General features: G+C 37.4%; 1 protein-coding gene across 1 annotated transcript; it reads left to right on the top strand.

The window, feature by feature from the left end:
- The first annotated feature begins 26,673 nt into the window (after positions 1-26,673).
- ANKRD10 (ankyrin repeat domain 10) lies at positions 26,674-61,192 on the top strand. Its single transcript, XM_063304853.1, has 6 exons — positions 26,674-27,012; positions 37,096-37,248; positions 40,241-40,332; positions 56,172-56,407; positions 57,804-57,899; positions 60,666-61,192. Exons 1-6 carry the CDS (start codon positions 26,812-26,814, stop codon positions 61,118-61,120), a joined length of 1,233 nt encoding a protein of 410 aa, XP_063160923.1. The 5' UTR covers positions 26,674-26,811; the 3' UTR covers positions 61,121-61,192.
- The last annotated feature ends 441 nt before the right edge of the window (positions 61,193-61,633 follow it).

Raw genomic sequence — 61,633 nt, 5'->3', positions numbered from 1 at the left:
TATGTTTCTTGTTTAATCTTTATCCCTTCAATTTGATGATCCTTTCTAATAGCTTCTGTTAGAACCTCCAATACCAATATAAATAATAAAAGAGATAGCGGACAGCCTTGCCTTGTTCCTTTTTCTATTTGACATTCTTGTGTTATCTCTTCATTGATCACAATTCTGGCTTTTTAAAATGTGTAAATTGAATTTAAAATGTATAAATACATTTTAAAATGTATAAAATGTATAAATTTTATTGCTTTTATAAATATATCGCCAAAATCCATCAATTCTAAAGTCTTAAACATGAAGTTCCAATTTAGATTGTCAAAAGCTTTTTCAGCATCTAAAAATAACAACATAATCTTTTTTTCATTATGAAATTGAGCATACTCTATTATATTTAAGACCGTCCTTATATTGTTTTTTATGTATCTTTGGGGTAAAAAACCATGTTGGTCATAATTAATTATTTCTTGAAGAATTGTTTTTAGTCTTTCAGTTAAAATTAAAGTAAATATTTTATAGTCATTGTTTAATAACGAAATAGGTCTATAATTTGTGCATAGTGATGGGTCTTGTTTTTCTTTTGGGATTAGTATGATATTTGCCTCTGACCAAGATTTTGGTATTGGATTTCCTAACAGAATCGCATTCAATAAATCTTTAAGTGGTAACAAAATTTGATCTTGAAAATATTTATAATAACCTGCTGAAAATCCGTCTGGACCTGGAACTTTGCCTATTTTCAATTTTCTAATTGCCTCTATAATTTCCTGGGTTGTGATGGGATTACTAATTAATGCTTTTTGGTCTTTAGTTAATTTCTTTAAATTTTGTTTTAATAAATAGTTCTAAATTTTATCAATTGAAATTTCTTGTTTCTTATATAAATTTGTAAAGAAATTATGAAATGCCTTTTTAATTTTTTCATTGTCAACTAATTCTTTCCCATTTTCTCAAATTTTAGTAATATTTTTTTTTCCTTTCCTTTTCTTAATTTATATGCTAGCCATTTTCCAGGTTTATTAGCATATTCAAAGTTTCTTTGTTTAATATATCTCAATTTTCTTTCAATTTCATCTGTTGTATTTTTAATTGCTGCTGTAAAATTTTTATTTGATGGTTTATACCTTCATCTGATGGTCTTATTTGAAGATTTTTTTCTTTTATCTTAATTTGGTCAAGAACTGTTTGAATTTTTTGTTGTGTTTTCCTCTTTAGGCAACTATTTAAATACATAAAATATCCTCTCATATATGCCTTGCTAGTATCCCATACTGTCCCAATACTCACTTCATTATTTAAATTCCATTCAAAGAATTCTTTCAATTTCTTTTGGCAATCTTCTACAAGTTCTTTATTTCTCAACAAAGTTTCATTTAATCTCCACCTATAGCTTTTTGGGTGGAGTTTTATAGCCAGTTGAACTGGATTATGGTCTGAGAAGGATTGGGGAAGAATTGATACATTTAAAATTTTATTTGCCAAATTTTTAGATACCCATATCATATCGATCCTGGAGAATGATTTGAATCTGTCTGAATAAAATGTATAATCTCTAGCCGTACCATTTTTATATCTCCAGGCATCTACAATAGCCAAATTTTCTGACATATCAAAAAAAGATTGGGACAATTTTCCTTGATTTTTTTTAATTTGTTGTTCAGATTTTCTGTCAATAATTGGTAAGGTAACTCCGTTCCAATCTCCCATCATAATCCAATTATTATAAGATAATTCGGAAAGTTCATTTAATAAATTTTGATAAAATTTATTCTGATTATCATTAGGGGCATATACTCCAACCAGTATTGCTTTGGAGTTTTGTAATTCTAATTCAATTATTAAATATCTCCCATTTTTATCAACACTTATTAATTTAGGATTTAGATGGGGTTTTACATATATTGCAATTCCATCTATTTTTTTTTTCATTTGCTGCTTTAAATTCATTTCCTAATTTGTTATTTACCAGATATTTACTATCTTTTTTCGCAATATGAGTTTCTTGAAGACATATTATATTTTGTTTTAATTTGTATGGATAGTGAAAAACTTTTTTCCTTTTAGCTGGGGTGTTGGCTCCATTTATATTCCAGGAAAGGCATTTTAATTCACTCATTGGAAAGGAGTATTGCAAATTCTTTATAACTTGAAGCTAGTTCCTCTGCTCTTTGTTCCTTTGTATTTAAACGTTTCACTTTACTTTCTTTACTTTTTGGCCTTTCTCTTCTATCTGTTTCTGATTCTAAATCTTCTTTATATTTTCTGAGAAATTCCTGAGCCTTAAAAATAGTATTTAATTTATATCTTTGTTGCTGGAATGTGACATTCACTCCTTCCAGTACTTCCCACCTAAAGGGGATTTTATTTCGTTTAGGGACTTCAGTAAGAAAGAAATAATCTCTTCTTTTTTTTAGTATTCTCAGTGGTATATCTTTCAATATCATAATCTCCTCTCCTTCAATATTAATCTTTTTCCACCAGGAGGCCTGTATTATCAAATCTTTGGTCTTCTTCCTCACAAATTCAGTTATTATATCTCTTAAGGTAAAGGTAAAGGTTTCCCTTGACGTAAAGTCCAGTCGAGTCCGACTCTAGGGGGCGGCGCTCATCTCCGTTTCTAAGCCTTGGAGCCGGCGTTGTCCATAGGACACTTCCGGGTCATGTGGCCAGCATGACGACACGGAACGCCGTTACCTTCCCGCCAAATTGATCTACTCACATTTGCATGTTTTCGAACTGCTAGGTGAGCAGGAGCTGGGATTAACAACGGGAGCTCACCCCACCACGCGGTTTCAAACCGCCGACCTTCCGATCGACAGCTCAGCGGTTTAACCCGCAGCGCCACCGCGTCCCTATTATATCTCTTGGTTTCCAATTAATTTTTGCATATTTCGAATTGACTCTAAATATTTTTTCTATATCTTCTTCTAGCCTTTCTTCCTCCCATTCAATTAAGCAAGCAAGCATTTGAACCACTATTTCTTTTATTTCTGCCTCTTTTTTTTCAGGTACACCTCTAAGTCTAACACAATGTTCTTTTTCTTTTAACTCTAACACAGTTAATCGGTCTAATTCTATATCATTTTCTACTTCTAATTTCTCCACTCTTTCTCTTACCTCTTGAATATCTGCTTTTATTCTTTTGTCCATAGTCTCTAATTTATGATCTAACCTTTTTTCAAAGCCATCTATTTTCTCCTTTAATAGTTGCGTTAAATTCTGAGTAATATTTTGAATTGTTTTTTGCGTAAAATCTTCAAACATAGCTTTCAACCATTCTCCTTCCCCAGTTTCTGAACCTGTCCTGTTCTGTCTCCTTGTGTTCATTATGTCCTTATAAAAATCTTTATTTACCTATCTTAATCACTACACCTAATGTTATATTTATCTATATAAGGCAGTTTATAATATTTATATCCAAACATACAAAGCATACAATTTAAGATAATCTTATAAACATCTGCAATATAGTCCAATATGGCGTTAGAAATTAATTAATTAATTCAGTTCCTTTTGAGTGAGGACTGGCAATAAAGTTTTTTAGTCTCCAAAGTATAGAAAAGTTTTTTTTTTCCCCCTCGGCTTAGAAAGTTTCTTCTTTTCACTTCTGTAGTCAAAAGTTGTTGTTTCTTTTACTAGAGGTGAAGGGGGCTGCAGAATTCCCTAGATGACTAGGCTACTCACCCGGGTTCTACCAATGTACCTCCAGGCTTCCTGGCTGCTTTGTTATTGCGGTGAAAGTGAAACATTGAAATAGAAAGCAAAGCTTTCGCCTACCGCTCCGAAGCCGCTGGAGTCTTTCGTCGGCAGCGCTCCTTTTCTCACACTGCCTACAAGGTCTGCCCGTCTCTCTCCGACTCGGCAGAACTCTCAACCTCCGTGTGGTAGGTATCAATTTTTCCGAGCTGTTACAAGGCTCGACCAGCCGCCATACTCCTTCACCGGAAACCCCCCTGTTTGTTTATACAATTGTTCTGGCTGCCTATCTCATTCTCACAACTGTGGGCAGCTAACTGCATTAAAAGCAACATAAAATAATGTTAATCCTTTGCAGATGTGGGTAAATTACTAGAAAGATCAGCTCTGGAAAACAAAACAACAAAACACAAATGGAACATCTATGGGTCTTATGGAAAAACAGCTGTATATTTCTGCAAGATCTACAGAAGTTAAGAGTTCCTTTGCTTGGGATCTTCAATACTGACTTAATTTAATTAATTAATTAATTAATTACATTACATTACATTAATTTAAAGTTAGGAAATGTGTTAGAAAATTGAAAACTGATTTGCTTTAAACCCAGAATCACAGAGAATTACAGATGCTACACAATAATGAAATTTAGACAACTGTTGAAGAAGCAACTTTAGTAAGGTGAAAATTTTGTATTTTGATGAATGTTGGCAGGTTATTATTATTTAGCTAAAACTACTACAAGCGACTGTAAAGAATTAACAGAGAATCTGATGTCTTATTTAGAGATGATATTTCTGCTAAGTTGGTTTTATTGATTCATTGATTCATTCACTGATTCATTGATTTATTTAAAACATTTGTATAGCAGCCCATCTTAAACCAAATTCTGGGTAGCTTAGTCATTCTCAGGACTACTAGACAAATAAATGTTTTGACTTACTTGATGCGTTCTTTATATTTTGTATATTTAATTTGTTTGAGAAGTTGCTAATGTGCAGATAGAAGAAAAGAAATAGAACTATTAGCAATTAGATAAAGCCTTAGGTCAAAAGGTTTCAAACACCTGGAGGGAGTTGTGAGTAACTTAGAAAACAGTTGCATTTTCTTTAAACCTGATCAGGTACTTGCCCACGCAAAATGGGAATAAGCATCCTAGGATTTGCACTGGGATTTGCACAAATGGGAACAGATTTTGATAGTGCTCTCACTAGGCCAGCACAAGTATGCACAGGCAAGGCAGAAACACAGTTAATTCTCAATTCTGGCTTTGCTCCCTGCTTCACCTGAGCAAATCTTCAGAAGCCACTGTGGTAACTCAAAATTGGAGGACCCCTGTGATATGGGAATTAACATTCCATTATTATAGACAGCATGTTATTTCCTACTCAGTTCTTGCCACAATGAAATCATTACTTTCATTCACAGGAGAGATCATTCATGTTCGGGGAGGGAGCTGCAGTATCACAATGTCTTAAGTAATTAGTGGAACACTTTTTAAAAAAAGCTTCACTCAGAAAGGGTGCATATTCTAGGAGTTCCTTATTCGAAATATTTTGAAGGCATAAGAGAAATAGGAGATCGATGGTACATTAATATAGTAATCTAAAATTTCAGCTGATTTTTGTCGCCCGCCCCCCCTTTTGAAGCCAGGCTAGCTAGAAAAACCTTTGAAATCCTGATAGACTGATGAGCAACTCATTTATTTTTAAACTGTCACCATCTAGAAGAGGTATCAGGGTTTTTGCTGTCACCCTTGGAAACGCCTTGTTGCCCTTGGCTAAGAAAAGGGAATCGGCCTCCCTGAATAGAAACCAAGGGCTTTTCTTGCTCAAGTGATCTCACAGAAGAGAGATGGGGAAGCTGCAGAATGCAGACTTTTTACTCTACCCAGGTCAGAAGGAGCAACTTCTGTTTCTAAGGAAAGATGTACTGTATTTGTACTCTCTATAGATGAACATTTGGGAACTCTGCACTTTCTTTGCAACCCAGCCCACCATTTCATTTGCTTTGTTTTTGGGTGTGTGTGTGTGTTTCTGTCTTCCATAGAAGAAAATCCTGCAGTTCTCTGATTCCCATTCCTACAGCTCATTGTCCCTTTTATTGGTAAAACAGAAAAGGGCTGGAGCTTTGGAGTTCCTTACCAGCCAACTGTCCATCCCCTTTTCTGCTCTAGAGTAGAAGAGAGGATAGGCACAGTTAACTCAGTGTATTATCTCAGGTTGGGTAGCACAAGATATCTTGGCTGGTTTACAAGGATGTTGGGATAATCTTAATTTGAGGGGGGGGAAGAAAGAGAATGAGAAATAAAAAAAAGTGGGCTAAAAATAACAGGCACGTTTTACATTATCTTTGGCTTCTATGCATCACACATGTATGTACACTAAAAACGATTTGATCTACTGGAATGGACCTGCTATCCTTATTAATTCCCCCATTTCCTAATAATAGTAAGTAAAAGTAATGTTTATAGTGCACTCATAAGCACAGTACAGGTAAATAAAACAAGATACACTATAAAACAGTATCTGCAAGAAAACTGTGTATTAATGAATATTAAGGCATTTCCTAATACAACAGATAAAACATTTTAATACTAGCACAACCATAATATACATCGTAGTGAATAATGAGAAAGAAGGTTCTTCCAGCCTCATGAAAATCCTGCAAAAAAAAAAGCATTTTAAGGGCCTTTCAAACTTCATAATCGAAGGGGAAGTTGATTCCAGGAAGTAGGAACTAAATGGGGAAAAAACCCTAAAACATGAGGTGGCCATTTTAACACAAGGATAAACTAACTGACCTTGATTGGATGATCAAGCCAAGTGCAAAGGAACATGAACTAAAATCAAGGTGTTCAGATAACTAGAATAACGAGATCTGGATGGGTTGGAAAATTTGCAGACATCACAATGCTAAGAGTCATCCTGTCCATGCTTCTTTAGCATGGGTTTTGTTTTTTTTAAAGTCTGGTCCATGAAGTCCCCATAGCAACTAGCTCTAGTATTGAAAATCATAGATACTGTGACAAGTTTCTCTGTCTCAATCTTCCAATGGTCGGCCAGCATGGTCTCTGGCTATGGCAAACTTCGTTTTTTAAGTTTTATGGCAAAGACACAAACAAAATATTATTTCTCAAATGCTGCAAAAAATGCTCTGACCTGTCCCCATTACCCATATCAATATTGATGGCAAAAAAATTGACTATCCTGATTGTGATCTGAGTATCAAGCAAACCATATACCTTTGATTGGATTGTGCTGACACCCTGATAAACACCACTACCATAGTGGGAAAAACAAAAAGTCCTCAGCTGCTTGTCATGCTGTCTGCCAGCAAATCCTTAGGCCAGCCTGTAACATACCACTGAAATAAACTCAAAAACTCATAGTGGTAATTTCCTAATTCAGCCACACCAGCAAAATGTTGGAAGATCTGAAATGCAGCATATGAAAATATCCACAGGCATAGCACTACTCATATAAACATAGGCTGACCATACATCCCATTTTGAATGGAACAGTCCTGTTTTTTTTAACATTTCCAGACCGTCCCGTCGTTTTAATATAAATGTCCATTTTGTCCCATTTTCTTAAAAACCTTACTAAAAAAATTGAAAGTTCCCGCGAACCTGTCAGAATGCAGTCTGATTTTGAGTGGAAGGAGAGGGAGCTAAGCAGAAACAGCGGGAAAAAAGCTGCAGAGCTCAACCCAGTGGGAAACCTAAAAAGAAAAAAACAGGATCAGCTGATTGGCGGTGATCAAAGGGCGGGCCGATTGGCTCCTGCCTTGAAACGGGAAGAAAAGAACATAAAAGCACAGCCAGAGGAGGAACGGCTTGTCGGGGACAACCATTCACTAGACTCTCCAGCCCAGCCTTGCCTTTCACAAACAAAGGAATCTAAAGATTTCCAGCCCGAGAAAACCAGAGAAGTTCCTGCCTGTTGATCCAGCCCGTCGCCCAGCCCTGCCCCGTTTTGCCATCCCAATGTCCCATTTTTAACCCTGTCCCGTTTTGCCATCCCAATGTCCTGTTTTTGTCTCAAGGAAATATGGTCAGGCTATATAAACGTTGCCCTTACTGAATTACTGAATTTTCTTTAGGGGCATCCCCATATAGAGTATTATCCCACCAGGAGGTAACTGGCTTGGATAGTGATCACAAGGTAAGACCACTGCAAGAAGATAGCTCTTATGCCACAAAAATATAGGTGCTCCTTGTCACTGTGCTGACCTGAACACCCAGGGACAGTATATGTACAGGGAGCACCCTCCTGCAGTGTACTTGTTCCTTCAGGGAAACGATAATCCTATATATTGCAGATAAGGTCTTGTTTACACTGAGAAAGTTTTGCCCAGCTCCCATCACCTCTGCCTTCTCTGAATTCAGTTTGAATCTGTTATACAGTACCTCATCTAGTCCACGAGCCAGTTCAAGCAGGAGCCTGTCAAGGACCCAACACACTACTAGAAAAAGGTGAAAAGAGGTAGACCTGAATATTTGCCCAATATGCCCAAATCGATATTGAGTCACTTGCAAACATTAGGTCGCTGAAATGGCTGGCTAAGAATAAAATGTCTTTTCAAATAGAAAAATACCTGACAATGGGTCTGACTCAATGCCATAGGATAGCCCTTACCAGAGCAAGATTCGAGCAGCTAGATTCTATGGTTAAAACGGATGATTCCACCAAGTGCCATATTTTGAGAGAACATGTGTTTGTGGAGCTTCTGAAATAGAAGACATTATGAATGTCCTATTTAACTGCCAATTATATGCCCCAGCAAGGGCTCAGTACCTACAGACACTACTTGACAGAACCATAGTATATTGGGACTTTAACAAACGGCTATGTTACTTCCTTCAGGGTACAAACACATAAGTAGTCACTAGAACTGTTAAATTTATAGTCAGGGCTGTCCAACTGAGAACACATTTTATAGAACACATTGGGGTGGCATGCAAAGGTGATGAATTCACCTAAACACGTATTGTTTTTGTATTTTATTAATCATTTTATTATAAACCTCTGTATTATCTTATACTCTTTTATCTTACTCTTTTATCTCTATTACACCTCACTGTATTTTATCTTATTTTATCTCACTTTAGCCTATTTTATCTTTTCTTACTGTATCTTACATGCCTTATGCTACTGTATTTTATTGTGGCTGATGCCCAGTTTTTTGATATGGTCAATTGACTAATCAATAAAGTTATACTACTACTACTTTCCACTTCCATTTCAGCATTTTCAAAGTTACAACATAAATGAGGTTGCTATTACCAGCAGGTGGTGTGTTGAGATTTCCAATGTTTATCTTGGCCTTTCTGTAAGCAAAAAGGAGGAGGGGGTGTCATCCGTTTGTACCCTTGTAATGTACCCATTCTTAAAAGTGATGGGTTGTTTTTCTCTGGTTCCTTATCATCATTCCTCAGCGTACAATCTAACTTTTTAAAAAAAATCTAATTAAGTTGCTGCTCATTGAAGAAAAATAACCCTACAGAAAAAATAATGTAGAGTGCAATGAAAAAATTAATAGCTCTTAAAAACAAACTCTCATCAATCTCTTTGTGACAAGTAGATGATGAAAGAAACTAGAAAGAAAAAAAGTGAATTCTCAGTTTCTTGGGTGTTCTTCCCACACTGTCTTGTCATGAATAACTCTACTCTGTGGTTTCTATATTTATCTACAGATATGTTGGTAGCAATGGAATCAGATGCATGGGTATAATTTTTCTCTCCAAAGAAATGAGAATTCTATAAATGTATAGTATCCACTCAATCTGGCATACATAATCCACCTGAATGTTATTAATTTGCTAAACAGCACTGATAATATCCACACAATGATTCTGTAAACTGACTGGGAAGTGTACACAATAGGCATATCCCTATTACGAAGTTGTTCATAAAGAGGGCGTAATGCCCTCTTTATGTGGGCATCCTCCACAAATCCATGTGAACGGGAATCCTTCATTTATCTTATATGGACCGTTATAAGTATAGTCAACCAAGAGCTTGAGTGTTCCACTAAACCAACTCTCTGCTTCACATATGTCTTTATAAATGCAAACATAAGAACGTACAAGCTGTAGCCCATAAACTCCTATATCCAAAATAAATAAATAAGCAAAGGTTTGTATCATCCAGAGCCTCATTAATATTGACTTCAAATTGCAATAATAATAATAATAATAATAATAATAATAATAATAATAATAATAATAATAGATGAAATTACTAAAAAGAACTATACTCAGCAACTGTTTCTAGTGACTTGCTAGAAAAAAAATGATTGGAATCTTTGGGAATATTGAAGTCTGGTAACCACGACAGACTTTGCAACAGACCTAAAGTTTTCCTGGAGAGATTGTGGGAAAATCAAGGTACTCCTGTAGTTTGCGGGGTGGGGGGAGAAAAAATTCTCAGCAAATATTAGCTAAAAATAAGGGCATTTCCTGTAACACATACTGCACTGTTTATTGAAGCTTTCAGCTTGGCTAAGATATGCTCAGCAGAACAGCAGTCAGTCCAGTTTTCCTTCCAAAAGCAACTTGTCATACTCCTAAAATAAAAGACAGATGTGCATGTTAATAACATTATACGCCTACTTGGAAAGGAATAGGAGGGTTGACAAGCAAGAGTGCTTTAGCACTTCTTGGTCTTTGTGAATTATCAATAGTTCCTTTGTATGCAATAGGTAGCAGTCACACTTAACAATTTTTGTAATATAAAAACCCTCCCGCACTGAATCAAGATGGTGATGTCAACTTTACAAGGTAGACCAGACAGGAAACACAATCAAATGAGCTAATTCTACTTTATTGTAAAGCTACATTAACAGAACCTTGCACATCTGAAAGTACATCTCTCCCCACATCTCCTTTACGGCCCAAGAAACTAGGGAGGGTCACTTCTGAGCCTCTTGCCCTGCCCGCATTCCTCAGCAGGCTCAGCTGCCTTTTATCTGACTGTTCCCATGGTTGCATCTCTTGGCCCTGTCTCCCAAGGTCATTCCCACATACCATTACATATGACCTATCGGAAACTACTGGAAACCACTGAGAGATACAAGTAGTGCACAGTTTCAGTCCTCCTCCTCCTCCTCCTCCTCTGGAATTATTCTGCAATATTCATGTGTTGCCCTTCTCAAAATGTCAAGAAAATATGCTGCCAATTTTTTTTGTAACCATGAAATTCAGTTGTTTTTAAAAAAGGGTGTAGGGCAGCAGTCCTTAAACTGGGGTAATTACTCCCAAGGAGATAATTTGGACATATCCTGGGAGCAATGGACCAATTTACAATTGCTTTTTTGTGAGTCAAGGATCCAGTTTAGAACTGCCACTGCCAGGATGCTTGTGTAAACCAACAGAGTCTGAGGGGGGTTTTTGGTGGGGGGTTAATGACATTATTTGAGACCAGGAAAAGGGGAAATTGTGTCAAACAGTTTAAGAACTACTGGCTTAAGGGCTATATAGTGGCCTGGGGCTACAAGCTGCCTATCCCAGCCTTAGAAGATGAGCAAGTATAGCTTTTCTTAAGGTTTCAGGTCTATACTGTATATGCTGGAGTTCTAAGAGTGGCCAGCAAGCAAAGAGAGTTGAATGTCAGGTGCAAGTACAATATACTTTATGCCCAAAGGCAAATTTGACATCTATTAAGTCCCCCTACTTCCTACTGACACCTGGCAGACAAAGAGAAAAGCAAATTAAGCAGCTGACTGAAGTAAGGAAATAGCTTTATTGTAGTGTTACTGAGGAATGTTTAGAATGGAAAAGCCAAAAACAAAGCAAGGTTCAATGTTATGAATATCATCTGCTCCAGTCAATACTCTAGTACTGTAGCTGTGATAGGGTGTAACAATACAATTAGACTTACAAGATTGATGTCAGCCCCATCAGGTAGACCAGACTAAGAATCAGCTTTCACAGAAAGGTTAAGACTATTTTTCTTGAGAGTGGCTATACTGTAATAACAATCTTCCAAGTCTGATTATGCTGTGCCTCTTCCCCTTCTTATACCCATATGAATTATGGAGGTGTCTGTCTGGGTCATTTACACATACTTTCTGCTTTTTTTGGACTTATGCCATGTTCTGCTCCTTGTCACTTTGGTAACAGACCTGGCCTTTTTCTGTCAAAGTCATCTTCCTTACTCTGTACAAGACCTGACGATCCTGTCCACTTCCTCAGAAGTTACCAGCTCAACTTTGTCCCAGCTAATCATGTAAGACCTTGCTCCTTTCGCTTCAGTAGGACTTGCTCAATCAGATTTCAGCTCTGAGTAAATCCAAGTGACATAGCCTTGTTACGTTTTCAAATTGCTTCATATGTTAATCAATGTTAGGAAGAAATATTATAGTTAAGGATCTCAGAATGATGTTGAACTAGATTCCTAAAACATGGAATTTGTCATCTCATGAAGAGCTTTGGCTCTATTGAGCCTGAGGCACAGCAAGGAAGATAATTCCACATAATTGGAAAGAAATTTATTCTCCTGATTTTAAAGAATGGACCCAGGATATGAGTTTGTAATGTAGTTTTGAGAAGTTTCTGTGTTTTAAAAATGAGAAGATGAGACAATATGTTGCTATATGATCTAGATTTAATGATACACTTAACAACAGAATTAACTTTATACAGTTATTTATAGTAAGCATATGGATGTTTTTGTTATTTTTTATCACATTTAGATGATTTTAATTGCTATAATAGATGTAGGGTTGTTTTTACTGTATTATCTTTTTCCTTGGTGACAGACATTTTTGGTATGACATCAGTTTAAAAAATAAAAAAGAGGAAAAAACATGAGTTACAAAGGATTGACTGCTTGAGTAACAATACAACAACTATATAGCTAAACAAGATACTTGCTGAAATTAGATAAGAAATGGATGAACAGAACCACAGCTTGGGTAATGTGCTGACTCTGTGGCTAGGCTGGAGCTGGAGCTCCCAAGGGTTGATGGTTCTGAGGGATTCAGTTATATATTTCTGCCCCAAACCACCCAAGTGCTGCCATCAAGGTTCTTTCTTGGTGCCTGGAGTCTGTGCAGGTCTGGATGGGAAGGAAAGGTTCAGCTCAACTCTGACAAAACTAAGTAGTTGTGGGTTTTAGGGTCCTGTATCTAGTGATTTTCCATCATTAATTTTGAATGAGGTAACACTCCCCCAGGCAGATTTGGTATGCAATCTGGGGGTTCTCCTGGACTCATGCTCTTGCTAGGAGGGCCCTTTCATGGTTGCATCTTATGCATCAGCTGTGCCCATTCCTAGGCACCACTCATGGTCATTCATGCCTTAGTCACTTCCCAATTGGACTATAACAATGCACTTTACATGGGGCTGCCCTTGAAGAACATTTGGAAGCTTCAGCTGGTGCAAAATGCAATGGCACGTGCAGTATTGGTCACACCACAGTACACTCATGTAACACTGCTGCTACATGAGCTGCACTGCTCCCAGTGGGTTTCTAGGTACAATTCAAGGTGCTTTAAAGTTGTCATCTTTAAAGTCCTACATGGCATGGGGAAAAGTTACTTGCAGAACCACCCAATGGTTTTGGTCGATCCCACTAGATCTGGCAGAGTGAACATGCTTTGAGTCCCATCAGTGAAGCAGTGTCACTTGGTTGGCCCCTGGAAGCATGTCTTCTCTGTCATGGTGTCTGTCTTGTGGAACAGCCTCCCTTCTGAAGACCTGGCTCTTCTCCTAGGCACTGGGGCCAGGATATTGATGGAGCTCTGGTGTGGATGTAGTTTGTTTTATGAACTACTAATGTGATTTTTAGGGGCCATGACCAAGTTTCTTTTTAATGGATCTGTCTTGTTGGTTTATATTTATTTCTGTTTGCTGCCCAGAGTTCCTTGGGTAGATGGACGGCTATATGTGATAGGTAGATAGATAAATCAGATAGAGAGACAGACAGACAGACATATATTCAATGCACCCAAAACAAGGAAACGGGAAACAAGTTAGAATTTCCCAGGATGCTCAAGGCATTTTGCGATTATGGAAGAAAAATAATAATAAACCCTGATTATCCAGAAGACCTGGGTGAGAACACCCTGATGACTCAGAAATAATCCATCTAAAATTGAGTAGGCTTAGTAGCCCCAGAATGTTGTCAGTGATAGGAGGAGTGGAGGTAGATGGAATAGGATATCATGGAGGAGATGCAACGATTGGCTAGCTGGCATTCCTGCTAAAAGAAGAGAATACATCATCACAATATCATATTTTTCTAGATGTGACAAGAATTGTCATTTAAAGAATCTCTGATTTCATGCAATATAAGAAATACATTTCATTACATAATTTGTGTATGAATCACTGTCGTGTACTTTCCAATATATACAGAACATTACAATGCCCTGAATCATAAACAACAAAGAAGAAACAGTTGTGCCTCAATGTCGTAAACATTTATTTTTGATCTGAAATGCGATATTTTGTGAGTAGGGAAGCATCAAACCACCATAGCAGATTACACAAAACATTTTTGTAATGTTTTATATATTATAATAATAATATATAAAACAAGAATATTATATTCATAATCAGCATGCTTAGACAGCTGAAAGAAACTCATACAATTCGTTAAGACCAGAAAAGGTTAGTTCAGATCTTGTAAATAAATAAATATGCTCCACAGCAATTCTCCTCAGAACTAAGGCACTAGAAGTTAGTCATCTGGATATGGTTAGACAGGAATTTCTAACAGGCAAAGATAACATTTACCTATGCAACTCAGAGGAACCACTTATACTGGGGACTAATGGGGAAATTAAAGAAGGGTCCTTGGGGTCTACAGAAACTAAAAAATCAATGTACTGTAGAAGAAAAAGGATACTGGAATGGGCAACAATTTGAGTTGCACATTACAAACATTAAAAATATACAGGCCCCAAAGGCCTCTGTCTTCCTTCAATCTGTACCAAGAATAGAAAAATGTGATTGATGATTACAGGCTCTATGGCTCCTTTCTGCAATAAATTCCTTACCTCATCCAGCAAGGATAATAACACTGAGGATAGTAACATCCCGTAAATGGAAAACTACAGCAAACCTGAAATGGATGATATTAAGTGCCCACAGGTCTGTTAAAATTGCCTCCTAAGCTAAAACAGAAGCTACAAGAAGTAGACCAAACAAGAAAACTGGCAGACACTCCATAGTGATAGGCAGCATCTGTTCTTGTCACTTGACCTTTTTCAAGAAGTAGAACGGAATTTGGGAGTATTAAAGAGATGTTATGCTGAATTTGGAGCCAACTGCTTGCTGAACTGGCTGGAATACTGCTGGATATTTCTGGAAAATGACAAATCTTGAAACCATAGTCCAAGAACAGAAGTGAGACATGCCTGATTCATACTCATACAACAGGCAGTGTTTCTGCAAAGCAGCTTTCACCATCAACGGGAGATCTTCATACAAACTCAAGCAACCTGGGCAAGACTGGAAGTACATAACTGAACATGTTGAAAAGCATCTCTGATATAATAATGGAGATGTTTATCTGTAATAATTTGTTAGTTCCTAAATCAAAATGCCTCAGTAACAAATATATTGGCTGTTTCCTTCTTGTCTGCAGGGAGAGGAGAATGGTAGCTCTTCCACAGAAAATGCTGGTACAGTTTAAAAGAAAAAACAGTTTAACTCCAGACTACTGCAGATTGTGCATTTTGAAGGTTGTGGACCATACAGGGTAATTGTTCATCATGTGCCTTTTTTTTTTCCTTACATGGATAATACAGCTAGGTCCCAGCTATCAGGATCGACAAGGATCATGACTGTATCAGTCAGTATCTTCTCCCATCAGGCCAGAGTCAGTTAACTAGCAGCTTAAGGGTCACAAATCCAGCCTGCAAAGGCACAGTTGCAAATACCATCCAAATTCAAAGGGAGTAAAATTCCTACTGGTTGTCAAAGTTCATATGACAAGGTAGTGTTTGTCTTCAGAGTCAAGGATGGGTTAAAGATTCTAAGAAAGCATAACAAAAAGAAAGCTAGCTGTATCATGGTTTAAAGTAAAATACAAGGTATACAATATTGCACTTGGAGAGTTGTTCCAGTGCCGGCCTATACTCAAATGGATCTAAAATACAGAATGTTATCCCATTCTGCTTGAGCACAGCTTGCACTGATCAATCCTGTCCCAAGCAGATCTCCCTGTACCAGATGCTTCTTTGTGTAGTCAAGCTCCTCCATTTTCCAGCTGATTCAGCATGGCGATGGAAGTATTCCTATGTGCTGGATGGATAAGACTCTGGTTTTAAGTCCGTGTCAGAAGTGATAGATCTTGATGCCACCTCATCATTGTTGCTAGGATTGGGATCCACTGGGTCTGACTCCCTGATTGCCTTGTTTTGGTCCTTCTCTTTGCTTTTAATTAACCAAGGGCATGACACTGAACATGAAGATACAAATCAGCTTCCTATTCTTCAGCATTTGTAGAAGACAGAAATGGATCCAAAGTCACTTGTTGATACCAGTGGCAGTTCCAGAAACATGAGAAATTATTGATTTTTGGAAGAAGTAGTAAAACACTAATCTATAACAAGAACCTCTGTTCTCCTTCTAACATAATGGCTTGATTCACACATCAGGCTAAACTGCAGTTTGTTTGATTTTGGCTTAATGCTTGTGTGAAATTAGCCAACTGAAGCTCATTCAATAAGCATGGCTAAGACAAACCATAGCTTAGCATGTGTGAATTTAACCGGTTATAGTTTATACAGTAAGCTTCAGTTAAACCACAGATTAGTACAATGTGAGAAACTGACAATTATGTTCGGATATTCAGGCAGCAAGGCTACATCTGATCTCATGGCTGATATAAAGCTGTAATTGGAAAGAGAAGTGAGAGTCACTGAGAAGATGTGTCTTGGATTATGTAATATGTATATAACTGCTAAATATCAATCATTCATTTGGGTCAGCTGCAATCAGAGACCAACCATGTGACTTGGTGATAACCAACAGTGAATTAGCCCATGGAAATACCATCTCCTGGCTAGAAGCTTGCTTGCTTATTTATTTATTTATTTAAATTTATGTCACCACCCATCTCCCCCAATGGGGGACCCTGGGCGGTTTACAATAAAATGATACTAAAAACATATCCACGTAATTTAACATTAAAATATAAAGAGAAAATGAATATAAAATCCAAGTGGAGATGGAACACAATCACTAAGGGGTGCTATTGCGCCAGCCACCCCCAGGTGGAGCTGTTGTTCTCCCCCTCCCAAGCAAGGCGGCAGAACCAGGTCTTCAGTTTCTTCCCGAAGTCCAAGAGCGAGGAGACCTGTCTCAACTCCGGGGGCAAGATATTTCAAAGGGCAGGCGCCACTGCAGAGAAGGCTCGCCTCCTGGACCCTGCTAGATGAAATTCCTTTGCTAATAGGGCCCGTAGCATGCCCTCCCTGTCCGACCGGGTGGGGCGGGTTGATGTTATGGGGATGAGATAGTCCCTCAGGTACCCTGGTCCCATGCCATGTAGGGCTTTAAAGGTGATAACCAACACCTTGAATTGGACCCAGAAGCAAACTGGTACCCAATGCAGCTCGCATAACAGTGGTGTCACATGGACTGATTTTACAGCACCAATAACTATCCGCACAGCCACATTCTGGACCAGCTGAAGCTTCTGAATACTCTTCAAGGGTAGCCCCATGTAGAGCGCATTGCAATAGTCTATATGGGAGATGACAAGGGCATGAATTACTGTTTGGAGGGCATCTCGGTCCAGGAATGGGCATAGCTGGTGCACCACCCGAAGATGTGCAAAGGCTCTCCTGGCCACGACTGCCACCTGCTCTTCAAGCAGGAGTCGCGAGTCCAGGAGGACCCCCTGGTTCCAAATGGGGAAGTGCCACCCCATCCAGAACCAAACAAGATAACTTCCTGGAACCCGAGGGGCCGCCAATCCACAGCCACTCTGTCTTACCAGGGTTCAGTTGAAGCCTGTTGTTCCCCATCCAGACCCCCACAGCCCCCAGGCACTTGGAAAGGATGGAGACCACATCACTTACTTCATCTGGGATGGAGATATATAACTGAGTATCATCAGCATATTGATGATACCTCATCCCGTGGTGATGGATGATCTCACCCAGCGGTTTCATGTAGATGTTAAATAGGAGAGGAGAGAGCACCGAACCCTGTGGCACCCCACAATGGAGGGGTCGAGGGCCAGATCTCTCCTCTCCTATCACCACTGATTGGGAACTGCCCTAGAGGAAGGAGGTGAACCAGCGCAAAACTACACCGCCCACCCCCAACCCCCTGAGCCGCCCCAGAACGATACCATGGTCAATGGTATTGAAAGCCGCTGAGAGATCCAAGAGAGCCAGGGTGGATGCACTCCCTCCATCCCGCTCCCGCCAGAGATCATCCATCAGTGCGACCAATGTGGTCTCCATCCCATATCCTGGCCTGAAACCTGACTGAAAGGGGTCCAGGTAATCCGTTTCCTCCAGAATTCTCTGAAGCTGCAATGCAACTGCTTTCTCAACCACCTTTCCCAAAAAGGGAAGGTGGGAGACAGGGCAAAAATTGCCCAGTATAATAGGGTCCAGGGATGGCTTCTTGAGAAAAAGTCCCCTAGAGTTTCTTTATTTTTCCTGGAGCAGTCATAACAAACCAATTTTTTTTAACTTTAAGACAAGTCCATAGATTATATTTCCGTTTCCTGTGTAAATGGTTAAAATTATCTTTCAACGTATAATAATTACATCTAATAGTCATGGTGAAAATGTTTAAGACCCAGGCTACCTTTGCGTTTGTTCTTCACCTCCTGATACTTGAATTTCTATATCATACCTGAGATTCATTGCCCATTTCCTCTTTTGCAGGTGGAAGAGCTATATGGCCTATGCTACCCTGGTTATATGAACTTTCCACTTTGCTAGGGTTTAAAAAGTTACGGTGGTTTACAAAGAATGTTATGATTGATATTGTGGATTTATATTATTTATCTCTGTATACTCAGGATACAAATCTAGACTGCACAAAGCCAAATTATTTTCAGGTATTAGAATTATTTTTAAGTAGGTGATGTTCCTTTATTCTTTAAAACAACTCCCCAAATGGTCTGTTTACAGTGCTATACATTGTAAAGAGAGTACATCTCCACATTTTAATGGAAGTGCAGTATACTTGTAGCCCGCAGTGCCTTTACAGGTGTCCATTGTAAGCTCCCATCTACTTTAAGGATATATGGTTCCCTATATGTAGTATGGTGTTCCCTACAGTAACATATGTCTGTGAGAGCTGGACCATAAGGAAGGCTGAGAGAAGGAAGATCGATGCTTTTGAACTGTGGTGTTGGAGGAAAATTCTGAGAGTGCCTTGGACTGCAAGAAGATCAAACCAGTCCATCCTCCAGGAAATAAAGCCAGACTGCTCACTTGAGGAAATGATATTAAAGGCAAAACTGAAATACTTTGGCCACATAATGAGAAGACAGGACACCCTGGAGAAGATGCTGATGCTAGGGAGAGTGGAGGGCAAAAGGAAGAGGGGCCGACCAAGGGCAAGATGGATAGATGATATTCTAGAGGTGATGGATTCGTCCCTGGGGGTGTTGAGGACTGACAGGAAGCCCTGGCGTGGGCTGGTCCATGAAGTCACGAGTCGGAAGCGACTAAACGAATAAACAACAATAATATGTAGTATGGTAGGTAAAGGTAAAGGTTTCCCTTGACATTAAGTCCAGTTGTGTCTGACTCTAGGGGGCGGTGCTCATCTCCGTTTCAAAGCCGAAGAGCCGGTGTTTGTCCGTAGACACTTCCATGGTCATGTGGCCGGCACGACTAAACGGAACGCCATTACCTGCCCACCGAAGCGGTACCTATTAATCTACTCACATTTGCATGTTTTTGAACTGCTAGGTTGGCAGGAGCTGGGACTAGCAATGGGAGCTCACCCCGTCACATGGATTCAAACCGCCAACCTTCCGATCAGCAAGCTCAGCGGTTTAACCCACAGCGCCACCGCATCCCTAAATATGTAGTATGGTATGTACTACAAATATGTCAAATGTTCTTGTCTTCTTGCATAAAGCATAAATTAGCTGCCATTGGGACTAAGCCTGGAATACCTTTATTTCAGCCTTTAGTTAGAAAAGCCCAAGGTTCAGATTTTCCTTCATGCCAAACTGGGAGCTTATAACTACACTGTGTTAGTGGAGGAAGTTGTTGTGGTTACTTCATGGCAAAGCCATTCACATGGACTGTTGTCTTTTCATATATTCCAAAAATGAACATTGTAAAATCAGGACCTAGAGATCAGTGTAAGATTCTCTGATGCTGTATAAATTACTTTCTTTTCTCTTTCACTTATTTTCTTTTCAGAACAAATGTTTTGTGATAAACTAGGCTAAAGGATTTAACCTCAGGTACTTTCTGCAAATTACCAGTGGAAAATTACAGGTCTGTCTGCCTTAGTATCATCTCAGCACTAGGACTATCAGACACTTGAAACTTTTCCACTATACAGAAACAGTGCCTTCCCCAGTTCTATTTGGAGTGTCTTGATGGAAAGACCCAGCTGTTGAATCCCTGAGAACATTGGCTTTTGCCCAAGCAAAGGCAGACCTAAAGACTTGTGGATGAATATGAATAAGCCACATTCAAAATCCCAGAATGAGCTGCAAAATTCTTACTCTTCACTAATCAATTTCATCATTTTTTGAAGGGTTTGAGAGTTAGCAGCCATCCAAATTATCACAAATATGTAAATAGAGGCTGCCTGCTTAAGTCTAAAGATACTGACTCACATCAGCTAAACCCACATCTAAGCAGACTTTGGCATTATGTTTCTCAAATAGGAGCCTACAACGTTGCATAGCAAATTGTATTTAAAAATGAGAGAACTTTCAAAAGCAGTTCATGACGATCCAGCAACTGGCCTCTGCTGTTCAATGAGGGGGAAAACTCTTACTTTGGGATGTACTTAAACTAGCTTTTTAAATTCTGGCTACTCTGCGTGATCAGTAAGGGCTCTCATCCTGTGGGCTCAGAAACTTTACAGGAATGAGGCAAATCAATGAACCTACAAGCAGCCTCCTCTGTGAGCGTGCATTCCACTCTTATGCTACCTATTCTGAAGATATTTGGAGGAAGCCAAAGAAATGGTGGTAATCACTAATGGGAAGACAGAATTATTTCCACATGTATTTGTGCAGCAAGAAAAATAATGATTCCAATATGTTCTACCAGCAGTTCTTCTGAAGAAGCAGAAACAGAAAAAGGCATGCTAAAAGAAAAATATTCTCCCTCACATGCACCGTATGAATCACTTCTACAAAAGGGTTATGCAAACAGTTTGAAAATACTCTTCCAAATCTTAAAGTATGAGATTCGGCAACTTATGCCTGAAAAAGTATTTTGAATAATTTCCATTGCAGTTTAAAACATTCTCAGCATGTACGTGAAGCTAGAAAGCAGCAGCTCACAAATCCGGATTTTAAAAAAGGTAGCCCCAAACACAGAGTAAGCATCCGGAACGTTATCTGCAAAGCTAAGTATGTCGTGAGGGCTACTGAATGAGGCTTTCCACGTGGAACCTTTTTGCTTATTCACAAAATGTCCTGGGAATGGAGTGAGCAAGTGCTGGTGCCTACCACTTGAAATCCTTCCAATTCTACCTATTTTCCCCTTTTTTCCACAGAAATATGTTGAGATGGAACTGCCAAGGATTAATTATGTTACCATTCTAATAGATTTATCTTCATCTGTACAAATGTCATTTTAGATAGTAATACTGAATACAGCTGCTTAAAGTTTTTTTTCTCAATTGTATAAATTTATATAATTTAAATTTATTTAAACTTATTTAAATTAAAATAAATTTATTCTATTTAATATAGAATATAAATTTATTTATTCTATATTAAATTTAATATAGTATTAAGTACAAATATTTATTTTATTTATATTAAATTTAAATGTATATGTGTATACATTATTTAAAATTCTTTCCTCAAATGTGATTTTGAGGGTTGTTGTTTTTTCTCTTTTAATTCTTCATTGAGAGTTAGCAGCCATCCAAATTATCACAAATATGTAAATAGAGGCTGCCTGCTTAAGTCTAAAAATATTGACTCACATCAGCTAAACCCACATCTAAGCAAACTTCGGCATTTCGTTTCTCAAATAGGAGCCTACAAAATTGCATAGCAAATTGTATTTATGTTCATGCTAGCTTTTTGTTCTTTATTTCTTCATAGTCTTGTCTTGCAAAATAATAATAAAACAACTAAAAGGAAGAAAAGTGAAATAGCACACATTTGCCCATTACTGAACCTTATAAACTATCTGCACTGACAAAGGAATACATCCCACTAATCTCAGAGAACTTAGTGCTAAGAAAATATAATTAGAATTGCACTATTCATCAACTATTCATCAGAAGTTGGGATGATTAATTTCTATTGTAGTAGGGAAAACGTAAAAGGAGTTCATCTAAACCAGAGACCAGGACACATTACATTGAAGCACAAATTGATTTATTATTTACACTATTCCAGATTAAAAAGGCATACTCCATTGCTTTTCAGCAAACACAAGCTAGACCTTGAGATTTTTAAAGGCCTTACCACTCAATGTAAGATTAAAGATAGACATTCTGGGCGTCAGTGAACTGAAATGGACTGGAATGGGCCACTTCACATCAAATGACCACCAGATCTACTAATGTGGACAAGAGGACCACAGAAGAAATGGAGTAGCCTTCATAATTAATAGTAAAGTGGCTAAAGCAGTGCTTGGATACAATCCAAAAAACGATAGAATGATCTCAATTCGAATTCAGGGCAAGCCATCTAACATCACAGTGATCCAAATATATGCCCCAACCACAGATGCTGAAGAAGCTGAAGTAGAGCAGTTCTATGAGGATCTGCAGCACCTACTGGACAACACGCCTAAAAGAGATGTTATTTTCATCACAGGAGACTGGAATGCTAAGGTGGGCAGTCAAATGACACCTGGAATTACAGGTAAGCATGGCCTGAGTGAACAAAACGAAGCAGGACATAGGCTGATAGAATTTTGCCAAGAAAACTCAATGTGCATAACAAACACTCTCTTCCAGCAACCTAAGAGACGGCTTTATACATGGACTTCCCCAGATGGACAACACCGAAATCAGATTGACTACATCCTTTGCAGCCAAAGGTGGCGGACATCTATACAGTCGGTAATAACAAGACCTGGAGCTGACTGTAGTTCAGATCACGAACTTCTTCTTGCACAATTTAGGATCAGACTAAAGAGATTAGGGAAGACCCACAGATCAGCTAGATATGAGCTCACTAATATTCCTAAGGAATATGCAGTGGAGGTGAAGAACAGATTTAAGGGACTGGACTTAGTAGATAGGGTCCCAGAAGAACTATGGACAGAAGTCCGCAACATTGTTCAGGAGGCGGCAACAAAATACATCCCAAGGAAAGAGAAAACCAAGAAGGCAAAATGGCTGTCTGCTGAGACACTAGAAGTAGCCCAAGAAAGCAAAAGGCAACAGTGATAGGGGGAGATATGCCCAATTAAATGCAAAATTCCAGAAGTTAGCCAGAAGAGATAAGGAATTATTTTTAAACAAGCAATGCGTGCAAGTGGAAGAAGACAATAGAATAGGAAGGACAAGAGACCTCTTCCAGAAAATTAGAAACATTGGAGGTAAATTCCAGGCCAAAATGGGTATGATCAAAAACAAAGATGGCAAGGACCTAACAGAAGAAGAGATCAAGAAAAGGTGGCAAGAATATACGGAAGACCTGTATAGGAAGAATAACAATATTGGGGATAGCTTTGACGGTGTGGTCAGTGAGCTAGAGCCAGACATCCTGAAGAGTGAGGTTGAATGGGCCTTGAGAAGCATTGCTAATAACAAGGCAGCAGGAGACGACAGCATCCCAGCTGAACTGTTCAAAATCTTGCAAGATGATGCTGTCAAGGTAATGCATGCTATATGCCAGCAAATTTGGAAAACACAAGAATGGCCATCAGATTGGAAAAAATCAACTTATATCCCCATACCAAAAAAGGGAAACACTAAAGAATGTTCAAACTATCGAACAGTGGCACTCATTTCACATGCCAGTAAGGTAATGCTCAAGATCCTGCAAGGTAGACTTCAGCAACTCATGGAGCGAGAATTGCCAGATGTACAAGCTGGGTTTAGAAAAGGCAGAGGAACTACGGACCAAATTGCCAATATCCGCTGGATAATGGAAAAAGCCAGGGAGTTTCAGAAAAACATCTATTTCTGTTTTATTGACTATTCTAAAGCCTTTGACTGTGTGGACCATAACAAATTGTGGCAAGTTCTTAGTGGTATGGGGATACCACGTCATCTTGTCTGCCTCCTGAGAAATCTGTATAACGACCAAGTAGCAACAGTAAGAACAGACCACGGAACAACGGACTGGTTTCAGATTGGGAAAGGAGTACGGCAGGGCTGTATACTCTCACCCTACCTATTCAACTTGTACGCAGAACACATCATGCGACATGCTGGGCTTGAGGAATCCAAGGCTGGGGTTAAAATTGCTGGAAGAAACATCAACAATCTCAGATATGCAGATGATACCACTTTGATGGCTGAAAGCGAAGAGGAACTGAGGAGCCTTATGATGAAGGTGAAAGAAAGTGCAAAAGCTGGCTTGCAGCTAAACCTCAAAAAAACCAAGATTATGGCAACCAGCTTGATCGATAACTGGCAAATAGAGGGAGAAAATGTAGAAGCAGTGAAAGACCTTGTATTTCTAGGTGCGAAGATTACTGCAGATGCTGACTGCAGTCAGGAAATCAGAAGATGCTTAATCCTTGGGAGAAGAGCAATGACAAATCTCGATAAAATAGTTAAGAGCAGAGACATCACACTGACAACAAAGGTCCGCATAGTTAAAGCAATGGTGTTCCCCGTAGTAACATATGGCTGCGAGAGCTGGACCATAAGGAAGGCTGAGAGAAGGAAGATCGATGCTTTTGAACTGTGGTGTTGGAGGAAAATTCTGAGAGTGCCTTGGACTGCAAGAAGATCAAACCAGTCCATACTCCAGGAAATAAAGCCAGACTGCTCACTTGAGGGAACAATATTAAAGGCAAAACTGAAATACTTTGGCCACATAATGAGAAGACAGGACACCCTGGAGAAGATGCTGATGCTAGGGAGAGTGGAGGGCAAAAGGAAGAGGGGCCGACCAAGGGCAAGGTGGATGGATGATATTCTAGAGGTGACGGATTCGTCCCTGGGGGAGCTGGGGGTGTTGACGACCGACAGGAAGCTCTGGCGTGGGCTGGTCCATGAAGTCACGAAGAGTCGGAAGCGACTAAACGAATAAACAACAACCACTCAATGAATTATGTTAGAAGTACTTCATGTTCATTACCTCCATAATTCTTTCAACATTGTCCATCTAAGAAATGGGCAGGAGCCATGTCAAGAAAATAAGGATATACCTAGGAGTATTTACATTGCATTGTCTGTCTTCTGTACCAGAGTATTCAACTTTTCTGACATCAAAGGTCCTACTTCAACTTTGAGTGACTTGCAGGGCTATATTAGCCAAAATTAGGAAGTGGAGTCAAGCCAAGAAATCATTTTTATTTCATTGCATTTTCAGTTAATCAATATATAACATAGTTCACATGACAATTACTAGTTTTATATTTAATCATTTAATAGTATGAAGTACTACAACTTGGTACCTTTTGGAGGACTCTGGGAATCTCATGTGACCTTAGGACTCACCTCTATCCCATGAATGTTAAAATGGTATTCTCAGGAGTGTATGTACTGTAGATGGAGCAAATGAGCAATTGCACAACAATATCATCAAGGTTTGTATTAAACACCTATTTATATTTCAAATGTCTGCTACATTGGGAGAAAACAGAAAAGCACTTAGGTCCAACCTTTTCCATGTTGACTCAGGAAAGAAACCCAAGTGTTTAAGCAAGTGTACTCTGCTTAAAGCATCCACACATTTTCAATCTTACTCAAGCACCTGACAAAACAGACCACAGTCTTTAAAACCACTTTATTACTTTTACAGAAATGGCTACAATGTGCTCATTCTAAATACAATTAATAATCCATATTAGACACAGTACCTAGATTTACACAGCATAAGTTATGAACTATGATTTGTAAACCACAATGGCTGTATTATGAAAGCTAAGCCAACCTATGATTTGTCTATAGTTAAACCAAAACAGAAGAAATTAGATTATATCCTGGGATGCAAAAATCTAGCAGGCAAATTACTTCTAAGGAACAGTTTCCAACAGAAGTGACCCTATAAGATTTTGCAGCAAAAGCAACTATCTTGCAGCCGTTTAGACTAATCTACTTATTACAGTAAATTACATCTCATGGACTGTGATAATGTCAGTTAATGCAACTCTGATTTGATTAGTCTTTCAGACTAAACCAAGACTTGGTTTTCCTTCCAAGAAACACGCATAAGATTGCATTAATAATCTTTCTGGCCCTGCTGTTAAGGCAATAAATCTAGTATATTATATCAACCATCGATTTACTAAAGTAGGGCGACCAGATCTGAGGTGCAACAATTAGCAAGACCACTAAACAGCAGCAAAGGGATTCAGAAAGCAAACCTCTGCTGGTCTACTCTATTTTACAGCTCAGACCGGGGAGTCCTACCTAAAAAAGAAGGCAGGCACCGGAATTTCCAGTAACTTTTCATCAGCCAGGGTGCAGTGCCAGTTTCAAAGCGGATTTTGATTCACGCTTGCCCTCTGAGAGAGAGAGGATGCTTTGAGGCCGGAACTAAGGGTAGAAAAACAAGGCAGCCGGACGCAGCTGCCCGTCGCGCCTGAATACCACCCCCGCTTCCTTCCCACAGAGGCGCCGATCGAGTCGCGCTCGGAATTCAGGCCCAGCGCAGGCGCTCTTGGTCCCGCCTCTCGCCGGGGCGGGGTTCCTGCAGGCCCGCCTCGATTTCTTTGTGTCCGGCAGCTGGGGCGGTGTGGAAGCGTCGAGGGTTCCCGAGCTCCGCTGCGAAGGGCGGTTTCTTCCCCAGCTACAGCCGTCGCTGCCGGCCGTGCCTTGACTCTTCGCCTTTCGCGTCGCCTGAGGTCGCCATGTCGCTGGGTTCCAGCCCGGACGCGGGTTTCTCCAGTGAGGAGCTGCTGACCCTCCGCTTTCCGTTGCACCGCGCCTGCCGCGACGGAGACGTACCCGCCTTGTGCGCTTTGCTTCAGAGCGCGCCCCGCGAAAGCTTAGCAGCCGAGGACTCCTTCTACGGGTGGACGCCCATCCACTGGGCCGCGCATTTCGGAAAGGTACCGGGGGTGAGGGAGAAGAAGGGCGCGCAGCAAGGCGAGAGAGAGAAAGCGCGCGCACCGCGCTCGAGGCAACTCGCCTCGTGGGATAGTTCGAGGAAGGGAGCTCGCGGCTGCCTCCGGGGCTTGGCGAAAGCGCGCCGCCGCCGCCGCCATCTTAAAGGGGTTCTGCCGCCTTACTGGCCTCGGTGGGGTCGGTGGAGAAACGGGCGAGTAGAGCCGCCATTCTGGGCGCGCATCCCGACTGTGGTCTGTCTGTCATTTTTGCCAGCAAAACCCGGGGCGGGGGAAATAGAGGCATCTAATTCTCCAGGTGCAAAAGCGCACTCTCGGAGGAAGAAAGAGTCCAGTGATGAAGGGGAGTGTGCGCTTTGCTGGGGGCATGTTGCAGTTTTCCATCTTTATTATTTTTTCCTTTTATGCCCGGGGCTATGCTTCCGAAGTGTTGGGTTGCTAACTCCCTTACCTGTATTCGGATTTGGGAAATTAAGAATAAGGAACATGTCCACGGTCACTTTGCATAAAGTGGTTATTCTGGGAGGAACTTCGAAGGAGCAGGGAATGAGGTGGAATTAACCTTTTCAGGATTTTAATCCCGGTACCTATGAATGTGTGATTTTTCCAAGTATTTCTTTACACTTAAGGCCTTAGGAAGCACTCAGGTTTTATCCTTTTTCTTAATCTTTTGAAGGGACTAATAAAATACAAATATTGCCTATATGAGGGTTGCCTCATTTGATACTCTCCATTAGGGACGTTCCCTCATCATCAGCTTGTTAGAATGGTTTTTGTTCTTTCTAGTGTAGTAGGAATTTTGCTCTTTTTAAAATAACAATTGGATATCTGTTCCACATCCTCACGGTACTATTTGGGATTCTGCTGCCATGTTACACAGTATTAAATCTCAGAATTAGGGATAATTAAGTACCTTGGTGGCCTCCTGAGGTTCCCCTCCAAGATCCACTAGTAGGAGCTCCAGCAAACATACTTTCATCTCCCTCCTCAACCCCTTCAGCATTCTGCATCTCCAGTTTCTTGTAATGTTTTCTGAAAACGTTGCTATTGTGCAATTACATTGTCATATTTATTTATTGCTTTTCCAGAAAAAAACCCTTTTTAAAGTATGGGCCAAAGAGCAGGGTAATGTCTCGTTATTGGTAATGGGAGGAATGCCCTTTTGTGGAAATAACTTTATCAAGAAAGGAAGATAGAGTTGGTTATAGAAAACAGTGGAAAAATACAGGCTTTTAGTGGAGCTGTGATAGGAATGCTGTCGTCCAAGCCAACAAAAAACAAATGCAATAAGGATAAGAATTACTGCCTTTTGGATTCATTCCAGCTCTTAGACAGTGATTATCTTTGGACATTACAATTATCTGTACAGTATGTCCATTGTTTGAAACTCCAAATCAGATGGTGCCACCACTTATATCAGGAGCAGGCCATCTGTGGTTCCTAGGCTTCAAGTTGTCTCTTTCCCAGCCTTGTGACCAGGATGGCTGAAAAGTAACAGCCCAGTTTTCTGCATGTTGAGATGGAGAATATATGAGAATAATAATTTATTAAACTTGCATGCTGCCCAACTCTCAACAACTCTGGGCAGCTCACAACAATCAAGGAAATTACAATAAAATTAATAAAATATTAAGAAATAAAGGTAAAATATGGCAAGCTTAATGTGGCCCTTTGCTACTCAGTGGCTGACTTTTGTGTTCAACGGTTTTTTTGTTCCCCACATTTGCTGACTTCCACAAAGTTAGGAAAAGAAAAAGATGGCCAATGTACACAGGTCATAAAAGCCAAGAAGTGCTTTGAGTGTGGGACTGGGGCAATCCTTCTCTATCTTATTATTAAACAAGGCAGCATCTTTGTGTTTTATTTTCAGATGTGTTCCATCATGATATGTAACTCTTACTCCTGTAGATTAACCCAAGGATATTTTACATTAAGGTGGTGGTTGTTTTTTTTGGTAGTCTGTTTTTTGTATAAGGCTGAATTGGTTCCAGCTGGATTAGGAAGGGAAATAAAAAGGTACTTCTCCTGATAGTTTATGGAATTATGATAGAACCAATTTGGAAATGGGAGTCCCTGAGTTCTAGTCCCGTTTTATACCCAAAGCCAGCTGGATGACCTTGAGCAAGTCAGTCTCTGTCAGCCCTAGGAAGGAGGAGGCAAGGGCAAACCACTTCTGAAAATCTTGCCAAGAAAACTGCAGGGACTTGCCCAGGCAGTCTCTAGGAGTCAACAGTGATCCAAAGGCACCCACCCACCAAAACCCTGCCCTATTGAATTATAGCTTCCTTTCCTGGTACCAGGTATACTAAATATGACCTTAAGTTCAGAACTATGACCAACCTATTCCCTTCCTTTTCTCTGCCCAAAAGAATAACATACTAATCTACCCTTTGGCAGTTTTATTGTCAAAGTCTTACCCATGAATCTTAGCCAAAGTTCTTTTAACTGTACATGAGTTGGAGAAACCAATGGGGAAGGAGGTTAAGAGTGTTCCCCCAGCATTTATTTATTTATTCAAATTTCTATCGCTGCCCATCTCCTTGCACTTCTCATTGTTTGTTCTTGGTAGGGCACCTGGGATTAGGTGGAGTTTTATTTTGAGTTATTGTTAATGAGCTTTTGTATAGCTGTGAACACTTCATTTTTATTCTGGTTATTTGCTTATGGCAACAGTTCAGTTGTAAGGGACGTTCAGATTGCAGCTGAGTCTCCTTGTCCTGTCTTTGGCATCAACAATTGTGAATAATGGATTGAAGGTTAAACTAATTAATTGTCATATTTTATCCATTAAGTCCTTTAGTTGTGTGTGATTTTGTGTTCTGCCTCAGTTGTCCAATGTATATATTGTGGTAAAAATATATTAATGTCTTTGCTGCAATTAAACACTGCAAAATTATCAACCAACATTTCAATTATATTTTTGTCCTTTACCTTAAATGCATAACAAAGACAAAGTTTTCTTTCAAACTGTGATTACCTAAAGAAGCACTAAATTGACTTACATTTCATTAAATATTTAAAAATTATAGATTATTTATAAATGCATTCAGCTCTGTGGTTTCCTTTTATTTACTGTCCAGTTTGTTCAAGCATAGTTTGGTTAGGATATTATTTTTAAGCTTATTGTTCCTGCCCATAGTCTGAAGACACATTACATAACAACTTTGATGAAATTAAGGGAGTCTTTCTCCAATCAGTGACACATTTTTCAGACTCATCCTTAACCAAAGGAAAGATGGAATATATCATTTAATTGATTTAGTGATATTGTGTCCTTGTTTATTTTAATTAAATTCTTTATTCTGATCATTTCTCTGTTAAGAGAAATATGCTTGAATAAATCAGTTGTGACTAGAGCAACAATCTGCTTAATTTAAATTTTATACTGTAACTACTTGTTTAGATACTTTTCACACACACACACACGGAGCCAATAGTTTAATCTGTCAATATAAATAACTCAAGTCATTTTTCTGTCCCTGAGTTACTGTAGCCTGTAGTTTCTTTAATTTTTGTAATGTTTGCTTATTCATCACATTTGTTGCCTTCTGCAGGCTTGCCTCAAATCCTAAATCCGAGGATGGGAATGGGAAATTTTTGAATGGCAAATGAACATAAATGTTTTGTGGGTGTCTGAAGGTTACAGACTAGGTGAAGGGCATCACAGATGTGGATGAGACTGAATGTTTAACAGATTTCATTTTTTAAATGATTATTGCCTAATGTGTGGCTTATTCTGCAGTTTTCATATACACTTTTCTATGTTTCTTCCCTCAATTTTTTTCCTCCATTGTCAGTTTTCAGCAATCATGCTCAAAGAGGGCTATAAAGAGACAGCTTGGGCCACTTGTTGCTCACTCTGTATAGGGTTATAAGCTGTACAGTATCCAGTGCTTGTAGCTACTGTGACCAGAAGAGCTTTCTTTTTAAACATATTTAGAAACACATAAACAGCTTTAATTGGTAGGAATATTATTCTAAAGACACATGTTTAATAGATTTGACTGTGACGGTGAGGGGAAAAAATCATTTTCTTACAGTTGCAATCAAAATTATTCAACCCCCATTGCAAATCAGGTTGATTGTCAGAATGTACAGACTTTCAGCTGTTTCCAATGAACAGATCAAACAAAAGCAATTGAAATAGCTCAACACAACAAATGCTTCAACTGGTGTCCCCAAAGTCAACTGAAAATACAACTTATCATGACTTCTCCAGTCTCAAAATTATTCAACCCCCTGAATAAAATCTATCACAACAGCACACATACAGTATGCAAAACAGGTGTTGTCTCAAGCACACCTGATGCAACTAATCAAGGGCTTCATTAGTTGCACCAGGTGTGCTTGAGCTGGAACACATGAAATACCTGAAGTGGCTAGGAGTTTGTTGAGTGTCACGTTTGACTGCATGTTAGAAATACATTATGGCTAAGTCAAAAGAATGGTCCAAAAAGGTAAGAGAAGAGATCATTGCCCTTCACAAACAAGGAACAGGATACAAAAAGATAGCGAAGGCACTGAAGATTCCTATAGACACTGTTGGAAGCACAGTTCGCAAGTTCAAAGTTCAAGGAACAGTGGTGACACTACCTGGACGACAGAAAAAGGAAGCCGTCAATGGCTGCAACCAGATTTCTGAGAAGGCAGGTTGGGAGAAACCCTTGAGTGACTGCAAAAGACCTGCAGCAAGACTTGGTGGCAACAGGCACTGAGGTTTCAGTGAGCGCAGTAAGGCATGTACTAAACACAGAAGGTTTCCATGCCAGAACTCCAAGACGTACACAACTACTGACCCAAAAGCACCAGAAAAGTCAGCTCCAATATGCTCAAAATCATATGAAGCCACAGAAGTTTTGGGATTCTGTTCTGTGGAGCAATGAAACAAAACTGGACCTTTTCAGCCCGATGGATCAGCGGTATGTCTGGAGGAAGAAGAAAGAAGCATATGCTGAAAAGAACACTCTGCCTACAGTAATGCATGGTGGTGGCTCGGTGATGCTCTGGGGCTGCTTTGCAGCCTCTGGCACTGGAAACCTGCAGCGTGTGGATGGCAAGATGGATTTGTTGAAGTATCAGGAAATCCTAGGAGAAAACATCATGCTGTCAGTAAGGAAGCTGAAGCTTGGGTGTCATTGGACCTTCCAACAGGACAATGATCCCAAGCATACCTCAAATTCCACTAAGGCCTGGATGCAGAAGAAGTCCTGGAAGATTCTACAGTGGCCATCACAGTCACCTGACTTGAACCCCAAAGAAAATCTCTGGTGGGATTTGAAGAAGGCGATTGCAGCATGCAAACCCAAGAATATTACTGAACCATTGCTCATGAGGAATGGGATAAGATTCCTCAGGTACACTGCCAGAAGCTGGTGTCTGGCTATGCATCTCGTTTGCAGCAGGTCATAACAGCAAAAGGGTGCTCTACTAAGTCCTGAAGATGCTTGCCATGAAGGGGTTGAATAATTTTGAGACTGGAGAAGTCATGATAAGTTGCATTTTCAGTTGTCTTTGGGGACACCAGTTGAAGCATTTGTTGTGTTGAGCTATTTCAATTGCTTTTGTTTGATTTGTTCATTGCAAACAGCGAAAGTCTGTACATTTTGACAATCAACCTGATTTGCAATGGGGGTTGAATAATTTCGATTACAACTGTGTATAGAAAACAACACATTTTTCTAAAGTTTTTTTCCAAAATCAGTTTATTAAAACAAGTTATCAAAGGATTTTATTTTAAACATTAAATAATCAGAACTAGAACTAAACATTTAAATCAAGACTGGTTTATCTTTAAATAATTATATTAAATGCACAACATCATTTTCTAGAGAGACAGAATGGGGAAATGGGATGGGGAAGTCTGCTTATTATGGTCCAAAAGAAAAGTTTAATTCTGCTTCAATTCCTTGTAATATCTTAAAACAATTAGGAACCTTTGAGGTCCTACAGCCACAAGCATGAAGGCCTTCTGGTATGACCCTGCTCTCCATGGTCTTGTCTTGCCACTTCCCTGATTATGTGAGTGATATTTGCCACATTTCCATCTTGGGTGCTGGGGAGTGCAGTTCTATAATTAAAGGATTTGTGTCTTTGGATCAGGCAGGTATGGAGAATGGTCTCCAAGTTTTCTTGATGCACAGAAAAAGAGGAAGATTGTCTTGATAACTTAATAAGGAGATTACTCTCAATGCAGCAGGGCATCCTGGCATTACTCAACTCTCCAGCCTTGAGGCTGAATTCAGTTCCACACCTCTGTCTTGGTAGAATACTGTATATAATTACCTAGCATCTCAAGCAGGGTTATTTTAGGAAATTGTGATATACAGCATTTTATTTTGCTTGTATAAATACAGTCAATGGCTGTCTGCTAATAGTCTGTGTTCTTTGAATTTATCTCATGGTAGTGATTGCTACATTTTGTAGTGAATTCTCTAAGTTTTAATTCTATAATTTTGCCCTGTGCTGAATTTCTCTAAATTCATTTCCATTCATCACCTTTTTCAGTAAGTTAAAGATATCATCAGCTTAACTCATAGAGGAATTGCTGCACACCTTTGATAAATTTGCTTTTCCCTTTCTCCATGTTTTCCAGCCCTACGGTGTCCTCCTTGAGATGCAGATTGTAGCATAGGTCTGTGCAGTGGCATTACAGTTTTGTTGTCATATCTGGATGTACAAGAGGAATTTCTGCATAAACCTTCAGGGCAGGGTTTTCTTTGGATTATGCTAAAACTAAAGAAACATGCATTTCTCCTTTTGGCAGGTATAATTTGAGAGCAATAGGCAGGAATATTAAAAGAGAAAAAAATAGAATGAGACTGTTGCCTTTAACTCCTCTTAAATGACTTGAATGACATGAAAGCAAACATTTACAGATATAATGGCTAGGAACAAGATGTCTTCCTAGCCGTTGTCTCCGGGTATTCAGCAGTCCTCCATCCATTGCGGTTAACTTTTGCCTGGGGGCGGAAAAGAGATACTTTGCCTCTCCACCCATGTCTGGTATATGTGGAGGAGGTGAGTGGAAATATTAATTGTACTGGGCTTTGGAAATGTTGAAAGCAATAAGAATATCTCCTGCTGCATTTGGGTGTCTTCTGAAGTTGGAATAAAAGAAAAGTTTCCTTCAGACACTCTTTTGAAAGGTTCAAGAGTAACACATTCTGTGAGAATTGCAGACTGGCTGTAAAACCAGCTGAAAAGTGTTTTGATGTTGATTTGATATAACTTTTAAATGAATAAGTGCAAAACATATTTGTGTAGATATTGCTGCAGTTAGGCTTTAGGATATGATTTCACATTTGCTAAAATATTACGGTTCTTTTGATGGCTCAGTAATTTATTCCAGTTAAAATGGGTGCAGTGTTTGAAACGCATTGCTTTTTTAAAGCCTTGGTGCAATATCCAGAGTTCCCCCAGAAATTGCCATCAAATTGTAATTTTTAATAACTGAAAGGGTAAATGTGTTACTAAGTACATAAATATCAAATGATATAAACATGAATTTTCAACTATGCATCTCTGATACATAGTACTCAGAGCTAGGGATTCCTGTTACGATCATAGTACTTGACAGGCTCTCTCCCCCTTCAATGGTTAATGTTAAAATCTGGAAAGCTGGCATGTTGCAGATGGAAATACCAAATTCTGGCATCTTCATTTCCATTTTTGAGGTAGATGGTTATGGTCATAAAATGTCTTACATCAGATTATTTAGCAACATTGAAACAAAGCTAATAATGCCAATAATTCTTGTCATATTAGCCTATTTTGGATTATGCTAATTGTATATTTGATTGAAACTAAAAACACCTACTTGCATTTCTCCTATTATATAGTTTTTGTGAATTAAGATTTGAAAGTGATTTATAACCTTTATAAGGAGAAAAGTGGGATGCTGCTGCCTTTAATTCTTAGTGACCTTGCATGACATGAATGCAAACATTCATAGATACAGTTGCTAAGCAACCAGAAATCTTTCTAGCAATTGTGTTTAGGTAGATGACAAACCTCAATACAAAAAGCCATCATCCTCTTCCTTTTTGGGGCACACAGCATTATACAAAGTGCAGAAACAGAGTAAGTAGTAGAAAGCAAAATACATTGGAGGAAGGAAATAAGAAAAAAAGAGATCTAACTAAATCTAGTTTACATTGACTCCATTCACTACTGCTTTCTTGGTATATGACATGAGAAAAACTAGAATGCATAAAGGTACTTCAGATCTCTTTTGGAAATATGGAAAACATGAAGGGTCATTTCATCATGCTTGGTGGACTTGTAGAAAAGCTAGAAAATTTGGGGTTCAAATACATATAGCAGTATGTTCAGTTATTCAACTGAAACCAGAACTTTTCTTGCTGGGACTAATGAACCGACAATTAGAAAAGGCTTATGGAAGATTGTTTTTGTACATGGTAACTGCAGCGCGATTATTATATACACAAAGATGGAAAGACTCTGAAATACCCACAATGGAGGAATACTTGGTGAAGATGACAAAATTTGCAGAGATCACAAAATTGACTTGCTTGATTAGGGAAAAAACAATAACTGCATTTATCAGTGACTGGAAACCCTTTATGGACTTTTTGGTGAAAATGGAAGGAAATGAATGTGATTTATGGGTTTGATTATTAGAAAGGGTAGAATATGGAAAGAAGGTAGCCACAATGTAATCTTAGAGAGAAAGGATAAAATACAAATGCATTTATAACTGCTGTGGAAGATTGGAAGCCATTCTTTTATATCCTTTTTTCTCTTTTCTTTTTCATTCTTTTCTGTCTCTTTTCTTTTTATTTACTTATCACTTTACTTTTTAATTTTTTATTCTGTAAAAATTTCTTCAATAAAAATTAATCCATTCACTGGTGCTTTCTTTTTTCCTTTCATCTTTTTTTATTTTATTTTCTCTTTGTTCTTTTTATTAAATAAATAAAGCAAAGCACATGTGTGCATACAACACATTTAAGTGTACCTTTTAATCCTTGCAAACCTTCTGTGCTTGCACAAATATAGTGCTTCATACATTTATGTCTTCAAACTTCTTTCTTCTCCCTGTTTAAGCATCTCATCAAAATGAAGGTTTGTGATTCAATCCTCATTCTTTCTATGGTCTCTGTGCATTCAATCCGCAGTCCATTTATTATTGACCCTATATAGTCTTGTTTTGCTACCTTCACTTCTTAGGTAATTCCTTCCCATTACACTCAACTGTTAACATTTCTCCTGACATACACAATTTTCACCTGTATAACAGAATGGGCACTTCCCAAATTTTGCTAATTGCCACCTTTTATACCCATGTGATCCTGATGCTACCAAAGACCTTGCTGGGCAGTTAACATCTCTATATATGGTAGGTTTTTTTTTTTAATTTACTCTTGTTACTGTTCCTTTGGAAGAATGCTGCTATTGTTCCATATACAATCTTCAGGCATAGAAACAGCCTTTGTATACATAGCCACTCCATAAGCAAATCACATTCATATTTTAACATTTCTCCATTTAGACTAGCTACATTTGCAGCCTTCAACATTAGAAAACATGATATAGTTTTTCTTTGACATTAACGTATCCATTTCAATTCCACTCGTACACATATCACTGTGATTCCTATTCAGATCTCTAAAGTCCCCCTTGCTTCAGTTTCATCCCAAATTGTGAGAGAGTATCGAGATGGAAGGTGGCCAACCAGCGTAGCCCTGGAAGGGAGGAGGGAGTGAGAAAGAAACTGAAGATTGTCCCACCTTGATTCTTTTCGGTATAAGAGGGAAGAGAGAATCTCTGTCAGGCATTCAAAATTCTATTATTATACCCTATGTCAATAAAGTAGAGTTCTAGTAACCCTTGTGGACCTAACCTACCTTGAAAGGCTGGCATGAATCATTTACAGGTACTCCTCATTTAATGATCACTTGTTCAGCAACTGTTCGAAGTTACGTAATATAGAGAAGCTTCGTGTATAGGCATTGGCCATAGAGTTTAACAGTTGAGTCTGATATATGTGGTATGAAATTAATAATAATAATAAACACTAAAACATCAATTTTCTTCCTTCTTTTTAAGCTGGAATGTCTAATGCAGTTAGTGAGAGCTGGAGCAACTGTAAATGAGTGTACAACACGTTTTGCGCAAACACCAGCCCATATTGCTGCTTTTGGAGGACATCCTCAGTGTCTCATCTGGTTAATTCAATCAGGGGCCAACATAAACAAGCAGGTATCAACCTTTTTTTCATCTTCTAAATGCTGTTCTACAGTTGTGAGACAACTCTATTCTCAAGAAGTTCCATAGATGCTTTCAGATACAGCTCTTTTCATGCAATCTTTGGGGGGATTGCAGGCTCCAAGTCATGTTGGAGATGAGGACTTTGCTCTCTGTGTCCCTCGTGTGCATGTTCTCAGTCTTGGAATCAGACCTTGCCATATAGAGTTGCTGTGTCTTATGCAAGTTACTAACCATGTCCAGTTAGAGAGAAGTCTGTGTACTGATGACAGGTCATTGAACAAAAGGATTATGCTACTTGCATTCTGTGAAATGTGATAGAAGCTCCTTTTAGCACGGTTCAGAACTGAGGATGCAGAACATGCACTCATCTCCAGTTGTTCTCTCTGTACATTCTGCAGAAAAATAGAGTGTTTTGTTGTTTCGATATATATTTAATGTAAGTCTTCATATAACCATGAGGATATTTGAAATGCAGCTTAAAAACAAAACTACAATTAGTCCAGAGTAAAACGAAATCTTAAATATTGGAAGATATTCTGTTTTAAGCAATAAAAAGTTGCTTTGTTTAGTTGAACAAATGTATTGGCTTAATCAACTTGTCTTAATATTACTGTATTTATCAAATAGTTTCATGCATCTGAAATGGACAGTAGAAGGCTGCTGCATTATACAGAAGTGTGCGTCCATTAAAATCCAGAACTCACAGATGTATCACTGAATAGTATTCATTCTATTTATACCCTACATTTTAACCAAAGTAGCCCCTGAAGCTTCTTAGAATTGCAGCTTATAATACATGGTATATTTATGAGATTTTTTGATAAAGTTTTCATTTGCTGGAAGGTTCCAGGCACTGTCCTCCAGGAGGAGGGTACAAAGGAAATTATAGTGGACTCAGGGGATACTGGATAATGAAGAATGATGATACATGGGAATAGCCTCCCAGATACCTTTTCCTTATAATGTTTTCTGAAACACAGCTGGAGCCACCACTTGGTGGAGAATACTCATCCCTTCCCTGTAGGCATCTAAATAATCCCCAATTCTTCGGTCCCAGTAGGCTGCTGCATATCTATGACTGTCTAACAGAATTATTTGGTAGGTCTGCTGCTGAATTAAAATAAAAGTTTTTGAGATCTAGCTAAAATTATAATGGAAATGCAAATCCTATTAAACTGCCTGATTTTTTTTTTCCTTTTAAGATTTTGGGATTTTTGAGATAAGCGTCCCATTAGTTTCAGGTTACTATGCTTATTCAGTTGAATACGGACAGAATGTCCTTGGCAAATCAGGTATATCATAAGGAAGCTTCTGGTCACAGTCAGGAGCCAGAATTTAAGTATTACAGAATGCAGTGGCTTGGGAATGACCTTTGAAGTGATAATTGGCAGTGGTGAGAGATTTCAGTCTGTTTCAGGGAGAGGATGATGGTTATTCTCCTTCATACTGCTATCTTAACAGTGAAGTATGTGATAGTGATTGTGGCCCACCAGCTAAAAGATTCTGCTGCTAGTAGAATATCTGTCATCTAAGAATTAATCCTGGATAAACATACCCATTGTTGCAGAAATTCTGTTTCTAGCTGCGTACCTAGGGTCTGGAAGGTAGAGAAGAGGAATGATGGCAGGTCATACTGTTTTCATTTTGTTGATTTGATTCAGCATCCATTAGTTAATTTTGAAAGCACTTTATCATAGTTGGGTATCTGGAAAAGCATAGGGATATTTTTGATGTACCATCCGTCTTTCTGCTTAACGAACTTGCTTTCTGCATTAGCTGGGACAATAATGTGCCATTGGGTTATCCTAGGCTTCTTGGCCTGGAAGATTGCAGTTTCTACACTGAGTTTGTCCAGTTAGGGGTACCTGTGGATTTGATATCTGCCACTACAACTGTGAACATCTGCTGGAATCTGGCATCTCATATACAGAGCAGGCATATTCTAGACCTCATATCCTATATAACACATTGTGATAGATAGATTACTCTCTGGCTTGTTTTAGATAGGCACACAATTTTAATCAATTCCTAACAGCTGCATATGGGTGTCAAAATACTCTTGGGGACTTTTCTGCCTCTGTTATTAGTGATAAAGTTGAGTTGTCTCTCTTGGCTGGTCAAGTCAGCCAGGTTCTACCTGACTCTGTGATTAAGGGAAGTAATCGGTGTTTCCATGTGAGTGGGACACGTCTTCTTTTCAAAGGAAGCAGTTACAGGACTGTTACTGAAGAAAGTCTTTCCTTGACTCAGAAGAACCTAACATAGGATTATCCATGAAAGGTATATGGAAGCTTCCAGTAGTATAAAACATGGCAACTAAGTTACTAGTTGTTGTACAAAACCAAGATTGTAGGATGCCTAGCAGTTGCCTTCTGGGTACAACTTAAGATTTTGATGTTAATTTTCAAAGTAATAAGTAGCTTAGAATTTACTGTTAGAGGGACTGTTTCTCCTGTTACGAATCTGTTAATACTAGGCTCTGTAAGAGAGGCTTTTTTTTTTTTTTTTTGAAGATGCCTGTGCTTTCATGTACTCATTTATAGGCTCACGCAAGAGAAATATACTTCTAGAATATACTCCTTTGAGAATTGCCTTTGTTCCCCACTCACATTTAGTAAAGCACTTAATACAATATCTTTAATCAGACCTTTAAATGCTAATAGTTTTATATGTGTAGTTTAAATTACTTTTATCTTTTATTTTGTATTTCTGCCTTTATGTTGTTAGCTGCCTTCCATGTTCAATCAATTAGCAAGGCAGAATACAAATTAATGGAATGTATTAATAAATCTTCTGGCAATACATCATGATTCTGCTTGTCCTAGCCAGATAGTTATATGCAACCTTGTACAATAGTATAGTTAATTGTGAATACTACTCTGTGCTAGGTGATATCCAGATTACGTTTCTATTATCTTTAGTTCAAGAATCCTTCATTGAAGTCATACATAGTTTGTATTAATTTGCTATGTTTTTGCTACAGGATTATGTTGGTGAAACTCCTATTCACAAAGCAGCCCGATCTGGTAGTATGGAATCCATAACTGCCCTTGTGGCTCATGGAGCTCAAATAGAGTAAGTAAGGTTGGGGATATTTTCAGTAGTTGTATGTCTAGTTAACTAACATAGAACAGTAAACTCAGGTATTAACAAAGAAATGTAGAACAGTGGACAGCACTGAACTGATTTCAGTTAAGATATATTGAGCTACGTAAGTGCTTCATATTTAGCGTGTCCTTTAACTTTAGCACCTGCAGTGCACATTTACTCATTGCAGTCATTGGAATTCCTGTGTAAGTGTGCCTAAAGGGATAATAACAGTGTCTGTCATATAGGAAACATATATATATTAATTGTATTAACATATATATATGTATGTATGTATGTATGTTAATGCAATTAATGGCATTTTTAGATGAACTATTTTTAATAGTATATAACTGTAAAAATGACAGACCATCTAGATATTTGTCAAAATAGAATTTCAGGCATGCATGTTTAGTAGTTTTTTGTAGTTCTGTTCTTTAACTTTTTCTTTCAAGGTTTTATACCTGCAAAATACCCAGAAAATCTCACAAACAGTGACAACATACTGCTTGGACAAAATGGATGCAGTGTTCACTAGAACTGTTGAGTATAAGCTATATGGCTTATAATATAAATGACATTAGCATTTTCTCTTGAAGCTAGTTATATTAAATAGTGTTATAATTTAATCTGAAGTATAAACTTTCAGTTTAGTGCAAGAGAGTTCACTGCTTCTTTAACCCTTTGGTTTCCATTTTAATTAATCTGCTAATACTGAAACTCAACAGAGAGATACCATGAATCTTCCTGTGCATCTTTTTTAAGCTGTTCAACAAATGGTCTTGCTAAAAAATTTTCACTTAAATTACTGCCATAAAAACTTTGGCCTTTGTTTATTTGAAATTTGGTAAATTATCTCTTTTCACTTTGCCTGTGTACCTTAAGACATGAAACGTTTCATTTATGTTTTCAAAAACGTGAATGCCTCAAATGAAACCATATATTTTGAGGACATACTATCTTAAACTGAAAGCTTTATAATCAGAGAAATGTTACAAGGATGTGAAATTTAACTGTTAAAGTTTTGAAGAGTGGTAATTTTACATAAAAACATTGCAGAATTCAGGAAATTGCACAGTTGCTATTAAATCTTTCTGCTTACTGTACTTTCAGATATCACATATTAGTAGGAAGTTCATTGATTGCACTAGCTTAATGTATTTAGCTTTTCTGTGGTTTTTCCTTTTGCTTTCCAGTTAATTTGTATGCTTGAAGATAAAAGCTGGGAGAGAGGCAGTATTTCCTTCTATACCAATTGCTGGGAAAGAGATTTAAGAGGATGTTGCACTCAGGTGCTGCTCTTGGGATCCTCGTTGGCATCAGTGTGGCCTCTGTAAGAAAAGAGTGCATGATCCCTCCTCTCTCTCACTTTCTGCTTAACTGTGTAAGGCCATCTTTAGTTCCAAATGCCATTCTTTATGGCTCCAACTCTTATCTCATAAATGTGGGAACATTTAAAGATACTGGAGACAGTAAAGTCCTCTATCATGTTTGCCTTATTCTTTCTCTATATAGATTCCAGTATGCCAATTTTTCCAGCCTATTCTTCTGAACCATGACATACAGAGCAGTTCCCTCCATTGTGAATGGTCAGCAGAGTGAAAATTTCATGTGTTATTAGCACTGATTTCACTAAGGAGAAAGGAGGATAGACTGAAATTGAATGGAGGTCCAAGGCATGAGATATACATAGGAGATGCAGAAAGAAAATCTATTGTGGAGTACAGAGATAAATAATGTACATCTGCAGTCTGGAGAAAAATGGAGAAGAAAGAGGTGGCTATATGCAGTATCCTGGTTTATGCAGCCAGGAGATACAGCATGCCTCTCTGCATACCTATGGTATTTTTGGTTTCAGTTTTCAAATACCTTTCAGAAAAGCAAAATGTAAGCTTTGTTTTTCTTACCTTTGTAATTTGTAGTTTAATTTTTTTAGCAGTACATTTTATGTTTGGAATTAGATTCCTCTGCAGGGGTTCACCTTTTAAAAAAAACTAAATTATAATAATAAATTATTTTAATAGCTAAAGCTCTTAATGTTGCAAAACATACATGAGAATTTGGCAGCAATAACAGATGGAAGGACTGAGAAATCTGTAAGGCAGAGAGAAAGAGAATGTCACCTGAGAAAGGGCTTTTTCCTTTTGCCCCATGCTAGAAGAGCTGACTGCTGACAGGAGAGCCCCAGAGGGAGAAATAAGTGGCAGTTGGGGCAGCTGAATGAAAAGGACTTTTCAGTAAGCTGTACACTACAGACTAAGGGAGGCATATTGGTTAACAGTTTAAAAATTCACCAAATTCTCTCATTTTAATTTTTTTAAAGAATTTTATTAAATTTTGAGACAAGGATAAAAGCTATGAAAAAACAAAAAAACTACAAAAAAAAGAAAAAACAAAGTGTGAAAACACAAGAATTTTTTTTTCAAAAAAAAACAAAGATGTGCCTTCCCACTTTTAACAGCAAGGACATAACAAAAATTTCCATAATCCATCTCTTACTCTATATTAAACAAAAACACCAAATTATTTCTATAAATGATTCCACTTTAGCACACTATAAAGATCACTAAGTACAGTTACTCCCCTCTACATTAAAGGGGAAAAAAATCATATAGACCCCCCTAAACAACTTCCCCTCAAAAGGTAACACTTATTTAATCCCTTCCTATTACTTTTCTATACATTTCTGTCTACTATCGTAAGAATCAAACTAAAAAGCACATAAATTGTCTGCCATTATACGTAATAGTACAACAGTTTTAATAATCTTAATCTTAATAAACCCAAAGAACAAAAACAATTCAAAGCAGTGGCCTTAAATCAGATCCTTAAAATCACCCAAATAAACATTTTTATACTCTAATAATCTTAATCCAAATCCTTAAAAGCAAATAACATCAGTCAAACCCTTAAAGCAATCCAGATAAACGTTCTTTAACCCTTATCCCACTTCAAAATAAACCAGAGCATTTATATATCCCCACAATGTGCACAGAGCTTTTCTCTTGAAAAAAATCACAGCCCAACTGCCACCCTCAAAAATTCCAGCTCTCTTCAAAAAACTTCCCGTACATAATGACCCCTTCTTTTTCATAGCATTCTACCAGAAAATCAATTTCACTTATTGCTGAGAGTGCCTTGGACTGCAAGAAGATCAAACCAGTCCATACTCCAGGAAATAAAGCCAGACTGCTCACTGGAGGGAATGATATTAAAGGCAAAACTGAAATACGTTGGCCACATAATGAGAAGACAGGACACCCTGGAGAAGATGCTGATGGTAGGGAGAGTGGAAGGCAAAAGGAAGAGGGGCCGACCAAGGGCAAGATGGATGGATGATACTCTAGAGGTGACGGACTCGTCCCTGGGGGAGCTGGGGATGTTGACGACCGACAGGAAGTTCTGGCGTGGGCTGGTCCATGAAGTTACAAAGAGTCGGAAGCGACTAAACGAATAAACAACAACTCTCTCTCCCTTAAATTTCTCCAACTCCAAAATCCAATCTTCATCCAGCATCTCAATAGAAATCCCAGTCTCACTCTTAGAAGAAACATTTCTGTCACTGTTGAATTCCTCAATTTCATCTACCACATCCCCAACCTGATTGCACATTTTAGACCTCATATTTACCGCGATGTCCTGAAATAGTTTGCATAAAAGCTTGGCAGAAGTCAGAAAAAAATCTGTTTAAAATCTTCCATGTCTCACGCAGTAGATTATAACGCCCCCATGGAGCTTAATCAAAGAAAGTCAAGTTTCAGAGTATATTTACACAAGCGAGAATGAGATAGGCAGACAGTTCCCAAGGGAAAATAGAAACAGCTGGAGGTTCAAATCAGCTGATTCAGCATGTAGGAAAATGCTAATACCTTCAAATTTAGTACAAAAATAATAACAAGACAATTGTTTACTCTCAATCCTCCTTTATATTTGGAAGGAAAACAAAGTCCAAACTTAAAAAAGATTTTTTTAAAAAGTAATCCCAAAAATAACGATAAGCACCAAGAGAGCCAGCTTCTCCTCACTGTAGAAAGCCTCTCTTAGGTTATGCAAGTGGCCGGTCTTAGTGACCCTTTAAGGCTACAGAACGGCTTGGGAAATGATGACAGCCCCACCCCCCAGCTAGTTCTTACTAGTCAAACGCGAAATGCTGTTTGCAGTCTTCTGGCTGCAAGCAGCTGTCCAGAGGACAAATGGGATGATTCCAGGTGTTCTCCTTTATCCGTAGAATGTTTCTGGGCTTCAGGAAAACCTGCCTGAGCCCGAAAAAATTTGCCACTTTAGCTCCGCCTGCTAAGCCTGCAGGCACAGCTGCTCAGTCCACCATTTCCCCACTAGAAGTCCTCTCATTTAAAATTTGTAAAACTCTTGTTTAAAACTAGAAAACCTGAATGTGAAGCTGTCACTTTCCCAGTGTCCTAGCTGGATAAGATGAAAAAAACCTCCCCTTATTAGAAAATTTTAGATTGATAGAGTGTTTTTAAGTATATATAACACATTCATTGTTCTCACACACACAAATGAAATCCTAGGCATTAACTAGATGTCTGAAGATTGTTCAGGCGTCTTTCCTCTTAGTGACTTGTGAAAACTAAGGTTGCTAAAAGCCTTGGAAGCTTCTCATCACTGTTCCTTTCCTAATAATATACTTACTATATTAGTTATAGACCCAAGGAAGTAAGAGCAGATAGTTTGCTTAATTTTTTAAATGCTGCAAAACTTCTGTGGAGAGACTTCCCATTGGCATGAATGAAGGGCCCTTCCTCAGAGTGCAGATGCAGCCATGTCCTTTGGAAGGTTCAGTTTGGCTTTGACAAGGGCTTCTTAGGTTGTCTCAGCATGAGTGTGAGACACCACTTCTGTGCTTCACCATCAGTCCACCAGAAGCGTTATTGGTGCTTGCGTGCACACACATGCATGTACACACCATAGAAAAGCCCTCAGAGCAATTACACTCAGCCTTCTAGAGGCTGTGGCTGTCTCAATGTAATGAGGAAGACCTCTATGCTCGTACCAGCATGTTTTTCAGAGGGCTGCTGCTTACAAATTAAATGGCCCTCATTTTACAGAATCGCTTTTTGAAGCACTTTGTGTTGGAATATGGCCACCAGCCTTGTATATATTTTACAAGATTTTAAAAGTTTGCTATGTAGTAGAGACTCAACAGCAATTAATGCTGCTTGCCTGAGGACATTTTGCCTCAGGCATCAAATTATTTGCAAGTCCTGTAAATAACAATGTTTACAAACTAGGTGTCATAAAAGAAGATTATTGTTGCAAGTAGAAAAACACCGTAATCTTGAATATGCAGAAGAGCCTAAGTCAGGAGATTGGGTTATTCTAATTGTACTCAATTAACTTTTTGATTTGTAGTTTCTGTATGCATTCTTTCTGGGCTCTGACTACTGGCAACACCTTAGAAGCCAAACAGCTTAGTTTTCTTACATTGTGTGCTATATAGATAGATAACAATATCTCTTAGAAAGCATTTACCTAGAACATCTGGTAATCAACAGCTACATGTATATTGCAAGCATGGACACACCTAAAATTAAAAATGCTTTAAAATGTGATATCTGAAAGTATGTCTTTCGAAGTATTAGAATGTTCAGATTTTGGGGTGTTCACTTCTACCTCCTCAATTTCAAATATGAAATGTTTTGCACACTACTGTTCAAAACAACAAGAATCCACTAGAGTTGGGTGGCCAATAAATTTTTAATAATAACATGTCAGGAGTTACATAAATGACATTAATGTATGATAATAAATTGTTACCATTTGTCCTGACTTTCAAAGAATTTTGTTATTCTGCATGAGGGGAATAATTAAATAAGTACTCTTAAAACTTCAGGATTGGTAGTGATAGCCAGTAATTGCAGGATATGAGGTTTGGATTGTTCTAGCTTTCAGACTGAGATAGTAATATCCTCATTATTTGCCTATGTGGGAATTGGCAATTTGGGCATCCATTTTGAAAACTGGACATAGTAAGTTTGTCATATTGTACAATATGGTAAGCAAATCTGAAGAATAAATGTTGACAGTACAAGGTGCAAATCCCATGCTTTTAATTTGGTGGTTACAAAGCATTCAGTAAAGTCAATAAGAGTCAACAGTATAGAAATATCAGTAACATACTATGCTAATTGAACCCCTGCATTCTGTTTGACCTTGGCTTACTGTGGAACTGTTTTTGCTATAGAGTAAAAATACTGGTTTTTAAAAATTAAGAAGTGACAAGGTGCATTTCCAATTCTTCATGTTACATAAATCTGGTACATTGGGATCATTGATAAGATGAGATAATCAATATATATTTTGCCTTGAATGCTTTCAAGGAATATGTATCTAAAGTTTAAGTAAAGATATTTTTCATCTTTAGACATGAAAAATACTGTTTTAACATATGAACGTTTTGCTACCTGTAATGCTTACACAGTATAGTATTTAAAACATTATTACCATTTAATTGAAGAGGAAGGCCCTTAAATTTCAATACCTTCCTTTATACATTTAATTTATTCCTATAAAAAGGATGACCTTGCAGTTCTGAAATAAAACAAATAAAAGTAATGTAAGTCAAGATGCTTTGTTTGCCCTAGTACTTAAGTTGGATTTCAGAGTTGTGTATACTTTAATAGAAAGCAATGTTAAATAAACCACAGTGGAAAATATTTTGATGTGTTTGTGGTATTTACTTCTCATTTTAGCTGGAGCATATTCTGTGACAGTATGCCCAACAGACATAAACATGGTTGCTCCATTAACTTGGTTCTGTATTCATGGACACGTGAAGAGGGGAAGCAGGTGGTCCCAATGTCCTCATATCAGTAAAGGTTTGAGGTGTAACTTTTTAATGTGGACAGATATTTTTATTATCCATATTAGTGAAGTTTGATGAAAATGATAATTGCATAACAAACATTTGAGTTGTACATGTACAATTTTTGGTGCCATGTTTTCTTTTGCCTTTATAGCATGATAGTAATACAGTACTAAATATGAAGATACATTTCTCTTATAATGTACTTTCTCTGCATTATAAATGCATATTCATAAGCTACATTTTTATAAATGTCTGTTTTTAAACTATACAGCCATACGTACATGAACATGTAGTATTAAATAAATGGAAAAGTGTATGTAGTTTCTTACTAACACTTGATGAACAAATATGTAGCATAGTCTTCAACTGAAACTTCCTTTACGGTTCTTATCTATCCATGTTCTTATATCTCTTTTGCACATCGTGACTTGTAAGTATTTAGGTTTAGGCTAATTTCAGAAGTGCAGCACTTCACTGGAACTGGACTGTTAAGGAGAAACTGCTAAGAACCAGATGAATGATGCGCCTTCCTTTCTGGGAGACAGCTTTAATGCAGTACATTGAATTTTAATATTTTTTTTTTTTTTTAAAGTGCAAATAAAACGGCTGAATATGCTTTCATCATTCCAGAATAACTCCAATCTTAAACTATTGATGGGAGTCCTTGTATAAAAAAAGAAAAAAACTTAGCTAGATTGAGCAGCTTTCCTGCTTTACCCATCTTAGCAACTGGCTATTTAGGCTATTTACATTTGTTCCCATATATTGCTCAGTTTCTGAAGGCAAAACAGTGACTTGTCAGTGGAGGTACTAATTAATACTTTTCAGCAAACCATTCTGTAATATTAATGAAATTTACTATTCAGATAGGCTCCTTCAGCATTGTAGTACTTCATGTTTACCATCTCTACCTTGAACAGTAATCACTTTTAAATCTCCAAACATCTTTTGATTTAAAACAAAAAAAAGGCAATATCAATTTCCAATAATTCTACTTTTTGCAAACTTTTCAAAGTGCAGTAGCATTATTTAGAACCACATCACAGAGCGAAATGAGATTTGCAGAATATTCCACCATGTGTAAATGAGCAAAATTCATCTGGAAAGCTATCCTAATGCCAGGACTTAACTCTAGGGATCTTCTTGAAGAATCAGTGCTCTTCTCTGGTCTTTCCAACTTTTAAGAGTATCCACACTTTCTCTTTTTACAGCATTGTTCATGAAAATAACATTAAAAATAATACAAACCTTTTGTATATTGCAGTATGTTTATTAGTACAAGTACAGTAAATATTCTTTTTCATTTTTGAATATAGAGAAGGCATACATGGACAGTATATTTCTTATGGTTTCTTAGTATCCAAGACTTCCAGTTTCTTACTAAATTCTCATAAAGATACTTGTTTCTTCACTGCTCAGTACAAATAAAGAATATATTAGATATCCTTTTTTGCTTATATTCCATTTGTTAAACGAATAATTCTTTTTTATATATAATTTTTATTGAAAAAGAATTTTACACAGAATTTAAATACTACAGAAACTTTAAAACAGAAAAGAAAAAGATTATTAAAAAGAGAAACAGAGAAAAAGAAAAATATATATAAAGAAGCAACTTCCAATCTTCTTTGCAGCAGGTATTAGCATGATTATTACCATTTCCATCCTCCCAAATTACATGTCTTGGTTCTCTTCCCATAAACAACACTTTTTAATCGGTAAATCCCGAGATAACCAATTCATTTTTGTCCATTTTCAACAAAAAGTCCATAAAGGGTTTCTAGTCTTTTATAAAAGTAGTAGTTGTTTCTTCCCTAATTAGACAAGTCAATTTAGCCATTTCAGCAAGTTCTACCATCTTTGCAGTCCACTCTTCTATTGTGGGTATTTCTGTATTTTTCCATCTTTGTTAAATATACTTACTGGTCCAAAGCTGCAGTAACTTTTCATCTGACTAAAAATGTAACTACTTCAGTTTAAATTATTCAGTGACAATCCTTTATAAAAGACTAGCTAACATATTTTCAAAAAGGGTAGTGTGACCATTTTCTTTGACATAGTGTTATGCAAGAATTAATTTTTGTCTCATCTGAAGTCCATTCAGTTTTACTTCATTGTTTCAGAACCTGGAGTTGGACTTAATCTGAATACGTATATTTGGCCATTTGTTCAGTAGTTACACTAGGTGTCTGTTGTAGCCAAGATACAAGATCATTGTTTGCTAAACCAGCCTAAATTCAGCTTCAGCTGATTCCTGTCCTGATCTTGCACCGCTACTTTCATAGATTTGTCTGTGCACTTGCAAAAGTAGTTGTTCTTTTTTCTGTATTCCAAGACTCTTTGTGAAAACTACTTCGAACATTAGCATTTGCTGTTAAGAACCTTAGAATGAGAGTTACTGATTTCTTCACTTCCTTTTTTGTGAGGGGCTTGCTATAAGGATTATAAATGATATTCTCTTAGAGATAACGGTTCAGACAATTACTCATAGAAATACATGTATTAGATTTAACTATTCTTTTAAATCATTTGCTTTCTCTGCTAGAGAAAATATATTTCATCATAACAGTACAGGCTTAAATTCTACTTGCAGTCTCAGGTTTAAAGAGACAGTGGAGAAATCTTCACAAGTGTGTCTAAAAATGCACTAATTTATGTAAAAGTCTATTAGGGGAAAATAAAAAATGAATCCTTTTGAAGATAAATCTAACAGCTGAGTGTTTAGCTGTCTTGCAGCTATTCATAATGTGAAGTATAGAAGTAAACATTGTAGTAGCCCCATTTACTGTTGAATTAGTACGTAAGTTTTAAAGGATGTCAGTATGTAATGAAAACATGGCATCATAATATCTGTATGTGCAGTGTATTTCTGCAGCAACTCTGGAGAAGTTTTCTCAATCTGTCTTTTAAACGGTTAAAAATAGTCTCAAGATCACTTTGTTGTGTTCTCAATTTTTGGATGCCAAAGGGTTAAAACTTCCATCTTAGAGTCTCTTAGATTGATTGATTGATTGATTTTGTTTAGTGGCCATATGCTAGTATGTGAGCAACCTGTGGAAGAAATATTTCAGTAGCAAGAGTTCTGCTTAATCCCTTGTATTAGCTATTTTTTTCATGTAGGCATAGTTAAGAATTCATTTTTACTTGCAATTTGCCAAATTTTAAAGTAACAGAAGCCGTGAGTTGACGATTTGTTTCTAGTACATATCATGTTTACATTTCAGAGAACTGAGAGAATTACATTGGGCTTCAGGATGAAAATCCGTGCTTGAGAGTCCGTCCTTGAGTCAGGCGCACTGTCTCATGGTTAAGGTGGTCACATGATGTTGGCTTAATGATAATGAATTATGTGCCACTGCACTTTATGTATGTTAATATAACTTTAGTCTAAATGTTGCCTGCAAAATATGTGATCCCTTATGATGTAAGTTTCCTGTTTAATGCACCATTGCCCGTTTTTTAAATCAAAGAGAAGATTCTGAAACTATAAAAACTACACATGTCAATGTTTTACAGCTACGTAATTCGAATTGACTTGATTTTTTCAAGTAATCCTAGAAAGGGGGAGCATTCCATATAGAAACTGCTGAAACTGCCACAGGTGCTTCTCCGAAAACCTTACAGTTGTGGCATTGAATGTTCAGTATCGCTTCCTTTCTGCACACAAGGCATACTGTTGAGGTATTTGTTGCGGTGATTGGTTTTAATGCTAATCTAGGAATTCAGATAATAGAATATATAGATTTGCATGCTTTTGCTTAGCCTAATTACAGTATCTTTTTTTATAATTTATAAACTAACAATATAAGTTTGAATGAGCATATTAAGAATGGAGATTTTGTTTTCTTAGATTGTCTCATGGCAATTAATGAAGAAATATTTTGAGCTGCAGAAACTGGCAGTTGCTTAAATTATTCTTGGAGGCTAGTCTTCATATAAGCTGAACCCCCTTTTTTAGATGAACATTTTAGACATGTTTTGTTCAAAGTATGTGACATTATAAGTGGATGATATTTTTAATTTTTCAGCTGACTTATCTGAATGAAATTAATTTCCCCTTCTCCAATAAACCACAGGAAAAGCAAGCAAAGCATACACTAAAAAAAAATCTGGCAAAATAATATTTGTTACCACATTTTTTGTCTGCAACTGTCTTCAGGATACCCATTTATTTATTAGATTTATACCCTGCCTTTCCTCCAGGAGCTCAAGACTGCGTGTACTGCATTCTCTCTGTTTTTCTTCCTCACAACAATATTATGAGATGTATTGGGCTAAAAGAGAGGGACTGGCCCAGAATCACTCAGTGAACTTCCTGGTTGAGAGTGGACGTGAACCTGGATCTCCCCAATCCTAGTTCAGCACCTTCACCACTGCAACATATTGGCTTTGAAATTTCAATCATGACCTGATAATTATAATTAGTAGCAGCGATTTTTGAATGTCAGAGTTACTGTTCTTAATTAAAGTGGTTTGTGCTCTGCAATCTTTAAAAAAAAAATCATTGTAGGCTGTTTGAAACAGGTTGGCTTCATATGCATCTTTTAATTCTTTCATTATTGGAAGGTAGCAGTATTCATGTATAACAAACAGCAGTTTGTTAGCAGTTGAAATTGGTGAGGTTAACACCAAGCATCACATTAAGGATAAGGTTCCTGATACAGTCAAAGAATGTGTGTTTGATAATTCCAGTAGGAATTGGAACTGCTGATGAATCTGTTTTTAGCTGAGAGCATTGCACAGTTTATGTTCTAAAATACTATATGCTTCATCACTGCCATCCTTTAATAGCTGGTTTATAATATTATAACAGTCTCAAATGAATCATGGCCTTAGAATGGATGTCATGGGGACATAGCTAAGTGGAAACCCAAAACAGAAGAAGAGTGATACCACAGATGAGAAGACCTCTTGGCAAGAATAACCATAGACATGAAGTCTCTGGGAGCAGCACATTACCCAAGAGGAATGTGGATGAGGCAAACGGGGAGAAGTCGCTATGAGAGTTGCCCTTAGTACTGCAAAACAAGGTATACATGTACATCACTGTTAAAGATCAGAAGAATAGACATTTAACTCAGATGAAATTTTTATCGTGTATCACAGAGTCATATATTCAACACATTGGAGTAACTAGTTTTTGTTCTTTCCTCCGGTTGGTCCTTTCTCATTTAGAAAAGGGAACATTTTACCTCTTTCTTCCCCTACCTTGTTATCTATATTGTTTCTGTAACTCAGTTATCCCAGTAAGTTGCAGAATATGTTCCAGATAGATTTAGTTTAGTGAAAGCTTGCATTCAGTGCCCTAATTTCCAAGAGAAAAAAAAACATTTTTAAAGCATAAGAAAACCTTTTTGCTGCTATTGTAGCAGTTACTGTTGACAATATTCAGTGCTCACTTATGCAGCCTAATTGACCTGTAATATTTTCTCTACAGCGCAGGATATAGTATTGCACTGTGGTATAAGCACTAGAGTAATTCTTCGGATTAGCAAATTAAGTATTGTGCCACTTCATGTGGGTAGTTCAGCCACCTGGGTACTGAACTTTGATACTATGTTTCTTCACAGTGTTCTCTTAAGCCAGTTTTATATAAACTCCATCATTACCAGAATTATTGAAGTCTTGATCAATAAAAATCTTTGTGTTCCTGCTTAAAAGCTAGTTTTCTGTTAAATCATGTTGAATGTTACAAGAGCTCTGTCTTAGTCCATATCAAAGTCCACATTTTTGAAGAAACTTAACATAAGACTGAATGAAAAGAATTGCTTTCAATAAATTTTTGCCAGATTTCTTTCAACCTATTTCTTTTAGTAAAACTAATGAACAAAAAATCAATTATGCAGGCTTTAAGGCCTGCTGTACATTACCTTTTATACTGACAAGATAAGATAAATGGGTCACCAGGAGGTGTATATGTATAGATGTCTTTGCTGTCTAAGTAAGCTTTTTGTTCAGATATGAAATTAGATTGAATTAACAATTACTTGTTGTATTCTCATTTCATTCACTTGTCACCTCTTTTGTGTACATTTGAAATAAAAATTGTCTCCGTTTAATGGAGAAAAGGTCTGTAGCAGATTTTTGCTTAATACCAAAATTTTTCATCATTCCCAGTTACTGTGTTTAAGCTACTTTTTCCAAACACTAACTTTTGCTGTTAAAAATTTTAAGACACTTTCTTTTCTTGACCATTACAAGTAAGACATAATTGAATAAAAGGAAACCTCCTTCCTCTTTATTGGTCTTTTGGCAGGGAGCTTGCTTATGTTTGAATTACTAAAAGTTTCGTTTTCTGTAATTTCACTCTTTGAAACAATCCTATTTCTGGTTCCATGAGATCTACTTATGAGACCTACCACCTCCTTTAGAGAGTTGTTTTGTTTGTTTGTTTTTTGCTGCCTTCGAGTTAAGTGCCTGGTGCCTTCCTAGACAAGTCCCTGCAGTGTTCTTGACAAGATTTCAGAAGTGGTTTGCCATTGTCGCCTCCTTCCTAGGGCTGAGAGAGAGACTGGCCAAGATCACCCAGCTGGCTTCGTGCCACAGGCAGGATTAGAACTCACAGTCTCCTGGCTTCCAGCCTGATGTCTTAACCACTACACCAAATTAGCTCTCCCTGTAGAGGTTATAGGTAGCTATATGACTACTGCATAATCTTCTATTGTGCTAATTTATCTAACTCCTTTTCTAAACCATTCAAGGTAGTGTTTGTTGTCATCTTCTCTTTCAGAAGTGGAATGGATTAATGCACTGTGTGACGAAATCCTTTTGCTCTGACCTGAAAACTTAGGTCATTCAGTTTCAGTAGATTCTTCTGTTTGAAAAAAAATAAAAACCACCCATCTGCATCCTTTTCACAGGTGTAAAGTTACATATTTCTATCATATCCGCCTGCCAGCACCCCCCCTTCCCCCAAGGTTTACACCACAGTTGTTGCAACCTTTCCTCATGGAGGGTTGCTCTAGCCTGTTTATCATTTTGCTTGCCACTGGCATCTTTTCCAGTTTTGCTTCACAGATGTTTTGAAGAGCTGTGACCAGAGTAAATAGATTGCTTTATTCAAATAGGTTGAAGGTATTACAATATTGGCAGTTAATTTTTCATTGCAGCTGCCTGCTGAATTGATTATTTTCATTATGCAGCATCAGTCCACAATTCCTTCCCTGATCAAAACCAGTCTATGAAAGACAGTAGGGATAGTTTGTTCTTCTGATCATTGCTTTACTCTTACATCAATTGCATTTGCCATTTTAGAGCCCATTCCCTCAATTTGGAAAGAACTGTATCTATTGGTTCTAATAATCTTAAATAATGTGATGTCATCCATGTCAGTTAAGTTTTAGCACTCAGATGAGTTGTTTTGTTCGTAGATTCTAGGATTTCATCTATCGTGATTGTTGCCTTGGTCTTTCTGCTTACTTCCTGAAAAGATTAATCCAGGCACTAGTATCTGTTCTATATATGCAAAGATACAAAGAATTCATTCAGAGCACCTTCTCAATTTTTTGATCCACTTTTAGCATGCCTTTAATTGCTTTTAATCCAACAGTTCCACTGCCTTCCATTACAAGGTTCTTGCTGCTGATACAAAGAATTTTTAATAAGTTTATTTGGCAGTATACTCCTCAGACTCCTTTGTTGTGTTTCTTAACATTCCACTCATTTCAAGCAAATTTGTGTTCTCCTTTGGGCAAGAGAATTTCTGAAGAAACCTCCATTTTCTCTAATGGCTTCCTTAGCATTGCTCATTGGCTATATTGGTAACCGCCCTGGGCTTAGTAGAATTTTTCCAGAATTATAGAGGACATTCCAGCTGACCCTTTATTATTTAGAGAGCTGGTTTTCTTTGGCTTTCACTTACAACTTCCTTCTTAACAGTGTCTGAGATTAGAGATGTTTGCTAGCCTGAATTTGATAAGGTTGTGGGTTTCTTGACCATTTCCCACTTGCATGAGATGTTAATCATTCTGAATGTATTATATCTATAGTGTAGCTCATAGATCTACAAGTTTTGCCGACTGCCATTGAAAAAGTAGAATGGCTTTTTCATTAATAATGACTACTTGCCTTGAAACATTCCCATCTCAGACTTCTATCCTAAATCTTTCTGCAGTTTGAATTAATCATGGATTAATACTTTATATCAGTTAGCATATTTGATCTTATTTCCTAAATAACCCCAACAATCTGTTTCCCCATTCTAATAATATACCATGTTGCTTAAGCTACATGATGTGTATAAGAGATATACAAGGCACAGGATTTTGTAATTGGGAAAAAATTACCTGCTGTCTGTGTTGTTCTGTTTTCTGCCTATATATATAGTATGTGTGTGTTCTGTCACATAGTTTTCAATAAGCAGTGAATTGTTCAGATACCTGCCTGAATAATTTCAGTTTTAAAGCTCAAGTCTTAATATATCTTCCATGATAATGGTTTAAAATACTGGATAATATTCTACCACTTATGATGTCACAAACTTTGATATAAGCTGCCCGCTTAATACAAAACATAACCATTGGCAAGATAAAATGCTCTGTGCAGATACTACACCTGCATACCTACTTTTTATTGTTAAGAAGAACTGAAATATTTTTGTGGTATGAGATTCCTTTATAACAATTATTTTGAATATTTACCTTCAGATAATTCCTTTTTATCAGATGATATAAGACAGGAGTTGGATCAAATGTCTGAAGTCTGTGTAAAGATGAGATGCTTCAGGCTGCAGGCAAGACATTTTAGCATTTTCAGGCACTTAAGTAGGAATTACTTTTTATGGCACATAATGATTCTTAATTGTACTGCTTCCCAAATTTTGCTTAGAATGCAGATATGTGCTAAAAAAGATTAGTAATATAATTTTAAACATGATAGCTTAAATGCCCTTTCTGGGGAAAATAGAAAAAACACTCATCTTCAGAATTAGTAAAATCAGCAGCAGTCACCAGCTTATTTTTTATTATGGGGTATAATTCAATATATTTGTATTGCGCAGCTTAAGAAATGCCAGTGGCCTGACAGCAGCAGATCTTGCACATACCCAGGGCTTCCAGGAATGTGCTCAATTGCTCTTGAACCTCCAAAACTGCCCATTGAACCATTTCTATAGCAATGGCATCTTAAATGGGGTCCATCAGAATACTAGTCCAAGTTTCCTCAATAGAGGGCCCAGTCGAAAACGATCTTTTGAAGACATGGACAATGTTGGAATGAAGAAAGCTAGAATTGAAGGTAAGACATTGGTGAGGGGTTTCTCCATTTCAGTTGAAAAATTGTAATGATAATAACTCAGATGATAAATCACAGGTATAGAGGTAGCCCTCGCTGAACAACCACAATTGAGACTGGAATCTTGGTTGCTAAGCGAAGTGGTCATTAAGCGAATCCATCCTGATTTTTTGACCTTTTTTGCAGCAGTCGTTAAGCGAATCACCATGGGCACTAAACGAACCACATGGTCATTAAGCAAATCACATGGTTCCCCATTGATTTTGCTTGCCAGAAGCTGGCCAGAAAGGTCAAAATGGTGACCACAGGACGCTGCAATGGTCATAAATGCGAACCGGTTGCCAAGCGCCCAAATTGTGATCATGTGACTGCATGGATGCTGCTATGGTCATAAGTGCGAGGACTGGTTGTAAGTTGGTTTCCCAAGCACTATCATAAGTCCAAACCACTAAACAAATGTTTGTTGAGCAAGGACTACCTGTATCTTTCCATACAAGGGAGGAGTGCATAATGCTGTGGCAAATCACATAGCAGGAACCAGTTGCTTCCCATTCTGCTGAATTGGTGCTGAATGTTAGAATTAGTCTTGACTGAAAATCAAAGCAACTTAGCATAAACTGAATAAAGATTATTTTTGTATTATTTTGTATTCTATCATAATACATTTTTATTCTATCCTTATGAGCATATTGAGTTTGTGAAGATGTAAGAAAGTTTATTTTAGGGACATGAAAAATGTCATTTTCTAAAGAGTGTGCTACTTTTTACTTGGCAACTATTTCCATTAAAATTGCTAAATCGTTAAATTAATCCATATGATCATATTTAACATTTAGGTATTGGCTTAATATTGACTATATTTTCAAACTGTTTCGTGTTGCCTCACTATATATCTGATTAAACATTTCCAGGTATATGAAATACTGATACCGCTTAGCTTTCTCATGCAGTCTGCAGGTAGAACTATGCTGATTGTGTCGAATATAAGATAGCACAATCATTAAGCAAGTGTGTTTAAACAATATCATTACAGCAGATCTTAAGAATGAACTATTGTTAAAAGTAGCATTTCTCATTCTGAAATTATCAATATAATCAGATTCAGGTGGTCAGTTTTAAGTAAAAAAGCTGCCATGTAAACAGAGTAATTGTTTACAAACCTTGATATAACAAACATGCTTATGTAGATAGGGTTCAAGATTTGTAATAGCCTGGGAGAAACTGACTAGGACAGGCTAGATTCTAGATTGACCTCAAGGCTTTCATATCACAAAAAATTCAAACATCACCTGCCTAAAACAACAGTGTTGCCCTCTTTTTCTTAAAGATATAGATGTAAACTATTTTTTATAGATCAATAAATTATGTACTGTTCTGAATATTTTTTTTTCTTAAACAGATCAGAGTTTTGATGGCCTAATACCAATGACAAATGGAGGAAATGAAGAGGATGCTGACAATATGCATGTTGATAGAGAGTTTGCTCTTATATCAGGTGGGAGACAAGAGTTTCCTGTTAACCACAAGATCATTCACATGATTGAAGAAACAAAACAGAAGAATGATTCTGTTGAACCCAAAGAGATTGAAATTTACACCGTTTCCGCAATGCAAACCCCTTGTCGTTGCAAGAATCAATATGCGTTTTATCTATAGCTTTAACTTATTGCATATGTCCAAACTCTTAAGCTATTTTACTTCTAAAATACCTTAAGGCTTCCTAACCAGTATGAATATTTGTAGAAGGTGTTGTAAAATTTTGAAGGTGTTGGTTTCAGGTGTAATATATTGCCCGTGTTGAGTTAAAACATGCATGCCATGTGCCTTGATCACAGATGACTGCTTCTTAAAAGAATCTTAATAGCTTGATTAACACAACAGTTATTTATTATGATAAAATAAAAAGCTAATTGCACTGCCTTCATAATCATATGACTAGTTTTAGTATCACAAATAAAGCTCTACAAATGCTACCAGCTTTGTCCCCAAGTTATTCTATATGCATTAATACAAGTATATTTGTTTTTAGCTTGATGCTAATGTTAGCTGAATTAATATCAATGATTGATACTTCCCGAGTTTCTATTTGAAACCTAAAGAAAATGCCATCCATATTAATTTAAATTGTAATCAATAATACTTGCTTTTCTTTCTCAAGGGTGGGTACTTATATTTGGAATCCTCCCATTTCAAAAGGGCTTATTCAAGGCCAAGCTAAATGAGTCAGTAACTATATGGGTTGTGACTTAGATTTGGGATTTGTTTTTAATTAATATTAGGTACAAATGAGTGAAAGTGTTTTCATTGGGAATATGCCATGTGTAGTCTGTTCTCTCCTTACAAGTTACCTTGGGGGAGTGGAATTAAGGGCCCATGGAAATTGGGATGGAAGGGGAAAGTATCTATGATTAAATTCATCAAAAATATTCTGACATGGCTGCAAATCAAGCAGTAGCTTATTTTTCAATCATATCAGTGGAAAAATCAACTTTATGTGCGTGTAATACTGTTTGTAAAAAGCTTTTCCCTCCACTGAAGTCAGTGAAGAAGACTGCACACACTGATGGAGGCAACAAAGTATAGCTGCTACACTAAACACAAGATTCTGAATCACTATACTAGGATGGTGGTAGTTAGCATTTTAACAGGACTCCTGCTGGTATATGATTTTATCTGTAAATTTTAATATTTGTATTCATTTATAACAATTTTCCTAATTTGTATAGTATAAGAATATTAAGCAGGTTGGATAATTTAGTCATTTCTGTATACAATTGAAGAAATTATCTGAATGGTAGCTGAGTTGGAAACCCCTATGCAGTTACCTAGAAGTAAGACCTGTTGAGTTCAGTAGAACCATTCAGAGAGAGAGAAAATTATATTGTGAATTAATAACATTTTCTACTGTTTTATAGTAATTTCAATATAACAGTTCTCACTAGAAATGCCCTTACATTAAACAAGAATTTTATATAAATTTTAAGGAGGAAAAAACTACTAGTGTATTTTGCCTGTTAAATCTCTTTTCTAGGACCCCTATAGCATTTAATATTTCTTGCAAGCTTTTGTGGAAAACTGATCAACCATGATCTGAAAATCATGACTCATAAAAGCTACCTTTAATATCATAATAAGTTTATGTAACAGGAGAAACCAAAGTAGTAGAGGAGTTTAATAGGCTCTGGCCGGTGACTTTAAATGGTCCCATTGAGGTAAAACACTGATACTGCAAATTACTTGTGCACTTACAGCATTTATGCTGAAAATATTAATAAAATAATGGCACTTTGCAAAAATAAAGCCAAATTCTGCTAAACAAAACAAAACCATTCATAGATAGAGCAAGACAAATTTAAAAAAAAAACCCAAGCATAGCACTATTTTTTCTGTGCACGGTGGGACATTCTATTATTTCTTGCAAGGAGGTTTTCTAGGGCTACACTAATATTTTAATGCCCTATTTCTGAACTGGTCCCATTAAATGTCCACTTCAAAGTACATTATGAATATTATGTAATTATTGCATTAATGATTAACTCATTGGTCTAGTATATAAGTACCTTTGTACAGTTTGCATAAATGGATGGCACTTCTGAAAATTGTACATATTGTTTTCTAAAGATGGTTTTGTTTTGCTTTGTATTTTAAATAAAATTGATATAAAATGTCTGATCATAATACATTGCATAACCATTCTTGAATTTTTACAAGACTTTTCATAATTGTAAAAATCCAAGACTTTTCATAATTACTGTTTACTGTATGCCTATCTGAACTTAAAATAGCTAAATTATTCACAAGTTTAGTTTCTATTAAATTTTATAAAACAAGGTTTTATAGCATTTAAAATTACACTTAACATTATCTGTGTCCTCTTTCCCAAAATAATGCTTGCAGGTTTGTATTGACATATTACATACTAGCCATAACTGTTAGAAATACACATACGATTAACCTAGGCATAGTTACTTGCAATAAACCCATTGTGTTTGGGGGAGCGTACTATTAAGCAAGTATGTATAGTACTGTGTGTGGATTAGATTATTTTCTTCATCAGAAAAATTAACCAGCTAGACAGTTTTCAAAGATTTGTTAGGTACAGGTGTCCCAATGTGTAAAATATGCAAGCAAGCTGATGAAGATCTAAAATAAAGTTTGACCTGGGACCTATTCAATTTATAGCTTTTTTTTAAAATAGTGTAGACAAGATGGTTTTTATTTTGAGTCAATTTGTGCTTGACAGGTCTATTTCTTAATACAGATATGAATTGCAGTAACTCCATATTGAATGCATTGGCAAATGGAAATATCATCAATGGACATTTGGACTTCACTTCCCCACCTCAGCTCAATGGATTGAGTTCCAGGCGTGAAGAATGCCTAACACTGATAGTACCTAACGCACTGATCTCTGGTCATAAGCATATAATCAGTGATGGCCTTAGTGTTGAGGAACCAGAAAAAGTTCTAAATGCTTCTGACATGTGTGGTTCTTTACATTTGAATGGAAGCCCAAGTAGTCTTGTTTCAAATAGGCCTTCATGGTTGGATGACCTTGGAGATACATTGCACTATGGACATTACCACGGTTTTGGGGATACTGCTGAAAGTATTCCTGAACTTAACAGTGTTGTTGAGCATTCCAATTCGATTAAAGTTGCACAAAAATATGATAATACTGTCTTAGGTACAATGTATCTTTATCATGGTTCCTAAATTATTAATGCCATGTTTTGTGGATGTTAACGTACTTTGAAATAGTACCACAATGTAATGGGGGTGGGTGGGGGTATCACCGGAAAGTCGCAAGATTTTTTTTACACATTAAAAGCATCTGACACAACAGCCTTATGCTTCTAATTTTGCATGCATCGGGTTCATTAGTTATATTAATACCTAATTTTGCAATGGAATGTTTGTTTTTTATGACGAGGTCTAGTTTTGTATTTTTTTATTTGCTATAAGAACTTTTAGAATGTTTTCACTTTCATTAAACCTTTTTAAAAAAACTAAATTTGTGTAGATTAGTTCGTGTTGATATTAGCAAATACAGTGTTTTGATTTAATATTTTCTGTTGAGACTGTGGTAAGCAATATCAGCGCCAGTTAAGACTATGCAAGGAGTGGGTCCCGGTGGCAGTAAGAACAGTTTATGTATTTGCTCAGTTCTAAAAGGAAGTGAATTTTCTTTTATTAATAACTGCTTAAACTGAAGCAATGATTAGGTAT

This window comes from Candoia aspera, chromosome 5 (genome assembly GCF_035149785.1).
Source record: "Candoia aspera isolate rCanAsp1 chromosome 5, rCanAsp1.hap2, whole genome shotgun sequence".
Classification (NCBI taxonomy): domain Eukaryota; kingdom Metazoa; phylum Chordata; class Lepidosauria; order Squamata; family Boidae; genus Candoia; species Candoia aspera.
Note: the sequence above shows the minus strand (reverse complement) of the source record. Positions and strands in the feature narration are given on the sequence as shown.

Coding starts and splice junctions, on each gene's coding strand:
- ANKRD10 (XM_063304853.1), top strand. CDS start 26,812: ATGTCGCTGGGTTCCAGCCCGGACGCGGGTTTCTCCAGTGAGGAGCTG. Junction 27,013..37,095: donor GGGCCGCGCATTTCGGAAAG/GTACCGGGGGTG, acceptor CTTCTTTTTAAG/CTGGAATGTCTAATGCAGTT. Junction 40,333..56,171: donor GCTCATGGAGCTCAAATAGA/GTAAGTAAGGTT, acceptor TGTATTGCGCAG/CTTAAGAAATGCCAGTGGCC.